This window comes from Gossypium hirsutum, chromosome D06 (genome assembly GCF_007990345.1).
Source record: "Gossypium hirsutum isolate 1008001.06 chromosome D06, Gossypium_hirsutum_v2.1, whole genome shotgun sequence".
NCBI classification, from domain to species: domain Eukaryota; kingdom Viridiplantae; phylum Streptophyta; class Magnoliopsida; order Malvales; family Malvaceae; genus Gossypium; species Gossypium hirsutum.
This window is the reverse complement of record NC_053442.1, coordinates 5,987,017-6,058,523: the sequence shown is the minus strand read 5'-3', so window position 1 is coordinate 6,058,523 and position 71,507 is coordinate 5,987,017. Positions and strand designations below refer to the sequence as shown.

General features: G+C 31.7%; 7 protein-coding genes across 11 annotated transcripts; 2 read left to right on the top strand and 5 right to left on the bottom strand.

Moving 5' to 3' along the window:
- The first annotated feature begins 554 nt into the window (after positions 1–554).
- Positions 555–2,632, top strand: LOC107917621 (protein terminal ear1 homolog). Its single transcript, XM_016846936.2, has 4 exons — positions 555–1,117; positions 1,489–1,608; positions 1,691–1,835; positions 2,078–2,632. The coding sequence occupies exons 1-4, from the start codon at positions 678–680 to the stop codon at positions 2,282–2,284; spliced, it is 912 nt and encodes a 303-aa protein (XP_016702425.1). The 5' UTR covers positions 555–677; the 3' UTR covers positions 2,285–2,632.
- A 13,018-nt stretch (positions 2,633–15,650) lies between these two features.
- Positions 15,651–18,179, bottom strand: LOC107916638 (small ribosomal subunit protein S13, mitochondrial). Of its 2 annotated transcripts, XM_016845952.2 has the most exons (4): positions 17,832–18,035; positions 17,035–17,262; positions 16,786–16,956; positions 15,651–16,346 (listed from the first exon to the last, which is right to left on the bottom strand). In XM_016845952.2, the coding sequence occupies exons 1-3, from the start codon at positions 17,898–17,900 to the stop codon at positions 16,786–16,788; spliced, it is 468 nt and encodes a 155-aa protein (XP_016701441.1). In that variant the 5' UTR covers positions 17,901–18,035; the 3' UTR covers positions 15,651–16,346. The 2 variants fall into 2 exon arrangements, with proteins under 2 accessions (XP_016701441.1, XP_016701440.1); XM_016845951.2 differs by lacking the exon at positions 15,651–16,346 and having other exon boundaries at positions 16,592–16,956; positions 17,832–18,179.
- An 8,637-nt stretch (positions 18,180–26,816) lies between these two features.
- On the bottom strand, positions 26,817–29,324 carry LOC107916982 (probable 6-phosphogluconolactonase 2). The gene is made up of 3 exons (XM_016846369.2): positions 28,969–29,324; positions 28,739–28,874; positions 26,817–27,485 (listed from the first exon to the last, which is right to left on the bottom strand). Exons 1-3 carry the CDS (start codon positions 29,124–29,126, stop codon positions 26,982–26,984), a joined length of 798 nt encoding a protein of 265 aa, XP_016701858.1. The 5' UTR covers positions 29,127–29,324; the 3' UTR covers positions 26,817–26,981.
- A 2,980-nt stretch (positions 29,325–32,304) lies between these two features.
- Positions 32,305–37,783, bottom strand: LOC107918186 (uncharacterized). 3 transcript variants are annotated; one of them, XM_041095147.1, is made up of 2 exons: positions 37,623–37,783; positions 32,305–33,675 (listed from the first exon to the last, which is right to left on the bottom strand). In XM_041095147.1, exon 2 carries the CDS (start codon positions 33,660–33,662, stop codon positions 32,724–32,726), a length of 939 nt encoding a protein of 312 aa, XP_040951081.1. In that variant the 5' UTR covers positions 33,663–33,675; positions 37,623–37,783; the 3' UTR covers positions 32,305–32,723. The 3 variants fall into 3 exon arrangements, with proteins under 3 accessions (XP_040951081.1, XP_016703206.2, XP_016703207.2); XM_016847717.2 differs by lacking the exon at positions 37,623–37,783 and adding an exon at positions 36,358–36,681; XM_016847718.2 differs by lacking the exon at positions 37,623–37,783 and adding an exon at positions 36,358–36,672 and having other exon boundaries at positions 32,305–33,670.
- Positions 37,784–53,022: 15,239 nt separating this feature from the next.
- Positions 53,023–57,682, top strand: LOC107918187 (uncharacterized). The gene is made up of 5 exons (XM_016847719.2): positions 53,023–54,140; positions 54,359–55,104; positions 55,183–55,272; positions 56,077–56,835; positions 57,190–57,682. The coding sequence occupies exons 1-5, from the start codon at positions 54,032–54,034 to the stop codon at positions 57,316–57,318; spliced, it is 1,833 nt and encodes a 610-aa protein (XP_016703208.2). The 5' UTR covers positions 53,023–54,031; the 3' UTR covers positions 57,319–57,682.
- Positions 57,683–59,380: 1,698 nt separating this feature from the next.
- Positions 59,381–65,875, bottom strand: LOC107917430 (glucan endo-1,3-beta-glucosidase, acidic isoform-like). Its single transcript, XM_016846783.1, has 4 exons — positions 65,806–65,875; positions 65,488–65,714; positions 60,171–60,225; positions 59,381–59,700 (listed from the first exon to the last, which is right to left on the bottom strand). The coding sequence occupies exons 1-4, from the start codon at positions 65,873–65,875 to the stop codon at positions 59,381–59,383; spliced, it is 672 nt and encodes a 223-aa protein (XP_016702272.1).
- A 1,877-nt stretch (positions 65,876–67,752) lies between these two features.
- LOC107916793 (transmembrane protein 50 homolog) lies at positions 67,753–70,346 on the bottom strand. 2 transcript variants are annotated; one of them, XM_016846165.2, is made up of 4 exons: positions 70,022–70,346; positions 69,862–69,931; positions 68,255–68,407; positions 67,753–68,025 (listed from the first exon to the last, which is right to left on the bottom strand). In XM_016846165.2, exons 1-4 carry the CDS (start codon positions 70,152–70,154, stop codon positions 67,992–67,994), a joined length of 390 nt encoding a protein of 129 aa, XP_016701654.2. In that variant the 5' UTR covers positions 70,155–70,346; the 3' UTR covers positions 67,753–67,991. The 2 variants fall into 2 exon arrangements, with proteins under 2 accessions (XP_016701654.2, XP_016701653.2); XM_016846164.2 differs by having other exon boundaries at positions 69,862–69,949; positions 70,022–70,325.
- Positions 70,347–71,507: the final 1,161 nt, after the last annotated feature.

Sequence of the window (71,507 nt, the reverse complement as noted above, 5' to 3'; positions counted from 1 at the left end):
ATCTTCTTTCAAGTCTCCTCCCTTTATAATATTTCCATTAAAATTTCAAAATTTTAATCTAAATGCACAAAATAATTTTTAATCTATTAATTATTTTTTAGTGAGTAACATAAAGATATAATAATGGTTCAAATATATGGTACAATAAAACAAATAAAAACACTTGTGATTGTACATACAAGACACGTCACAAATTTAAAAAGTTCAAAATCTTGTCCGATAATGTACCGTAGCAAAATTTTGAAAGAAAAAAAAAAGAGAGCAGGTTACAGAGCTGAAATGGGGACCATGGCAGACAGAACAGATTGCATGGAGCCTAAGGTTAAACCTCTGACTCTCTCGTTCCACTCACGCCGCCAAAGCTCACCTTGGGTTTGACAAAGCATTTAATGGATCCTCATTATTAGAAATCTCCCATTCCAATATTCATCATTGCAGTGATTCCCTTAGCCAAAATGGTGAAACTTCCCTACCAGTACCCCCAGCCTTTCTATGCTTTAAAAACTCTATAATATATCTTCTATTTTGTTTTCACATTCTCGTGTATTCTTTATCCTCCCAATTTTTCCTTACACAAAATCATCCTATTTGACTTGTCCATAAAAAGAATTTGGCTTACTATCCACAAAAGTTGGTTCCATTTTCTCCTCCTCCTTATTCTTCAAGGGGCTTCTAAGATGTCAGATGCTTCATCTTCTATGGGGAAAACGTCAAATCATAAGCCTTTGGACCCTTTTGCTAAAAGCTACCAACCTCAAGGTCCTCAACCGCTAAATATCTATTTCCCCCCTGAGTCGCCTTATTACTTCCATTGTCATCCTCCTCCAAGCTTTCATTATTTAAACATATATAACTCAGGAAAGCAGCCACTTCCATGGATTGAAGTGTTCAATGCCCCAAAACATATAAACTATGGGTCTGAACGGATTGTTGGGAATAGGAACAAAAGTAAATGGAGGTTACTTCCTCCACGGTTGAAGTCGGCGAAGGAGTTTCCAATGCGTAGGCAAGAAGTTTGGGTCAAAAAAGTGAAAGCTGGTTCAAATCACGCTGAGGAACAAGCCAAATTTGATGGAAAGACTTCATTAATGATCAAAAACGTCCCCAATCACTTTCAGTAGTTTCCCTTTTTCTTTGTCATTTTCTTTTACCTTTTTTATGTTTTCATGCTACTAATTTCCCATGGAGTCTTGGCATACATGATCCATGATCCATGATCCATGATCCATGATCCATCTCTATCACTATCTTTAAGTTTCCCTGGGGTTCATAAATGAACCATCTGGTAATGGTCTCTGCAAAAGCTGGGGTCTTCAGTTTTTGTTGTCTCTTTCTGTCTACGATACGAAAGTAGTGTATGCATGGATCATTTACTCCACCATAACATGACATCGTAAAGCTCACCATTAATGTAACTGCATGTTCATGTTACAATGTTTTGTCTTTTATTGACATTGTACACATTTTTCTTTTGATAAAATGAAACAGAAGGATTGATTTGCAGCGCCTGTTGGATGATCACTGCGAGACAGAAAATAGAAAAGCTCAACCGGGCTCTTATTTCTGCAAATCTGAATATGATTTCCTTTATCTTCCAATGGATTTTGGGTGATCTTTTCATTTACATCTATGGGATTATTGGGTTATCTTTCAATTTTATCTTGACCCTAATACCATTATTTTCCTTCAGGTTTCATTTAAATCTGGGATTTGCATTTGTCAATTTTACGAGTCCTGTTGCTGCATTGAGGTTTTATAAGGACTTTAACAACCGAGAATGGAGCTCTAGACTTGGCAGGAAGAAAATCTGTGAAATTAGTGTTGCCAAATTCCAGGTAATATTAATCATTTTCTATCATTTAAACTTTGAAAGTTTAAAAAACTAAACTAAAAATGGTAACTATGTAGTTTGAAAAGTATTGCTGATGGCTTAGAAATAGTGATTTGCTTTACTTGAAGAAGTTTTTACCTGGTAACAATGAAATTGTTTCTTCAATTTCTTTCATGACTCGATATCTTAAATACTTCAGGGTTTGATTTTCATGCCATATTCTTTTTGATTGAAAAATTTTTCCAGGGAAGAGATGCATTGAAAGAAAATTTTGAGCACTCGTACTTCGCATGTCATACAAACAAGTACTTGCCAGTGGTTTATACCCCACCACGGGATGGTTTCAACCGCTCTAACCCAACTGTTGTTGGCAGACGAATCCACGTAACTGCGATACCAAAGGATCAAAAGGTGATGATCATGACCCAAAGGAAGAACAAAAAAGAAGCTTGACTGACTCCCCTGCTCCATGTTCCACATTATTTAGGTTTAAGCTCTCTTTATACACTTTTGGTCGATAATCTTAGGCAATATATATAGTGCACCAGTACTTTATATGATGCATGTGGAACCTTGTTTTCATTCTCTCCCCCGATGAGATGAGCCATCGGGGGTGAAGTGGAAACATAGATCCTTTTTCACCAAATATGATGGGGTTTGCTTCCTTTGTTTTCATTGTCTCTCCCTAGGCGGATTTCATGGCTGTTGTTGGTGTTGAAAGTCTAGGGTGAAATGGAAACATGGGTTAGGGACTTTTTACATGTAGCTTGTCTCAATGTTAAGCTTTTCGATTCCTTCAAATGTGTTATCTTATGTTATTGTATTAGCATAGCATGATCCCCAATTCCCTTGTGATTTATGCTTTTCCTATGCATTTGGTAGTTTAAGGACCCAAGTCTTTCCCTCTTTTCCTTTAAAGGAAGCCTTTACATAACTATGTTAGGCTATTTTGTGCTTTGAGATTTGAGTATTAGCATTGGTTTGTCCTATGTTTTTAACAATTTTAGTAAATATATTAAGATAATTAAGATGATAACTATTAAGTTTAATTATTAACATGGTAAAATTTGTGTAACTTATTAATGTTTTTATAGCTTTATAATTCTAAATTATATCAAAATTTGAATGTTGGATAAGAAGTTTAATTTTTGGATGGGTTGGGGTATGAGTTATGGTAAGTGATGTGGTTTCAAGGTTGTCACTAGTATTCATACAAAAGTGAAAAACATAAGAATAAACACAAGTAAATTGGTAAATGGTAATGCAAAAGTGAAAACATAAGAATAAATATAAGTAGTTTGGTGATGCAATTTGGTGTAGCTATTACTTTTGAGAGTGTTGTTGGCGGGGTGGAAAAAGTGTGGAAAAAGAAAATAAGAGAGAATTATGTTGTATCTTAATGTATAAAAATTAATTTTTTTTCAAATAAGTGATTGAAAGTAAGAGAAATGGTACATATTAATTTAAGACTATGTATTTTTTAATTCTATTAAATAATTATGAATGAGCATATATACTATTCATATGGATCGACATGCCTCATAAGATAAGTTTTATATTTATCTTTTAGCTTTTATAATGATTTATTTGAGATAAGTTTTGAAGGTAATTTATCCGAAACTATTATGTTGCTAAGGATGTTTTTATTCCTTGAGAATAAATTGTTAAGCAATGAACAAGTGAAATAACGAAGAATTGAAAATCTCTTCAAGAGGATAAAAATTATAAACAAAGATAATTTCACTAAAATGATAAAATTGAAGAATGTAAAAGAATAAGAGATGCAGATAAAATTAAACGTGAAACTCGAAATAAGAACCCTTAAAATGCAAATGTAAAATTTTTTGAAAGCTTGTAAAAGTTAATGTTTAAATATGTAAGAGTTATTTTTTTAGAGCGAAAAAAAGGATCTATTTATAGGCTGAATTTGTAAGTTATCAGAGTTTAGTAGGAAACTAAAAATAGAGTGTAATTAAGAGAAAAACAAGTTGAAAAATACGGGACAATTTCGTAAATTTTCACATTGGCTCTTATTTTTATAACACCTTCTCGGCCAAAATCTGCCATGGACTTATCTCGAACTGCACAAGATACTAACTGAGTCGAAATTGTGCTTAAAAGGTAGAGAACCTCTAGTCTTCAACTTGTGTATTGCTAAATCGAAACTGACTTGAGTTTGATTTCCACGAATGCAGTGTCTTATCTTTTTAAAACTTGCATACAAAAGAGAACTTCTCTTATACGAAATTCATACATTTTTCCTCCTATGACCAAGTTATCTCGCTTCAAATGAGTCGATTTCGACTCCTTAACAGATGGACATCATGTTTCACTAGTCACCGTTGATCTTTCTAGAACATAAAGACAGTCAATTATTTTATCTTCTATCAAAACAAGAGCCCTACGAGATACTTTAACGCTGCTTGACTCGATGCTAATCCTACAACCCTTCAAGTTTAAAATGAGATTTTTCTGTAAGTCAGGCATATGCCTGACATTTGACAGTGCACTGATTGTCTCGATGTGCATCCTGACTTGAACTGTACCAACATCGATTACTTTATTGGGTGAGTCATTCCTTATGCACACAACTTCACCTTCAACTGAATTGTATGTGGTGAATCAGCCTTTATTGGGACACATGTAAAAAGAAAACCCCGAAACCAATATTTATTTAGATGTAAGCTCAGAGCTTTCACTTGTTGACACAAACAAGAGATCATCACCTTTGTCATTGGCCAAATTAGCATCAGCCAAATCTTCCTTGTTGCTCTCAACAGCCCTTTTAATTCGCAATTTGTAATAATTTGCCTTGACGTGATCTTACTTCTTACAATAGCAACATTTATTGTCTCGCTTCTTTAATACTATCAAAATCGAGGCTTGTTTATCTAGCTTGCTTATCTAACTTGTTATCTGAACCAAAGTTGTTATCAAGTTTATTTTTGCTCAACATATGACACTTCACATCCTCGAATGAGAGGTTATCCCTACCATAAATCAGTGTTTCTCTGGAAGCCTTGTATGAAGGGGGTAAAGAGCACAATAATAGTATAGCTTGACTTTCGTCATCAATTTGAACATCAACGTTCTTTAAACCATTCGAAAGAGTAATAAATTCACTAATGTGATCTCTAAAGTGTTCACCTTCGTTTATGTGAAACCTGTACAACTGTTGTTTCAGCACTTTTCTGTTAACCAGAGACTTAGCCGCGTAGAGGGTTTCTAACCTTTTTCATAAGGTGAATGTCATTTTCTCCATCAAAGCCTCTTAGAACACATTATTTGTTAAACATAATTGAATCATGGATAGAGCCTTCTTATCTAACCTATCATATTTTGATTCATCAATGTCTGCAAGCTTATTCTCTGTGAGGACCTTTTCAAGATCGCCCTAAATCAGAATTGTCGTCATCCAAATTTGTCATATATTGAAATTTGTGATATCATTAAATTTTATCAATATCAAACCTTATTGTTATCATCTCTAAACGGGTTAATTGTGGAAATCGAACTAGCTTTGATACTAGTTTGTTAGGGATAAATTCAATTAAGCAATGAACAAGTAAAATTTGAAAAGATCGAATATAAATGTTTTACGTGGAAAAACCTTTTTGAAGAGGATAAAAAATCACATGCAAATATAATTTTACTAAAACGGAAAAAACAAATAGTACAAAAAATGGAGATAAAAGTAAACTCAAAACTTGAAATAAGAACCCTCAAAACATAAACACAAAATTTTCTGAAAGCTCGTAAAAGTTAATACATAACTATATTATGGTTTTTCTAGGATGGAAAAATGACATATTTATAGGCTAAATTTGTAGGTTAAATAATGTTAAAATAACCTACACTAATTAGAGTTTAAGTGGGAAACTAAAAATAGAGTTTAACTGGGAGAAAAAAAGTCGAAAAATATGAGGTATAACTCCACACTACTTGAACTGATCTGATAAAGGTTGTAACAACAACCATTAGACGCAAGTTAAGTCTTTTATTAATTGCCAATTTAATAATATATTTAAAGGTTATTGCATCTACCACAAAAGAATATTATATCTTTTCATAATCAATACAAGTACTTAGCAAAAAATTTCATTTTTTTATTCTGTTTTTGCAAAACTACTTCATTTGCACCCTTGCTGACTTTATACCTTTAGATATTTAGACTACTGGTACAAAAACTCTATAAATTTAATTGTATTTGAGTTGTGTCTTTCTATTTTGATTAATATATTCCATATCTATATTTCTCAATAGATTTATTTAAGATCCTCTTTTTATTTCATTATTTCAATAATAATATTGCATGCAAAATCATTGTCGACCACTTTTATTATTTGGTTCCGTATTTTCTTGAATTGACATAACTTATTGAGATCTCTTATTTTTATTATTTTAAAATTTAGTTTCAAGTACCTGAATCTCTTCTGGAGTTTTACTTATTAGTTATGTCTTAAGTTTCTTCTGGAACCCCCGCCTCTATTATATGACCATCTTGAATGTTTACTCTTTTACTTTTACGAGGATTTTTATTTTTGGAACCGGTTGATCTTCCACGCTTCAAGCATTGGTTACTTTCTTTTACACTAACAGTTTGCCCTATTAGGAATCAATTCGTATTGGAGCATTTTCAGCTAATATATGAAATTTAATGAATCTGGCAATTGATTTATAAAATGAAACATTTGTTGAACTTTTGGTTCACATATTTTTGTATGAAGATCTTAGACATTAATAATTCATTTCAAGTACTTTATTAATCCAGCTTTTTATCCTCTCCCCCTTATTTTGGGAAAACTGACAATTCATGTCATAATTAAATCTCAAATTAATAGCTCAAAAATATTATAAGGAGACTCATATGAATATGCATTCCCAATCTCTTATTACGACTCATCTTTGTGCGTTGTGGGGGAGCAGTTGAAACATATACCGTACATCTAAAATTGTAAGATGGGAAATATTTGGCTCTTGACCAAAAATCAATCGTAATGGGGAGTATTTATAATTTATTAGCTTGATGCGTACAACATGTAAATCAATACAATCTCATGCTGAAATAGAAAGTTTTGTTTTTATAAGTAATGATTTAGCTATTAGTTTGTAACACCCCTTACCCAAGACCGTTGCCGGAGTCGAGCACGAAGCATTACCTAACTTAACTTACTAGTTCGGAGCATAAAAACTTGCTTTTAAAAAATTTAATTCACTCACGTTCATTCAATATGTCCCTAAAAAAGAATCTCAAGACCCTAAATCATGCAATATAAACAGTTCGAGTCCAAATCGGGAACATTAATAATTTTTCAAATACTAAAACAAATTAAAACAATTCATTTCATTATTCACAATAAAATTGTCCACCTACGCAACAGTCACTAATTTAATTATAACTCAAATTACGAAACTCGAAATTTAGATCCATAAATATTTCCTGAAACTAGACTCATATATCTTCTTACCATAAACTTTTCAGATTTTTTGGTTTAGCCAATTAGTACAGTTTATTCTTTAAAGTCTCACCTATTTCACTGTTCGACAGCTCTGATTCCTCTTCACTAAAAATTAATTATCTTAATGAACAGAATTCGGATAACATTCTCGTTTGTTTCTATTGAAAATAGACTCACTAAGGAATCTAAAAATATAAATTATATCTCCAAATTATTTTTGTACAATTTTTAATGATTTTCTAAAGCCAGAACATGGGATTTCAAAAGCTATTCTGATCCTATCTCACTAAAATTCAAATATCTAAAAATATACAACTCTTTTGCTTACTCTATTTCTTTCATGTGAAAATAGACTCATTCAGCTTTAATTTCATATCTCATTCAGCTTCTAATTAAACTTCTAACATTTTTGATGATTTTTCAAAATCATGTCAATGCTACTGTCCAAAAACTGTTCCATTGCAAATTCTTACTCTTTTATCATTTCTTTTTATTAACTATCATTTAAACACACACAACACCAAAACACGTTCCTACATAGTCATTTCAATAACTAACCATTATCGAATATTTACTTGCTACTCCTTAGACATATCATAAGAATACACACAAAATGACCAAGTCCCTATACATGCCATATAAATCAAAAAGTTGTTTAACAAAATCTACCGGAGTAAATCTGGATAGTGTGATCGTTGATGTAGATCCGGTCCTCCGAACATATATATATCAATCTACAAGAAACAATAAACACACACAAGTAAGCTTACAGAAAGCTTAGTAAGTTCATAGGCTCATAATAAAATCTTACCAAAAATTTCACTAACAACATTAATAAACAAATAAAAATTCAACATTTCCTGCCAACCACAATCTCAAACAATGAATCTATCCAATAGAGCTCAATATCAGATGTCAACTTCTATTCCGACATTTAGCTTCAATTGCACTTACAAATACCTGTCAAATTAAGGATCGTCTTACGGAATTGAGTACATCGTTTGCCCGGTGCTACAATTTGCTTGAATATTTCACAAGGCTATAACTCAGTATGGTTTTCTTCACGGGAATACCATACCTACTTTTCACAACTCAGTAAGGTTTTCTTCACTGAAACACCATACCTACTTTTCACAACTCAGTATGGTTTTCTTCACTGAAATACCATACCTACGTTTCACACTTTGCCATGGATCCACCATAGACTTATTCGTCAGTTCATCACTGGTTACCGAACGTATGTACTCAATCTTGCATACCCTTTAATTTGAACTAACAATCTCATTTTATTCTCATTTTTACCATAATCATAATTCAACAACAATATACAGATTGATACATTATATCATTCCCACATTAAAAATTAATCATAAAAGTTCAGCCGTATGAACTTAACTGGGCCAATTCGTAGAAGTTGTAAAAGTTCAGAAACTAGTTCGATACTTTCTCTTTTCCACGTTTATCTTCGGATTCCCGATCTATAATATAATTTTTTTTCATTCATTAGAATCTAACTCAATACTAATTTACTTCACAATTTAGCCTTTCAATTTTTGAAATTACACTTTTACCTCCAAAATTTACAATTTGGTCCCTACTCAATTAACCCTTAAATTGATCTAATTTTTCTCAATTAACACCTTATCCAATCATTTTAGACTACTATAAAGTCTTTGAAATTCAGAATTTCATTACAAAACCCCAATTCTAAACTTTTTCACAATTAGGTCCCTAAAATAAATTTCTATCAAAATTACTTAATAAGATCATCATATAATAAAATTAAAACTTTAATTACATATTGATTCATCATTAAAATCCAGCATTCATCAATGGTAACTTTCAAAATCAGCCATGAAATAAATAACTAATGAAATAATTAGTTGGACCTAATTGTAAAAGTATCAAAATCACAAAAATTACAAGAAATAATCAATAATTAAACTTCAATGGTTCAAATATATTAAAATTAATCTTGGAGGGACTCTTTAATGGCATTTTTGGCTGAGAAATATGAATAATTGCCTAGAAACTCTTTTAATTAAGATTTTTATTTGTTAACTTTTACAAAATTTCCAATTTTGCCCTTATTACATCACTTTTCCAGATTTTTTATTTTCTTATGCCGTCTCAACTATCCTTTATTGGCATATTTATGCCTTAAGTCCCTCTTTATTTATCACTTAAGCTATTTAATCACAATTTAACAAATTTTGCATTATTTTCAATTTAGTCCTTTTTAATTAATTGACTATCCAAACGTTAAAATTTTCTAACGAAACTTTTATACTAACTCAATGACACTCTATAAATATTTGTAAAAATATTTATGGCTTAGTTTATGAACTCGAGGTCTCGATACCTCATTTTAGACCCAATTTACCTATTAAATTCTTTTTAAACCAAAAAATTCAATAAATCACAAAATTCACTAATTCAAAAATTCTTCTAAATTCACATTTGACCCATAATTATTAGTTTATTAAATTTTAAGACTCATTGGTTGGATTTAGTGATCTCGAATCACTCTTTCCAACACCACTAAAAATTAGGTTGTTACATAGTTGGAGGCATTTGATAAACAATTTAGCTAAATCATTTTGTGTGTGAACATAAGCTACAGGATGTTCAACTTTTATCCCAATTGACATGCAATAATCATTGAAAACTTGGGATGTAAACTCACAAACATTAGCAAGATAAATTTTTTTAATTGCATAATCTTAAATTAATCATTTAAACAAGCAATCTCGCAAACGACAGGTTGCAAGTTGATAACGCATGTGATTATTTTGTAGATGCATCTACCAAAATCATATAATATTAAAATCATCCAAATAGTGGATGAATGAGCGCATATTCATTTTAGAAATGCAAGACATTAGATCTCAACTTTAGCCAGTGAGCTTTTAAGAATCAATTTTCATTGAGAACAAGCAACAAATGAGAATTCTTTCAATTAAAGAATCTTCTGGTTCTTTAATGAATGTCCATATGAATTCTCAATTAATTTTTGCATCATATATGATCCAGGATGGTCTAACTAGTCACGCTAGGTAGTAAATGTATTTGTATTAGTAAACTTCTGGTTTACTTTAACATGTGTTTCAATTGTACTGAATTGTAACAAATTGATAATTTTATTATTATTCATTTTAATTTGTAACCACATATAAGTACTACTATGACATTTTTACTGGAAATGTCAAAATCAATGTGAAGTCTATAATGTCACTAAGTCGATAAATATAATTTCCAAATAATTATATGCAGTATTCGTTTCAAGGAATATGCCAAAATCTTCAAATGCCCAAAAATCTATTAATAGCAAACTTTGAGAGTGGATCTCATTTTTCAGGTGTACAACAGTTCATAACTAATGGCTTTTCATACATAAGTTTTCTCTCTTGCAAGGTCTTATCAGTAATATTTTATCACGTAATTTTAGTTGAGAACTTATTTTGAATACTGTAGAGTTATACTCACAGTTTTTTAAAAAAACTTGTAACTTTAAGTGCATCTAACCATAATAAGCTTTAGATAGAATTATCATATTCTATTGCTCATAAGTAAATATTTCATAGTCAAATATTTTGCTTTCAACCCTTTAATAGGGATGATGACAAAAGAATGTCACAAAGATTATAAAATAGATATAAATTAATAACCCAATTAGAGGTGATCATAGGCCGAGCCGGGTTCGGGCCGGGCTCAACTAAAAATTTAGGCCCATTTATTTGGCCCGGGCCTCGCCCGAAAAATGGGTCTAAAATTTTGCTCAAGCCCGACCTGGATAAAAATGCTAAAATCTGGGCCCGACCCGGCCCGCCCGTATTAATTTTTTATATTATTTTTATATAATTTTTAAATATATATATAATACATCAAAAGTACTAAAAACATCAAAATAAATATTTCTCAAAAAATTGAAAATAATTTTTAAAAAATATGTAGACTTAAATAACACTAATATAAATACAACTTAACAAGCAAATGCCTCTAAAATAATAACAAAAACAACAAATGTCTTTAAAATAATAACAAAATTAACAATAAAATAAGTTTTATACAATATCCAAATAATAACAATAAAATAGTAGCAACATAATAGTAAAATTGTAGCAAAATAGGGAGAAAACAATAAAAAAATAACATTCAAAAACAAAAAAAAAAGCATTTTTTTGTCTTTTAGTGAACTCGGGCCGAGCTGGGCCAGGCCTGGACCAAAAATACTTTACCCGAGGCCCGGCCTATTTTTTAAACGGGCCTATTTTTTTCCAAGCCCATTTTTCGGGCCTACATTTTTGCTAAACCCTCTTACATTTCGGGTGGGCCTTTGGGCCGGGCCGGGTGGAATATAATATTTTCCTCATTAATATTTTCCTCATTCACAATCTCAATATGAGATCCATTACAAATATCTTTTAAAAGTAATGCATTAACCATCGCAATTTTTGTGCTTTTTAAATATTGATATATTAGCTCTTCTAGAGCTTTCAACTAATTTTGTACTATCAAATATTAAAATAATATTTGTTTGTTTCAGTACCAAATAAGATAAATATTTTCTATCGGTAATGATAAAATTCATTACTACATTTTCACATCCTTCCTCAAAGAATATTAACAGAAACAAAATATTTGGGCATACGTCACATATCTGGCCAATAATATTTCATATCACATTGATAAACAAAGAGTACAAAAGATGGAGATAAAAGTAAGCCCGAAACTCGAAATAATAACCCTTAAAGCTAAACACAAAATTCTTTGAAAGCTCGTAAAAGTTAATACATAACTATATTATGGGTTATTTTTCTAGGGTGGAAAAATGACATATTTATAGGCTAAATTTGTAGGTTAAATAATATTAAAATAACCTATGCTAATTAGAATTTAAGTAGGAAACTAAAAATAGAGTTTAACTGGGAGAAGAAAAGTTGAAAAATATGAGGTATAACTCCACACTGCTTGAACTGATTTGATAAGTTGCCTCATTTAGTGAAGATGTGTCTTTTTAGAGAGTGTCGTGTTGATTTGTTAAGATTTTTTTTGCATTTATTTTATAAACATTATTTGTAAGACTTAAACTATTTGTAAGTAAGGTGTTTGGGCGAGTGGTCTAAACAAGTTAGGACTATTTATCGGAATTATAATTACTTAAAAAGTAAATTGGGTTTTAAGCAATAGATGGTTAGATTGGTTGTTGAATAAATCATTCATTGAACAAAGCTTCATAGAATAGGATTGCTTTCGAATTGCATTAGCAAACATTGTGCTTATCTCTCATTAGTTGTTCTATATTTTTTTTTTCTGGTTATTATCTTATTCAAATTTGTGTTTGAATAACGTATTAAGATAGTAATTTGAACAAGATGCAGACTGAGTAGTTTGCTTCAAGAATTTTTCAAAAACAAAACATTTTTAAAATTGAACTCGTCTATCTTAAATTCTTTGATGTATTGGATTGAAGTTGTTTTACTTAGAAGATAATTATAAGGATATATGAAGTTAAAAATTATTGATAAATTGTAGTTCGTCATGAGGGCCCAACTTCTTGTTGAGTACTAAAAATCTCGTCTTTTAAATTTTTGACAATTTTTGCGACAAAACCATTTACTCCCCATAAAAGAAAGCATAAATCACATGCTAAAAATCAAACTTTAAAGCATGAATGAAACCCAAAACAGGAGGTAGAAAATAAAGCCTTCCCCTGACCAACAACTTCCTCTTTCCCTCTCAGTTTTGGCAAAAATCCGAAGTAGTTGTGGCAACAGGTGTGCCAACGTTATGTGCAACATTCTTCGGCTCATGATAGAATAAATGAGTCTAAACACATGAAACTACTCACTTATCACAGTGCATATGTAATAAGATAACAAACACAACAACCATCAAATCAAAGGAAATTTAGTCCCCTTAACAACAACAATAATCCAAGTTTGTCGTAACACTTTCTGCACAAATTGTGGTACCAGATGCTCTAACTTAGTCTGCAACAAGTCAGATTTACTATTTTTCGCTTACTCCATTCTCCCCTTGTCAATTTGCATCAACAAGAGTTGTAACTTGTGCAACAACATAGATTTTTTCCACGAATCTTAGATGGAGTATTCAAGAAGGTTGATATCTCTTCAATATTGTCAACGCGTTGTAACTTCATGCTTTACTTGTGCATCCATCTTTTGTTGATGTTTACATTTGATGCTTTACTTGTGCATCAATCTTTTGTTGATCTTTAAATTTGATATGTGGTTGATTTTTTTCTCTCTTTTTTTTCTTAAGTTCTTTTACACGAGGTTTCAACATTTAAATTTGGCTCTTGAGTAGCTTATAACATAGAGGTTTGATTAGACCTGTAATGCCACAATAATGACATGTAAGTTTACATTTTTTTTTTATTGCATACTTCTCGTTAAGATATTGTTCTTTAAGACGTGGTAATATGAGATTGGAGCATCTCTAGTATTACTCTACCTTCGAGTATTAATCAACTTATAACAATGAGGTCTAAAATGCCCGACCTTTCCATAATAGTGACATGTAGGTTATCGAGATTTCTCTGTCTCATAGGAAGTAACAACATTTTCTTAAGCCTTAGGAAAGAGGTTTTCTCACCACTATCAGTATAGCATAGGAGAAGAGATTTTCTCACCAAGCTCAGATCTCCATCATTTGTTGTTAAATCGGCTTGATTTTTTATATGTGCTCCTCTTCACCTATAACTCTTTCTTGGTCATTGGGATCAACGAGCAAGTCAACAGACTATCTCCAACCCTTTGACCCAAATTCAAACCTTTTTTTGCTTTGATGTTCTCTTCTATTTTTTACACATTTTTCTTTGTTAAAAGGCTGATATTCGGCTCAATGTGGTTTTTTTGTGCTTATTGATTGTTGTTTGCTTGGGTTTTTGGTTGATTTGAATATGGGTTTATTTGGTGAATGAGTGATGTTGTTGGAGATTGTTGTGAATAAGATTGAGAGTAACGGTGAATGTGACATTGTTTGAGAGGTTTGCTAGTATCAGATCTTGGGAAATGTTGTTGCAAATTCAAGTTGGACTAATGATTGTTGCTATGATAATCTACCATTATTTTATTATTCTCTTGTTTAGTTTGATAGATGATGAGTGACTTACTGAATCTACTTTCTTTTCTTGTAGCTCCAAGAAAAAATAGACTATTTTTTAAATTTATATTTAACCAACTATTTGAATCATGTCCATTAAAAAGTGCGGATGAAGCTTGAGAGAGGAAGTGTGCTTCAGAGAGAGTGAGTTGGGAGAGAAGGGAGAACAATGAGAGGAATGGAAAAAATAAAGGGAAAAAAATAGGGGGGAATAAGGGACAAAAAGGAAATAAAGTAGAAAAAGATTAAGAAAAAGGTTAAATTCTTTTTTTTTTAAATTATTAAAATGTAATGACGTGGATGACTCGTCAGTATTTAACGGCAAAATTTGTGTCGCATTAAACTTCCATACACCACTAACGTCGAATAATGGCATAGTGATCAAAACGTTACAAATCGATAAAGTTAATGAACAAAATGTAACAAATTAAAGTTCAGTGACTAAAACATATTTAAACCATACATAAAGTGACTTTGTAGTTTAACAAAAATTAAATTTGGGAGTAGGTGATGTCAATGGTATAGATGAAATAATGAGATATCATCTGTGAATAAGCTTCTTTTGCACGCACGCACTTAATTCTAAAATTTATCTTAAATTTTGTGTGTTAACGAATAAATTTTATTTATAACAAAATACCATATATCTATTTTTTTAATTATTTTGAAATACTGTATCAAAGTTGTAGGAACTAGAAAATAACAAAAAAAATTGCATTTTTTTTATTTTTTTCCGTTGAATAAGTTAATTAATATCATAAGCACAAATAAAAGAAAGGTTAATTTTGTCCTAACAATTTCTTTTTACTTTCCATCGGTATAGGAAAATAGTTTTTCCACCAATTATCAATGGAATCACTTTCTTAATTGTGAGAAAGTAACTTCTACGAGAATGTTAAATTGTAATGAAAGTAAATTAATATTTTCTTAATCACATCCCAACTAATTAAATTCCTTGAAAAGTGACAACTTTCCATCATATCAAATGCCCTCTAAGTTCTTTACCATGAACATATAAGCCCTTTTTATCTTCAGGACTTCCAATATTTTAGAACCATCTCTATTTCATGTAAGTTTATCTTCAAGCCTTTATATTATCACCAAACGTTTATCTTTAATTTTAAGTCTCGTGTTTGGAATAGGATTCTTTCAAAACGTGCTGCCTAATTATCTTACGAGATAAGGATAATAACTCATCAAGAATCATATTTGGAATTGGACTTTTCTATCTTGAAGTCTTCTAAATGTATTGCATCATGATATCGTATATACATCCAGCTTAAAAGATAAGAATACATACAAAGTTCAAATTTGTCAATGATAAAACTAATGCAGAAACAAGTTGTGGTTTGTCATGTGGGCACAACTTGTACCATATTGTCTTTTTAAAAAATTATCTATATATGGTGTTTAGGCAAGTTATGGTCTTTTTAGGAGATTATTTATAATCCAAAAGAGGAATTAGTTTATTCTAACAATTAATAATTTATTAATAATAAAGTTGAAAATTAAAAATTAGGAAAAAAATTTGTTTTTTAGTGAGCTCACTACGTGATACCATAGAGAAGCCGTAACATTTTTGTAAGGAAACCAGGCTTAAATCTTCGTGTATGCATCTTTTATTGGAGTAACCAATCTTTGCCTCAGTAGGGTTGTCTCACTTTCATCAAATATACCTTTTAAGTAATCTCTGCTCTTTAGATTTCCCAGCAATTGAACTGATGATAAAGGGCATTATTCAACTGTTTGCGTCTGCAAAAGATCAGCTCAAACAGGCCACTTTATACCTTTGATTCGCAGCTTCCTTTGCAACAAACTTCATCTTGGCCAATCGATATAAATAAATTGGTCTTTGGAATTAAAATCGGGAGGAGTTTCAGACTCTAGGTGCTCAATGCGGGTTATACAGTAGCGCATGCATGCCGAACCTAATAGAAAATCATTAGAATACTATCGAACGGCATAAAAAGAGCTGCCTACATGACACCTACAACTTCTATTGTGTTGACAACCTGAAAATAAAGTAACACTATCCTCGGTAGTTTTAGACCAATTTTTATAATGTTCATGTAAAAGTAAACAGGAAGCATCTTGGCAGTGCTAGAAATTAATGATCGATGATCACATAATGGTAAGACATGAAGAAATGGCAGATGGTACGACATCAAATCCATGTTCTAAAAGGATTCCATAAATAATAGCTAAAGGGTCTTCAATTATTCCACCCAACATAAGAAACTTGAACCAGTTAGGTTAAACAATATGCATAATTGGATTCAATTCAAGGGGGAAAAGTTATTGAGAATCAATAGCAGGTCTAATTGAAAATTTTCAAAATAAGTCGCAACTTAGGGCAAGAAATTAGACCTAAGCATAAGAAGCTCTGTGTCTTTCTGAAACAGCAGTTAGTCCCTTCTTTGCAGTCCGGGAATTGGTTTTTGTGCGCTGTCCTCGGCAAGGCAATTTATCCTCGTGCCGGATCCCTTTGTAGCATTGAAGACCTTTCAATCTGGTTATGTCCGCATTGACGCATCGCCTCTAAATTACCAAAGAAATGTATAACATTTGAGAAAGCAAGTTTTATCAAGCAAGTAGAGAAGGGAAAAAAGTTCATACCAAATCTTCTCCAATGACGTATGTGGAAGAGACATGCTCGCGAAGAGCCATGAGTTCTCTTCCAGTCAATTCCCTAGTGAGTTTGTTATCTATATTGAGCTCGCTTAAGATCTGGCGAGCTCTGCTACGACCAATTCCATAGATGCTCTGTAGAGACACTGCAATGCGCTTGTGGTCTGGAATTTCAGCACTTCCCACACGAATGCCTTGTACTCTTATTCCATGAAACTGCATAAAACAATGAGAGAACAAAAGTTCCCAGCAGGTACCATAAAACATATAAGTTCTTTTTTTCTGAAAACAAATGAAACCCTGATTTCAACTATCAAACCGAGTTTATCCCAGATGCACTATATACTTGGCCTACACAAATGCACAACATAAGTATAAGATCCTATCAGGTTTGTTGCAGTTCAATGGGAAAGAAAAAAGAAACCCAATTTAACAATAACACCATTAAACTGATATAAAAGTCTTGACTGGTTAATACCAAAATCTAATTTACATATTGTTTTAAAAAACATTTACTTCCTAGATTTCAACATGTTAATGGAACAAGGACAAAAAAAGATCAAAACCCACTTCTAATTTTCCTTGATTAAAAAGTGTACATGGAAAAAGACTAATAGAAACAGACAGATCCATGAACCCAAAAACCCAAAGCTGATCAACACTAATTAGGAAATCATTAGTTCTAAAAATGATATAATCCTAAACCTTGGCAAGAGGTCAATGGATCAAAAAAATTCTTAAGATTGTAAATATTATGATATCGAGAAATAAGGAGAGGCACTGACCGTCGTGGTTTGAAGGAGGCGATGACCGACATCAGATAGTGTTCCAACAGAACACCGTAACCCCAACATTCTTAAACGCTGAAAGAGTATAGATTTGACGAGAATCGGAGCCTGCAACTTTGGTAAGAGGGATTTTTGCAAGGGTTTTGTTTATCATTCAGGACTTTGGGAGTTCAAAGAGCAAAGATCCACTTGGGCTGTTGAGTCTTGGGAGCCCCGATGTAAACTTAAACCATTGATTTGTTTGTAGTCTTGCCCTATAGCCCAAACCTTTTGGGTAAGCCCGAGATTAGTCCTCCTAGTGGGCTATGACGGCTAAGTTTAACATGTCTTTGCCATGCTAATTACAATGGAATGGTATGAACTTTATTCACTTATATATGTGTATATATATGAGTTGAAAAGAACGACCAAATAGTTTATTTTATGATTTATTATTACTTATTTAAATTTTATTATATTGTTGTATTTTTCCTTTGTTTTAAGTTTGTAGTAAGTATTTTTATTTAATATTTTTATTTTAAGTATAAATTTGGTTATAAATTTTAAGTTTATTAATTTTATATTCTTATATATTATTTTTAAGTGTTTGTAAAATATATAGTTTATTTTTCAGTTAATGTTGTTAGTATATTATTATATTTTAGTATATTGGAATATTATTATAATTTAGTTTATTTGTTAGGGTATATATATGATATTCCCAATTATGTTGTTTTATTACTTGGAGTTAAATTACAGAAACTCTAAAGATGGCCACTGGTGGAAACTTGTTGAGATCTAAGTATAGATATATTTCTACACGTCAACATGAATCAGAAAAATCTCGTAATTGAAGACTTCTTCGCTTGTCAAAATTTGATTCACCAAGTTTTTCTTTATTATTTTCAAAAAAACTGGAAATAACCAATATATTTGTTTATTTACAAGGCACAACATCCAACATCGAAATTTGGGTATCGAGGCCCCTCATACAATCATGGAGTCATATCTCAATGAGTTCGAGTTTTACAATGTGACTTGTGCTCGGTATTGGAAAAGGATTCGCGCATTGGTTATGGTGTTGGAGGTTTGAGACGCACGTATTTCATTTTTCATGTGGAGAATGCCCAATCACGTTGGAGGACGTGGTTCTACAACATGACCTCTCAAATTGAGAACCATGTTGCCAAAAAGGATGTAATTTATAAGATCTACAACATGTACTTCGGCAAGCATTTGGAAAGCAAACACGCAAAAGGTCTCCGTTTGAATATGACATGGTTAGAACAAAAGTTTGTAATGAACAATTGATCGAGTCTTGACAAATTATGCTCATTGCAAAAGCATATATTTTTGCGGTTGATAGGAGTGATGCTACTGTCTGATAAATTTGGTAATTTAGTTCATGTGGCATATCTCCCATTGTTAGCCTATCTACAAGATTGTAGGGGCTACAACTGGGGTTCAATTGTCTTTACATTCCTATATAGAGAGATGTGTCTGTTAGGATCTAGTGTTTTAAGTGTAGTTTATTCGTCATTTGTACTTGTAATTGTTTGGAAAGACTGATTTAAATAAAATCCCACTATTCACATTAATGTTGTTTGTATTTGTCGTTGACAGTTTTTGCACATAAAGCAAAATGTAAGCAAATATTGACTCATTGATGGCCTAATGTTTATCTAATACTAAGTTGCATTATATGGTCAGATCGTAATGCGAGAAGATAGCTTGTATTAGTAGGTAACCTAAAAGTTCCATCGTCTGATAAATTGAAATTGAGCAAATTGATTAAAGGACAGTATGTCATCCATCAAGTCCAAGGGAGATACATTGTCTTGGGTATCTGAGCGGTTGACTCACAAAAGATTGAATGTAATTGTCTGAATTAACAGGACCCAAGTTGAATTAATCCTAGATTCGTTTATGAATTAATTCATTTGTGGCGTTCATAGTATAACTTACCTCAATCTTAAGTAAATAACTTACCTCAACCCTAAGTAAGTTGAATTGTCCAATTTTTTACTAATTTTGCATTTCATCTCCACTAACATGATGTCATTTTTGAACATTATGTCAATCAAACTTTTAGACTCAAAGATTACATTGAAATTCGTATCACGAATTTGACTATTACAGTTCACCGCAGCATAAAATTTATTACTATTTTGTATAGAATTCCTATGTATAATATCAACTTAAATTAATTAATATATAACGAGAAAAAAATAATATTTTCCTCGCTAATATAATATTTTTAACTAAAACATAAACATTTCTCATATCACAATATAATTATGCTCAATAGATTTTGAAATTCGAACAACACTACATTGTTCTATATTCAAAATACCACTATGCTTATTAAATATTTTCCTTCATCATAGATATACAACAGCACAACAATGTCAAAATTCGGGAAAAAAAACAATGTCATAATCATTTTTTTCCTCAACCTAATGAAATAATAATAATTATTCAACATTATATTGTATATTAACACCAACAAATATTCAACAGTAATAAATATTAGTTTTTAATGTACATTCAACACTAATATAAGTTAAAAATGTTATAAGCTAATATATTTTCAACAACAATTCCAACCGTCTATTGTATATTTAACACTAATATTTAATAGATGTTACTGTATCGGTACATAAATTATAATATCATGAAAAAGAAAATACTTACGAAGATCGAAGAAGATTGCAAAATATATAAAAGATAGGAGATAGAAAAGGATAACAATGCTTTTAAGGAAAGGGTGTTGAATAAACTTACTTTTCCATCCTGTCTTGGTGTCAAAGTGTATACATACACAAATTTTCTACTACAGTGAATAACTACTAAAACTATATGACCATTTCAAAAATTTCCCCGACCTTTACCACTACTATTTCACTTACCCGTTACCCATGCATTGCCTGGTTCTATCATCTTAACTTCTCCCTTGATCTACCATCTCCAAACAGCTTTCTTCTAACCTAGCCTTCACGTGCTTCAAGATTAGCGTAATATTTATTGTAAGTTTTAATCTTTGATTTACATTTCTATTTGTTTCAAGATTATTTGTTTCAAAACCTATATCTGTTAATCTGTCTTCTTGTTGCCGTTGAGTCCGGGGTGGACGTTTAGGCGTTTGGTGAAGACGTTAGGATTACAGGCTGGTCTCAGGTACCCGAAGCAAATAATATGGAGCAAATCGAGTGTCAGTTTAAAGATAAAACTTGTGATCATATTACGCATATAGACTCTAGAAATGAAAATAACATTTCATCTCTAAGTAAGGGTATTAATAGTCTTATTGATATGACTTCTTTTTATTTTGGTAAATTATATAGTAAGGTCAGTTCTGTAGAAGAAAAAGTAAATAACATATGTAATATAAAAGATTTAGACTTAAACCATGAGTCTAAAGAAATATTAACTAATATTAATAATAAATTAGATCAAGTTTTTAATAATAATAATATAGAGTCAGATGTAGATTTAGGTCCTTTATATTATGGTAATGGTCAAGATCATATTTTTGTTTTATCTGATGAAGAAAACACTTCATCTGATGAGTCATCATCTACGCTAAAAAATTATAAAAAACATAAAAAACGTAAAAAAGTTGATAAACAAAAAGAATATGATTTCCAATCCTATAAAACACTTATAGAACATTGGAAAGATAAATTTACTAAGAGTGATGATCAGCTCGAAAGAGTTGAGTATTTAAAATTAATTGAAGAACTTTATGAAAAACATAAAGATCTTTTTAGTATGTTTAATTATCATTATATGTTAAAATATGATGATACTGACAGTAGTAAGTCGAGTAATTCTGAAAACACATAATTATTCAAAAATAAATCTGGTGAAGAAAGAACTTCAACAGATCATGAAATAAAAAATAGAAATTTATCTGATGAAGAAAAAACTTCAACAGATCAGGATGAAGACATAAAAGTCTCAACCTATACTTCTGATGAAGAAACCACTTCATCTGAAGAAGAAAATATAGACATTCCTGAACCCATAGATACTGAACCAACAGATCCTAGTGAAAAAAGAAAAATAGAGTTAGATAGTCAAATAAATGATTATCTAATAGATTTTGATAAAGATCAAAATACAAACAGTATTTTGATTAATAAATTAAAAAATTTTAATATTAATTCTGAAAAAACAGAAGAAACATGCAATAAAGATTTATTAGGTCTTAATAATTTATTAGGAAGGTTTACTTTAAAACCTAATACTCATCATAGACATAAAAAGAAAAAATATAATATAAAAAAGAAACTAGAAAATAAAAAATTTTCTGGTCATAACAAAAATAAGTTTTCTAGAAGAAAAACTTCTAAAGAATTTAAAAATATTAAAATAGATCATATAGTTAAAAACTTTTCTAACAAAAGAAAAAGAATTTATAGTATTGAAAAACATGAGTTAGAAATTAGTCATAAAGAGGAAATAAATCCTTATAAATTTGAATCTGATAAAAAAGAAAAAATATTTTTATTAGAAAATTCTAGAAACCCTAGAATTGAAAAACTAAAAATAATTCTTCAGCAAATGAAAATTGGAAAAAAGGATATAATCACGTTTTCAAATTTTCAACCTAGAAAATATTATACATATATTGAGATTAGTTTTCAATTTAGAGAATATAACAAATATTCTTTACATACTTTATTAGACACTGGAGCTACAACCAGTAGTTGCAGAAAAAATGCTATTCCTATAGAAAAATGGGAACCCATGAATAATCCTATTAGAGCAATTGGAATTGATGGTAACGAAACCATAATCCAATATAAAGCTAAAAATATACCAATCTACATAAACAATGTCAGATTTGTAATTCCTAAAATTCTATGTTTTCCTGAAATGCATGGTGACATATTATTAGGAAACAATTTTATATATAATCACTTGCCTTTTTCTATAGATAAAAATTTGGTAGTTTTATTGTAGAAAATTTTTCTGTGGAAATACCACTGGTAGAAAACCATAAGTTTGTGTGTGATAAAAATTTTACACCACCAAGAAAAGAACAAATTAAACAACTTGAAACAAATCATTGGTTGTTTAAAATCCTTGAAGATAATTTTAGTGAAGAACCATTAAAATTATGGAAAAACAGTCCTCGTTACTGTGAAATAAAGTTTGTAAATCCTAATAAAATAATTAGGGTTAAACCTATGATCTATACTAAACAAGATATAGATGAATTTAATGTTCAAATAAATGAACTATTGGAAAAAGGATTAATAGAAAAAACTAATAGTCCTCATTCTAGCCCAGCTTTTATGGTAAGAAACCATGCTGAAATTAAAAGAGGAAAAGCTAGGTTAGTTATTAATTACAAGAGATTAAATCAAAACACTATTTTTGATGGATATTTTATACCTAGAAAAGAAGTTTTGATTAATCAGGCTAAACATGCTAAATATTTTAGTAAATTTGATTGTAAATCGGGATTCTGGCAAATCATGCTAACCGATAAGTCAAAACCATTGACTGCTTTCAGTGCTCCGAATGGACATTATCAATGGAAAGTAATGCCGTTTGGATTATGTAATGCCCCACAAATATTTCAAAGATGGATGGATTCCATTTTTAATAAATATAAAAAATTTTGTGTGGTATATATAGATGATATCTTAGTCTTTTCAAAAACACTTGAAGAGCACAGAAAACATCTAAATATTATTTCTCAGGAATTCCTAAAATATGGAATTATTTTAAGCCCTAAAAAGATAGAGCTAGAAAAAACTGAGATAGACTTTCTAGGTTTAAAATTATCAGCTAATGGTCTTAAACTCCAAGACCATATTATTGTAAAAATAAAAGAATTTCCTGAAAAATAGAAGATAAAAAACATCTTCAGCAATTTTTAGGAATTGTAAATTATGGAAGATATTTCTTTAATAAATTATCTGAAAAAATAGGTATATTATATGAAAAATTAAAAAATAATATTTCTTTTTGTTGGACTAAACAAGATGAAGAAATTATAAAAAATATAAAAGCAGAAATAACTTACAACCCAAAAGTTTATTTACCTAAACAATGTGATAAATTAATTTTAGAAACTGATGCGTCACAATATTATTGGGGTTGTATCTTAAAAGCTAAAACAGCCAATAATGATGAACTAATATGTGGTTATAGTTCAGGAAAATTTAAAACAAATGAGGTTAATTATGTTATATATGAAAAAGAACTTTTAGCCATAAAAAAATGGATAAAAACTTTCCTTATATACTTAGCACCTGAAAAATTTATTACAAGAACTGATAATCAGGCAGTAAAACAATTTCTGACTAACAACAGTTTAGAAATGGTACCACGAAGAATTAGGTGGTATAATGATTTATGTTCTTTTAATTTTGAAGTAGTATACATAAAAAGTGCTGAAAATATTCTTGTTGATTTTTTTAGCAGGCCTTTTTATGGATAGAGGTAAACAACCTCTGAAAAAAACTATTGGTGAATGGACAACCGTTCACAAAAAACCCATCAAAGGGAAAGCAGAATCAACATCCAAAAAAGGATTTGTACCTGCACAACAAACACCATTTTATCCTAATTAAGGATATTATGTGTCTTATCCAATGGTAAACCAACCACTTGGATCAAATGTTTTAAATTACCCAATAGTAAATCAACTAATGGGAAATACTTTTTCATTGACCCCAAACACAGTGAGTCAATTACAATGGTCCCAAAATCCGAATTCAGTATCACAAACAAGTTATGCTGAAGTCATTAAGGGAGTAGAGAATTTGTTGAATCAACAACAAAGAGAATGAAGCTGAAGATTTATTACTTAAATCTATTTTATATAGAGAATGGGATGAATTCCAGTTAGAATTCACTGATATTAAGGAGATAAACAATCTTCTTGATATTTTCCAATATTTTATTCATAAAGGAAAAAACAGTCCTATTATGAATAAGGTATTCAGAATTTGTTTATATAATAAATCTAGACAAATTCTGCCTGTAGAAATATTCAACAAAATTAATAGAATTATCTGTAATCAACAGATTCAATTCCAAAAAGCTTTTTCTGAATATTTTCTACAATCTTATGTTTTTACAAATTTTATTGGAAATAATTGTCCAACTATAAAATATAGATTGGATCACGAACCATTTGATATAACCAATATTGAATGGGGTTTTGTTAGAGAAATAATAGTACAAAATTTCTCTTTTCATCTTCTATTAGATTTTCCAGCAATAGTAAAATCCTTTTTACAAACCATCATAAACAATGATGATTTCTTTTACTATTTTTATATTCAAATTAGTACTTTTATAGGTATTTCTGAAAAAGAAAAATTTTTTCAGCCATACCAAATATGGTTTATTCATACTATGCTTGATAGTCCTCGATTATCAGCTTTAAATGAAGACAAAGAACACCTGGCAAAAACAATTGACAAGTGTCAAAAAGATCCAAGCTATTATCAAATCCAAATCGGAATTGATTTAATGGCTAAAGCCAAATATCTTCTTCAAGAAAGAAACTACTACATCAGAACTGATGGAAGAAGAATAATGGCATATTATTCTAGAATTGGTGATAAAGACGAATAATCCATTCAACTATTAAAAAAGATAGCAGAAATGGATATTAATGATTTCCCGCCTCATATTCTGCAACAAACCAAAAGCACATGGGAAAATTGTCATCAGGATATATCTAAAGTTCATTATGATAGTTAAAACATCCAGATGAAGACAAAAAGTCATACATCAGGAAAATTATCAAGAAGGTTGAAGTCAACAAAGATGGCAACCTGATGAACAATCCACATACCAACAAAAAAGATTGGAAACGTGGAAATCATGATGATGTAAGCCATGATGGAAGAAACCATGAAGGCTAATCAAAGACATCCAGATGCAGACAACAAAGTCCTGCAACGTGGAGTCTGTCATCAAACCAATGATGATGTAAGCAATGATGGAAGCAACCATGACACAAGCAAGTGATGGAAGCGGCCATTAATACACGCATGCAAAGTGGAAACAACCAGAGCTATGCAATTAAAGTTACAAAAAGACAAATGCGACGTGGAAGCAGCCACATCCATTTGAAACTGAATTCTTATCAGAAACACTGTTCGGGATTCAAAAGACAATTGTATAGAATTTTTAATCTCTTCTATAAATAGAGAGGAAAGTTCAATTGTATAGGCATCGAAAAATATATAGTTTACTTTTCTTTTTAGTTTTTCTCTCTTTTGTAAACTTATTTTATGTGAATAAGAGTCTATATCCCCTTCCGCTCATACTCTCATCTTACCCTTGCCTCCCCTCCCCTCGCTTGGTCTATACTTTGAAGCCAATCCCCCATAGTAACGACTTCACCTTTCCATAACAAAAACCTTAGTGGCTCAACATTTTCAAATCAAATCTTTGCTTTATCGGTGATGGTGTTAATCTTTAGGTTGGTTGTTGGATATGATTTCTTCAACAATATTTTATTATTTTTCTTTTATTTTTAATTTTAGTTCATATTTTTGTGATTTTTGTTTTGTTCATTCTGTTTTTTGTGGAAGCACCAATGATTTTAGTTTTAGTTTTTAATTTGCAGATATGTTCTAACGTATATATGAAATTTGTCTAGGTAAAGGTGTTGCTAGATCTATGAGAAACAATTCTTAGAGGGCTTTATCATAATAGAACATAATGACGTTGTTTGTAAAATTGGAATATGAGATGATAAAGATAGTCTATTTAATACTTGGTCTTTTGTGCGTTACTGATGTGATATTTCTCTTGAGCTTTCGGTAGTGGCTACTTAGTTGACTAGAGTTCTTCATTAGATGGTTTGACAATAGAGTAGCTAAGATACAATTTTCAACGGTTTAATCAAAGACACGGCGTTTGTGTGCATTAGTGTGTAGTGTCTTAATTATCGCTTATATATATTATTGTTTATAGTTTTTATTAATATGTTTTACCTTAAAAAAAGTAAAAAAATTTGACAACTTATCTTAATATTATATATTAACTTAAAATAAAGATAAAAGTGTTAATCAGAAAAATATTTTTATCAACATCATGTTGATGTTAATAACTAATAAGTGCTAAATGCTTAACATTTCCAAATTATGGCTTAAGGGTGTATTTTTGGTGAGCAAATAACAGTTGAGGTTAGGAGTCGGTAGCTGACGTGGCGTAAGGTTCATTGGCACGTAGGAACAAGGAAGCAGCCGAAGCATCTGCAAACCAAACGAGGTTTCCATCTCGAGGCAAGACCATTTGGGCCGGGTGCGATCGAATGGGCTTCCGACCCACCATAGTATCCATGAAAGGACGGGCGGTATCCAACCCAGAAGCCACGATGGTCACGTTGGTAGCTGCGTTGATGACGGGGAGAGTGAGGGTGACGCTCTCGCATGACTCGTCCTTGGAAACGCAAGCTACCCACTGAGACTCTTCTTCCAGCACCGGATGATTGGGGTATAGAGACGCCACGTGGCCTCCGGGCCCTAGAGATAGAAGGATAAGATCGAATCTGGGACAGTCAGTTGATCGGGAAACCTGGACCGTTCGACTTTTGAGTTGTTGTCGGATGGCAAACTCATAGCTATTGGCCGCTGACTCGCCTGATAGTCCGGGACTCACTGGGTTAACGTGTGCTGGCAGTAAAGGAACCTGTGCATATTGAATCCGTAATCAATTACACTAATAAGAAATGGATAAGAACAATTATGGATAAGTGATACTGATAATGGAGAAAAAGGACAAAAGAGGCTGTCACTTCATGAAGACCTCTCGGCTTTTCTACACTACTTCCAACACTCTCCTGACCTCCTTTTTAGCTGTCAATTCAATTTTGTGGATGAAATATAAAGTTAAATTTTGTTGTTAGTTGTCTTTTTTATAAAAATAATTTTAAAATTTTAATTAAGTGCGAAACAAATTAATTACGAAAATAATGTGTTTACTAAAATAACTCTATGTGTTGTCTAATACATTGGTAACATCGGTTATAGAAAAAAATTGAAAAAATAAAAAATAAATATTTTTTTATGAAGCTACCTAATATATTAACGGCATTGATGAATTTAAAGAAATTGGTTTGCGGTTGAAAATAATATTTTCTCTACGATTAATATCTTAATCTCTAAAGTTATAGTTTTATTTATCTTCTTAAGAGGTGTTGCCTAGCATATTGGCGGCACCAATTAATTTTTTTTTAGATTTTTTTCTTTCAAATTTATTTTTTAAAATTTATCGATATCGTTAATGTGTCAAGTAACATCTAAAATTATTGTAGCAAACACTTTATTTTCGTAATTAATTTGTTTCCCACTCTATTTTTATAATTAATTAATTTTTTAATATTATTTTCATAAAAAAGCCCAAATTTAGTTTTTATGTTTTTATATTTCAATCTTAATTTAAATGATAGTTAGTAATATCAATTTTATGCCTACAAATATATCATTTCATGTTTAATATTATATTAATTTACTATTTTTTATATAATATCTATAAAAAAATATTTTATTCAAATTAATGAATTTAATTGTTATTAAAATTTAAAATTTTGAAGATATAAAAAGTTGCTATGCCTCGTATTTCAAATTTTAAAAATATAAAAATTAAAACTAATTAAATTAAAATATAAAAATTAAATCTACAATAATTTAAGGAAAAAAACACCACCAAAAAAATTATCCAAGCTAACTCTACCCCAAGTTCAATAGGAGGTAATATGACTCCAAAAATAAATAAATAAAAGAATGTTCATGCCAATCTTCATGATAATGAGGTTAAGCATGATCCATTATCCTATTTCTCGCTATATTTACTGGTATTATAATCGAGCTCTTTAACAGTTTGACAACTATTCAGAGGGCAAGTAAACTGAAAGAAATTAAGGATGAAAAATAAATGAAAACCTTGGAGATAAACCATTGCATGGCTTGCCAATAGTAACTATCAGGGTGTCGCTTAGGGACTACGTTTTCCTCTGCCCAAAATACATGCCATTTCGACCACTCCACTAGTCTCACATATGGTTCCTTGCTCAGTTTCCTGCATTGCAAAACCATGCATCAAGCAACATAACCAGGAAACAAAGGCAAATTTTAATGAGTGCTGCATGCAAATGTTATGTGATAATGAGTACCCTAAACGAATTGGTATGTCTCCTCCAGAGAGAACAAGAGAAAAAGAGCCTCTTTCTTTCACAGCAGATTCAGCAACTTGAAGCACATAGTCAGCAAGGTTTGACGACAGCTCTTCACTGCTTTCAAATATTCTCAGCTCTGGCTTTATCTTCTCCATTCGCCCCACTATATTTTTCTCTTCTCAACCACTAACTTAATGTGTGTATATATGGGGAGAGAGACAAGTGAAATTGGGTATTTGCAAGTTGAATTGAAAATGATATGTAGGGTTTGGTTCACGTTGCTTGAACAATTGAGACCGCATTAAATAAGTAATATGCTTTCCCCGTACAAAGATGGAAGAAACACCCTAGCTGGTGTAAGTATGGTATATAAAATATATTAACGTTTTAAATACGAAAGAGTCCCTTTTGTCGGTTATGGGGATAATAAAGAAACATGGTTGCTTGTAGTTTTAAAAGTTTGACCAGAGTTTAGGATAAGGATGAAGTTGTAAAGGGTTAGCAGGTTGGGCAAGTGACTGAGGACTGAGGTCTGACAACCATAAACTTCTTTGGGTTTTTCACTAAACTAAGCTAAAATTTTTTTTTTACTGAAATAGATTGTCAGAAAAATTATTTACAAAATTGTTATTTTTTTATTGGTGTCTATCTCAGAGGCGCTAATAAATAAAAAATTATTAAATTTTTTTAAATAAAATATTATTTTTTTTAAAATTTAATAAAAATACGATCAACGGATCAAAAGGGAAAATGGGTCGGGTGGCGCCTCATAGGGAGGCACCATCAAAAGTGCCTCATAAGGAGGCGCCATTAAAAGTGACTCATAGGGAGGCGTCAATGAGTAATTTTGTGTGTATATTGTAACTTTTTGTATGAATATTATAATTTTGTATGAATATTATAATTATTTTATAATTAATTTTGTATTTATTGTTTTGGATTAGTATTTTGTATGAATAGTATAATTTTTTGTATGAATATTGTAATTATTTTATAATTAATTTTATATTTATAGTTTTTGATTAATATTTTGTATAAATATTGTAATTTTGTATGAATGTTGTAATTTTGTAATTATTTTATAATTAATTTTGTATTTATAGTTTTTTATTAGTATTTTGTATGAATATTATAATGTTGTATGAATATTGTAATTATTTTATAATTAATTTTGTATTTATAGTTTTGGATTAGTATTTTGTATGAATATTGTAATATTGTTTGTATGAATATTGTAATTATTTTATAATTAATTTGTTAGTAATTTAGGATTATGTTATAAATTTTTGTGTTTGTAATTATTTAAAATTTAATTTATTAGTAATTTAGGATTAAGCTATAAATTGTTGTGTTTAGTTTAGTATTTGGTGAGTTTAACATAAAAGTTTATAAAAAAATTAAAAATTATTTTATTAAAAGTTTAATTATAACTGAATTTTTTAATCATATAGTTGTTAACTCATTTAATTTTTATATAATGTAACTTTTATATTATGTAATTTTATTTGATTTTGTATTTATTTAACAGTATTTATTAATTTTTTGAAACAAATTTTTACATAAAATAATATCATTGGCGCCTCTCAGATAGGCACCACCATTGGCGCCTCTGAGATAGGCGCCAATACTATGTATTATACGAGTCATATATTAACCCGAAAAAATATTTAATTATATTTTATAAAAAAAAATTAAATATAAAATATTCATTAACGCCTATCTAATAGGCCCCATTAAAAAAGAAAAAGAATTAATATTTTTTTATTCATTGGAGCCTCTGAGATGGGCTCCAATGAAAAAAATACTCCATTTTTATAAATAAATTTTTTGACACCCCATTTCAGTACATAAAATTTTTTTTAACTCATTTTAATAAAAAACCCTGCTTTTATTATACTTTCCAAATCCCAAATGGGAAATGGCCAAATGGGTATTCTTAATGATCACTCAGTCCTTTCTTGTGTCCATTTCAATGCCGCAGCTCTTCGTATTTGACGCAGCACCAATGGGAGAAAAGCCCAAGTTGACTCTACTCTACATGCCAACTAGATCTATTTTTATTTTTTGATATGTTAATTTTAATTTTTTATTTTGAAGATTATATAAAAATATAAAAAATAAAAAAATTATCAAAATAGTAATAGTAACCATTTAATAGAAATGATATATTAATTATTTCCTAATCAAGTTGATACTCAGTTGATCGGTGTCATCAACTCAGTAATGAGTTTAAATAATAATATAAATATATAATTGATGAAGATAATAAATTGTACTTATTAAAATAAAAAATAAAAAATAAAATTTTGGTTGAGCAGTAAATATAAGATTTTACTAATCTAATTTGCGTGAATTTAATCACTATATGCATATTTTTATTAGTTTTTGTTAAAAAAATTTTAAATACCCTCAAATAATACAACTTAATTTATTTACAAAAGAATAATAATTTTCCTAATTGAATTAGTGTTTAATTAACTCATGACACCAATCCAGTTAAGAAGTTAAATAATAGTATAAATACGTTAATTTACTAGATTTTTTTGGTTACAAATTTTGAAATTTGAATAAAGACCTTTTAGCTATAAATTAATGATAAGGTTGCTTTTGAGGGTACACACTCACTCATGGACTGGATTCTCACAATGCCAAGGCAAACGAAGTTATCAGGTGAGGAGGCAGGAGTGTTTTCATAACCTTTTCTTCTATATTATGGTGCATTTGAAATCACAGAAATAAGGTTATTTTTTAGGGTAAAACCCCAAATCCAGTCGCCACTATCAACATGGCTAATGTTTATGCCACTATAGTGATTAAAGCTAATGAGAACCGGAGAGAATTTAGACCAATTGAGCAAATAAATATGGGGACGCGAATGGAAAATGTTCCAATATCAGGATCCAACATATTCATTGGATACAAGAAAAATAACATCAGAACCTGTGTGGTAATTCTCATCAAGGGGAGTACGAAGGAAATTCTTATTGGAATCAAAGGCAAGCCGCTGATTGCTTTTACCGAAGGGATACTTCCATCTGTAGTATTCTGGACTCAAGACAAACTGCTGGGGAAAGTATTTGCGGGCGATGAAATTCGGGTCAATTGGGAAATCACACCGTTACGGGACGACATAGTTGCAATACAAAGAGGACTCGGCAAATAGGGAAGCACCAAAAATGAGTCGAGCCAATTAAATTAACGTCGTAAATCTTTTTGTCATACTATTTGTGATTCTTACAGGGGCTGAGTGAAAAAGGATTAGGACACGAACAAATAAGCAAACCTCAAATCATCCATTGAAAGGATTATTTAATTCTCCACTAAGCTCAATCATGAAAAGAGAAACCACTAAAGAATTTATTTAATTCTCCTCTGAATCTATTTCCTTGACGCTGTACACCGCAGAAAAAATATTCTGGAGAATAAAGGGCGCCATCAAATGCAACATCATCAACAAAATGTTGGCAGTTTCTAAAACAAAAGCGTATAGATCAGGAAAACAAAGTTTTTTAGATTTATGCTGCTACTGCTGTAAAATGACTGCAATGCACGAGGGAACTGACTGCAAAAATACCTTCGGCTCGCCTCGACAACTAAACATCTAATTACCAATGAACGACTTCCCTACAGTTTGTTCATTTACCTGCTACCTAACGTTGCATCACGTTGAGGTATAAATTTCACCTTGTGATGGCAAGATTCAAATAGATTTAGGTATTTTGATTTGCAGATAAGAAAAAGGTGGATGGAAGTTATTGGCCAACATTACGTCCTCGGACCCTGGGGATACGCCTTAGTCCCACTGACCCCAACAAGCGAGCAGGCCAAGTTCGAGCTACTGGGGGAACAGCACGAAAAGCACGGCGCATCCCAAAGTCATCCTCTTCATATAGGTTATAGTCCATGAATCTACCACGCATGTGAACAGAAGAGTCTAGCCGAATAAAATCATCATCAAAAGGATTGCCAAAAGAGTCATCTGAATCAGATTCATCTCTGTAGATACGACCACGATAACCTGGCTCAATCACGTAATCACCCAAGACTAGTGCCCCTGGCGTTGATGACATAATTGTGCTGATCACATCATCTCTCTCTCTCTCATTTTCAAGCTTTTTCCATTTTTCTTCAAGTACAGGGTCCACCGCCCGAGGTCGTGCTAATGGGTGCTTTGTCCTAACATGTTTCTTGAGCTCCTTGTAGGTTCCAACAAAAGAGCACCTGTCTTGCATGCAGGCCCTTTTTTTCCGATTGAGATATTTCCGTACAGGTTCTACCACTGTCCAACCTTTCACTTGACCACGACAAAGCGGGCATAGAAGCTCTGGTACTTCCATCTTTTCAGAGGGTTGTCCCACACTTGCATTATCCACCGACCCATTGTCAGCTGAAGTCACCTTAGTGTATGCCTTCTTGTATTGCTCAAGACAATTGGAAAAGCGACGGCTAGTAGCACACATGTAAGGGCGGCAACCCTTATCATAAGAGGAACAAAGGAGGAGAACAGCATTGTGAGGGAACTCCAGACAAACTGAACATTTTGCAGCTTCCCAATCTTTCTTCTCTGAATCTTTGGAACACTTCTTCTTTTGGGAGCCTTTGCCAGCCTTCTTAGGACAAGATGGCAATAGGTGAGGATTCACACTTTTATGGCAAGAGTCAGACTTTCGCACTTTGCTAACTTTGGCCATTTGCAATTCTAACCTAAAGCAGAGGAGAGATAGGAAAAGATCAATATCATTAATTATTGTGTAACAAATACAAGATTAATATATGCCTATCACTTTATATAAAATTCAGAACAATGTAATCACATATTTCATATTTTCTGATGAGCGAGTCTATTAAAATTTTCATGCCACAGAACAAGAGATTGCAGGCTAAACCGAAGTGCAGTCCATGCTTTTAATGCTTGGTATAGACCTCAAAATGAGTAGAATAACAATAACAATGCTCTTTGTTTTGGGTGCAAAATAGGAATAAAGCCTAGGACAACAAAGTAGCTATGTCACCAGGGAAAGAGAGTTAATTGTTAGAATGGGTGCGTATTCTTGGGAAAAAAGAACCTACGAAAGAACAGAACCCAATGCCAACAAATTAAAATATATATATCAAGCAATATTAATGGACCTATTGAGTAATTAAACAATGAAGCTGAACTACTGTCCAAGCATTCATGTTATTTCCTCAAAAGATGAGATATGATTGTTGATAATACTATCACTGACAATTTCAAAAAGACACTCAAAACAATTTAATAGAAGGGCTGATTTATTTGTGTGAATCAATTAACTTCTCTATATGTTCTATGTGACAGATTGAATAATCACAAAATGTAGGCAAGCATACAAAAGAGCCAGAACAGGAGTTTATATATTACAACAAAGAACATTCTGTGCATGTCTCAAAGCCAAAAAAAAAAAAAACCTAGTTGACATGAAAGGAGTAATGCAGTGCCAAACAAAATATGAAAGTGGGACAAAGGTTTAAATCCATCACCATTTCCCTTTCTTTATTAATTATTCATTTAGCACTTTTACCTAGCCCTACACATCACGCTATTCTAACCTAACCTCATAGCATGTATTGGATAGCATCCACCAGATCAAGAAAAGGTCCAACCGTTTGAAGCCTTGACCTCTTGGTGATATTCAATTAAGATCACCAAAAAATTGGTGGATACAAGTACATATTTAATCTGCATTGCACCTTTTATAAATAATCTAGAAACCAAAATCAAAACTATATAAAAAAAACTTTTCCTTCTAAGTTACAAGTTTCAAGGACAAATATAGGCTTCAATGTAATGCCTAATTCAACTTAATATGAAGTTTGTATAACTTTAAGAAATTAAACAAAAAATGATTCCATGCACTTTAAAGAATAGTAGAAAGCCTGCTCAACAGGGTTAACAACTAAACATTTCTAACCAATAAAGTCAGACTGCAAAATTTGCCAATTCCTTTATTTTAGAGTGTTACCAGCCACAGGAGTAGAAAATAAGTGACTTTGAACCAAACTCTAAACTCTATAGAACTTGTCTCCAAAATAATTTATTGTTAAAAAAGCTTTAACAGCAAACCATTAAAAAGAGGTAAAGCACAAAAATATTATCCACCATGTTTTTAACAAAGTATCTCAACTTGTAACGGAAGATCAACAGTGTTCTTGAGATCTTAATTATTCTAATACTACCAATAATCCACGGCTTATGCAACAAGAAAGAAAAATGCTTTTGAAAAAATCACGAAGCATTCCAATACAAAAGGACTGGTCACTCACTAAAATCTATATAGTTGGAGACCAAGGAAAAGATGGAAATGAACTTTACAATAAGCAGCAGTTCCACCATCATATGGACTAGATAGCAAAGATTAAGAGCAGGAAAAAAAAAGGGTTGGGGGTGACTTGCTAAACATTGCAAAAATATTGAGAATATAGAACAAAATTGGCTTTACTTTTTACTGTTGAGTCATTATAACAAAAAAAAAGAATAAACTATTTAGCACCAGAAAATGGATGTTACCAATTCCCAGTGTAAATCTATACTTCGAAGTTGCACCATAACAGCAACAACTTGTTGAATCATTTCCCATTAGTAACCAGGGCCGAAAGCAAAATTGAAATATTAACAATATGTAATCAAAAATGGTTTTGCTTTTTACTGTTTGAGTATACATTATAAGAAACAAATAATAATGATAAACTATTTAGTATTTAGCATCAGAAAATAAAAGCCCCCAATTTAAAACTATTCCCTGAAGTTGAACTACAATACCAAGTCGTTTCACATTAATCCTTGAAAAGCTAAAGTATGCAACTCTTAAATTATTGAAGCAATAGTTCACTTTTCTAACTATGCTTCAATAACCATTAAAATTAACAAATGCTTTCTTCGCATCCAAAACTAATGGAATAGAATATTGGTGTTTAGTTAAAATCCCAATCACTAATTTGAATCATAAGCAAACAAAGAAACTTGCAGAATTATTCAAAACTTAGAAAAGAAAAGTCCCGATGAAGCAACAGATAAACACTAACATGTTACCATAAATACAATATATATATAGTCTAACTTCTAACCAGAGACAAAGTTAAAGTGAAAAAAAGAAGAGAGAGGGAAAGCAACCATTGTTGAAAGCCAGTTTAAAATTTGAAACATAAGGCGCAATCAGAATCTAATTTATCTGAACTCATCAATTTTCCTAAAATACAGGTATATGGACACATAAATATCCGATTAATCTAAATCAGGATAACGTTGATCGAAACATCGAATATCAAAATATAACATATTTCAAATTAAAATCCAAATTGATAATCAAATGAAATGAATGTCGGAGAGATCAACGGTAGAGATCGACCGGAATTCAAGATCTAGCGTACCTGTAAATGTGACCGTCGATCTGAAACCCTTTGAATACAAAAGAAGAGAAGAAACGAAAGAAAGAGGCTTCTGGCAGGAAGGAAAGAAGAGAAGATGTTAAAAATTGGGAGAAGGGGAAGAAGCCGATGTTCACGGAGGGGTGAGATAAACGTTTGCGTGGGAAAGTGGTGCTTTGCTTTTCCGTTTCCGCCGCTGCTACTGGCGGTGTGGAGAGGAGAGCGGAATAATAAATTTACGTCTTTACCCCTCTCTCTGTCCCTTTTTTCTTTTAATTTAAAAATCTCTGATCGGCTTCCCTGGCTTCTCAGACTGGATTCGAGAATTTATTGATTGAGATTTGAGAGTAGGCTTTTAAAAAGGGTAAACTTCACCAAACGCCATTGAACTTTGCTTAATTTTTATTTTTTGCCACTAAGCTTTTAAAATTTATAAAAATACCAATACTATTATTGCATTATTACAAAGAGGTCACTTCATCGTTTACCGTCGTTACTTAGGTAACGGGGTCTAACGTAACACATTAAATGTGCCATATGTTTAAAATATTTATTTCTTCTTTTTAATATTAAATTATTTAATTTTATTTATTTCTTTGTTTTCTTCTCCTTCTTCTTCAATCTTAGCAGAAACAACCAATCTTTTTTGCTACTTTCAATGCTGATGAGTAGGCTTGTAATGCTTTTGATTCACTTACAAAAGTCAAAACAACCCGAATTTTGAACCATTGTCTTCAATTTAACTCACGTTTAGATTTTGAGGATTTTTGTAGTTAGGCAAGCCAAAAAAAGATAGAGTTCAATTTAACCTCATAGAGACCAAAAAAGATCAAAACTTCATAAATACATCTCACTATTAGCATCTACAACAAAAAATTCAAGCTTATTTGTTTTCGACAATCAAACCCAAAGAACTTATCTTTTTTACTAACCTGCCCATGAAGATACCCGAATTGTAGCACCCACTACGAGGAAGTAAAACGCATACTAAAAGGACAAAAAGTAAACATTTGCCTTCAAAACTACCCAAGATCATTACAAAACCAGACCCTAATTTGGCTTTCAAATTTAAAAAAAAAAAGCAAAATAAAAATCACACAATAATATCTGTCCTATTCCTTCAATTTGAAGATAACAATACCAAAAGTAAAAAAAAATAAACGAAAAAATCCCCAAAAAAATCAAAAGGAAAAAGATGAAGAATATGAAGAAAAATTTGTTGAAAATTGTTGAAAACGAAAGAAAAAGTTGAGGTGAAAGAGACATACCCGCGAAACTTTATAATGAATTTCTTTTTCCCTTCCTGAGTATTGAAATGCTAGATTTACTCCCTCCTAAAAATCAAAATAGGTGAAAGGAAGAAGAGAAGGAAAAGAGAGGGAAAAATTAAAAGGAAAAAGAAAGAAAATAATTTTTTTAACACGTGACACATTTAACGTGTTACGCCAGACACTATTACCTAAGTAACGGCACTAAACAATGGATTGGTACAATAACACTAGTGGTATCTCTCAGAAAATAAAAATTAAGCGAAATGGTATTCGGTGTAGTTTACCCTTTTAAAAGTTCTTTTAATGGGTCGTGCGAGACTCAATTAATTATTGAATTGATACTAAGATTGGTATTATAAACTAGTTGTAGGGTAGGTGAAAGGGGGGTAAAATACCAAAAAAATTATTTTTTTTAAATTTATCGAAATAGTGCTTACGTGGATGCTATTTGTGTCCATGTCAGCAAAGCGCATTGATGTGGACGTGATTTGCTGACACGTGTCCTGACTTCGCGCTGATGTGGACGCGATTTAGGGGAAAATGGTCCATTCCGATAAATAATAAAATACTGTGCTCATTTCGGTAAATTTTAAAAAAAATAACTTTTTTTGGTATTTTACTCGAAAGGGAGAACTTTTTAAATGGTAGAAAATTAATAAAAAATTGTTTTTTATATGAGAGATAAAAGAATAATTTGATAATTAAGAGAGTGCCCGTTGATAAATTTTTATTTAACTTTATATAAGATTAAAATATTAAATACTTTCATTTTTCATTTTTATTTTATAAATTTGAGTTTTCTTATCCTTTTCTTATTTTTTATAATTTTAATAAATAAAAGAGATAGGGATTACTTTAGTTTTAAAAAAAAGAAAAGTAATAGATAAATTTAAATTAATAATCCAAAGAATATGTTTAGAATAATATAATACTAAATAAATCAAATAAGAAGAACATGTTAAAAAACTCATAAAAGTTCATAATCATGTAACAACGTTTATAATTACTACGTTATCACACATTTAGGATGTGAGTGAAAATAGAATTACATAATAAAAATATTTATATAAACTTGATATAAATAATAAATGGGATTTTAGTTGAATGATAAAGTATAAATATTGAAAATTATAAAAGTTTGGATTCAGACCTTATTATATGTGTAGTATACTTTGCTATTTTTCTATGTAAAAGATATAAAATGACAAAAAACACCTTCAAAGTAATATGATTTATTTTGTAAAGCAAATGTATTTTTGTCATTACCCAAACTGAGTTTGTGCTCGGCTGACTCATGACACCATCTCAATCAAAAGTTTAATATATAGTATAGATAAAGAAAATCAGTATATAATATAAACAAAAAAAAATTATGAAAATATGAAAACTTAAATCAATAAACTTATTAAATATATAATGACTGCATTGTGTCACGGGGTTAGATCTTTCGTCTCGCGATCCGTTCGGCCTTAGGCTATCCGTTCGTCCAAACTCGCCTAAGTCAGCCATTACTCAAGTGAAGATTCCTTAAGAACTCCTCCAAGGCACCAAATTAAAGAGCGGAAGCGATTTATACCAAAAGAAGCTACAAAGAACAACAGAAAGAGCGCACACAAAGTATTTGAGTAAATGCTCTCAATATTCTCTTATTCACGAAGAATAATGAAACAACGAATAGAGTGAGTACAAATGAGAGGGAGGCACTCTATTTATAGTTGAGCTCCCCTAAAACCGACGGTCAAGATACGTTTACATCGACGGACGAGATTAACCATATCTATTGATTTTAGGGGTTTACAAGATATGTCATATCAAATCTAATCTAATGTTTACAAGATATGATTCCCTCAATATTCTAAGATTAGTTACCAAATTAGCCTAAGTTGTCATATCTTAATTATCGGGCCAACCAGGTTTCAATCTGACAGGCTTCTCCAACAGCTTTTTGAAACGGACCAGTTCTTGAGGGCCAAATGATCCCCATCTAAACAATAGACCTCCATTGGATGCATTTGGCGCCATGGTCACGGGCTTTGAACTGCGTCCCGTGACAATTGCAGGTACATGTTTAATTATTTTTATTTAATTAATTATATATATTCATTTAATTTATATAAGTACTTATTACTTAAAATTATACTTTTTTTAGGAAAAAAAGAAGAAATCTATTAATGAGAAAAAGAATTCAAACAACAACCAAATTGAGGATGCAGACAAACTCAACGCGGACCTATAATTACAATAGTTTAAATTACAATGAAAATATAATTTAATATGAGTATTAATTGTAATTAAATATTTTATTGTACTTTTCCTAATTCAATTTTTATTAGTTTTAAAATAGTATCAAAAATATTTCTAATTTCAAGTAATAAATATTTTAAAATAATAAGATATTATTTATCAATAATTTTGAATAGTTTTAAGTACAATAAAAGTGTAATTCTATCACACCCTGAAATGTCAAAGTTAAGTCGGAAAGGTGAATTTGAAGATTAATTTGAAATGCTTACAAATTAAGCGAGTTCTAATGGAAATAAGAGAAAGTGGCGGAATAGTTGTGAAAATGTTAGATCTCAACCTTGGTTTTGTTGAGTTTTAACTAAGAGCATTTTAGTGGGAGACATGATGATTATGGACGTATATACTTGGCGGTTGAGTTTGGGATAGGTGAAGAAATGTGTGAGATGTTATTCTTCGTGTAGTTTTCTTCATTTTTTAGTTCTTTTTTTTATCTTTTTCACTAGTCTAGATTGAAAAAGAGAAAGATTAAGAAGCAGTTTGCATGGGTGAAGGTAGCTAAAGTTTATGTATAAGTAACTGAGGATTTATTAAGCTAATAAGCTTATTAACCTTACTGTGTTACAGCTTTAAGTAAAGGAAAGAAGATTGAGGATTTTAGTTGTTTATCGATTCTGTTTTGTATGGGATTAAGTTGTGGATAATCATTTTAATGGCCTCTACATGCAATCAAATTATAGTTTTTATGATGATGAAATATATTCATTGAAGATTCTGAATTAGTTGTTATGTTTTGTAAGTTGTTGAAGGCTCGGGTAGCAAAGGAAAAAGCTAAGTAGAAGGTTTTGGCCTCAACTCCCAGGTGATTTCCAATACTCAAGTCTTAAATAGATGTTTACATTTTGGAATTGTTGTTTGGGTCTGTAACTTCTATCCTAGATGATGAATTCTCTGGTTGGATGATGATGTATCGAGATGCAAACTGTGTGTAGTCCTGAAAGTGTATGGTTGGTTATCAGTCTATCTATAAGGTATAAATGAGATGTTTAATGTGATGTCTATTGGTTATGTTGGTTAAGTGTTGAGTAAATGATGCGTCATCCTATGGATGAATGTTGTGCAACAATGTAATACTCTATAGCTGAATATTGATGTATCGTGAGGACTGTTGTGTTGATGTTGAAATGCATGCAACATTGGCATATTGTGTGTCGTGCATGAACAATAGTGTTGATAGAACACCTGTGTATGAAATGCTTGTGCATTAGATGCAGTGTGCGGAGAGTTATTTTGGCATATAAAAGATGAAGAAATGTCACGTTGTGCACTCTGTGCCATGTGTTATCTAGCTTTGTGGAGGTTCGGGCGGATAGTACGAAGAATGTATATGCATGATTTTCGGCTTTGTGGAGGTTCGGTTGGATTGTACGAAGATATATACACAAATGAATATGATAACCCAACATAGCTTCTATGAATGTTTGAGACTCTACAGAATCTAAGACTTTGAGCCTCATATGTGTAAGCAAAGTCCATGGCCAAGGCATATGAAAGTTATGAAAGATATGGAAGCCCACCAGAACTATCTTATATGTGGAAGTGCATTAGGACTATCTTATAAGTATAATTCTACAACAAAGGGATCCACTTGCATGAGTCTGCCAAGAACTTTGTTCTCTTGTAATCTATCACCACGTGCAAGCTATATGTTTATGTGAATCCATAAATAAAAGATATGACAGTCTAACATGACTATTTCATATGTATAATTCCGCAAATAGGGGATTCACTTTTAAGAATCTGCCAACATGATAATTGTTGCTAAAAGTGGACCACTATGAATGGGAAATTTGTTGTTGTGAAACAGAGGCAGGACTCAATGATCCGCTAAAGTTGTCAGTTTGATTACGATTTGTTGACCTTCTTATCAATTCGAAATGAGGGTTTTCCTTATGCATCCACTGCCATGTTTCGTAAAGCATGAAACCACAAACTTGGGTCTGAAACAAGAATCCATGAGGATCGTAATATAAATCTGAGTTTGGCAGAACTACCTATTAAAAACAGTTCGCAACTGGAACTATCCTCTAAGATTTGCCTTATTTGAATTATCTATATTTATTTGAGGCAAAGGCTAATATTAGAGTCATCTAAGGGCTTTCTTTCATAAGTATGTAAGTAACAATATGCAAAGATTTCCTCTCAAGGAAATAGTTACATATATAAGACCGCACATGCAACTAATGAGGATAATGTACTGAGTACAAATGAGCTAAATCATGTGAAGTAAATACCACGCCAAGGAGATTGGCAAACCGTCCTAGTATAAACAATCAGACATTAATTCTAAATCAATAAGTGTCAGCTTATTAGCATTCTTTTAATACAAGGTATGAATAACTCACTAAGTTCATTTGAACTTACGTTTGTAACATTATGTATTGTAGGTAATAAGGGAACTCAATAGTTCGTTGAGGGACCAAACCAGACCAGAATTCGTCGTATCCGGACAGTTGTGCTTCCTAGTCATAATATGTATACAGCGGGACAACCTAGAGACGGAGTCTTATTTATAATTAGTTTTGATAAATATATTGTTTTCAAACTAAGCTAATATTTGATATATTTAAACTACTTTGTAAAATATTTGGTATCTTAAATTAAGATTGCATAATAGAAATAAAATATTTTCTGAAATTTATTTTTTAAAAATTGAGTAATATTTAAATATAAAATATAAATATTATAAATTTACCTCATCATCAATTAGTGCCATTTTTCATTCAATTATGACTAAATTTTGGTAAGTTCATGGTATAAAACTCAAATTTAATCTAAAACGCCATAGTAGCCACCCGCTCAATCTATCATCCATTTATAATAAAAGCCATGGTTAATCATATTTATACGTAACAACCAAAACTGTAAAACCATGTCTGCAATTAAGTTAAATCAATAACTCATCCTTATACTAAGCAAATGTGCCAAAAACAATTATTAAGAATAAATCAAAGTCTTAACAAGACAAAGTTAAAGAAATAAAAGTCATTACAAAAGAAAATTAACCCCAATTAACCACCGTGAGAATGGTAGGCTTACCTAGCTTTTCACGTCTTCCCATGGTTTCAGTCCCAAAATCTTTATATATATATACATACATATATATATTATTCAATCACTAAATATTTATAAGATTAAAAACAAGTTTATTAAAAGAAAATAGAAACACAATGGATAATAGCCGTGTGCAACCATGCCAATTGTGTTAGCAATATCCTTTAAAAATAACTCAAGATAATTTTCTTTATCCAACAAGCCAAAATCTCAATAAGATGTCTAAGGTCCAATCTACGTGAGCAACCAAACTTTGGGACAGCCGCAAGCCGTGGATAATGCAATAAGCGACAACAACAACTCTGGAACCAAGCAGCTAGTATGCGACTATTGTGTGAGAGAGCAGCGGTGCACTGGTGGCTGCTGAGTTGAGGCATGATGCAGACGAGGCAGGTGCAGGCTGGAGAAAAGACCTGGTGCAACCTATATTGTGCTAGTTGCTGGCTGCTATATATGGTTACGTGAGAGCAAGGACGTGAGCTATAGAGGAAGGGAGAATTGACGATGGTGGGCGGTGGCGATGGCGATGGCGATAGCAGACCGCAAGGAGCTGACGGCACACAATAAGACCTTTTTTTCAGGACAAGACAAAGGCAACAGAGTATTGGAAAGAACACAGGTTGGCGGCAGAGAAAATGAAAAATGAAAATAGGGGGAACGCAAAATGGGAAAAGGACGTGATTTGGTGTTTTAAAAAGCTATGGCCAATTGGCCATTAAGCCCTTGGGCTTATTCCTTCTTAAAAACTCTCCTTTTCTCCCCTTCTGATTTAGTCCTAAGCCTTAAAAATTTTCAGTTTCCATTTTTTTGATTTGATCCTTGGTCCAATACATTATCCATTAACTTCTAAAATTTTAATAGAAATTATTAACTCCAAAAATAGATTTTCCGGTATTAGAACCACTTTACAATAATTAATTCCAGATGTACCTCATGGTATTTTATTATAACTTCGTAAAATCCAACACTAGAAATTTCAAAGCGTTAACTGTCTTCTGTTACCATTTTACACCAAAATATTATATCCATTAAAAAATTCTTGTCATAATAGACTCCCACATCATATGACCTCTAAAAAATTTTTTTTTTCTTTTACATTATTTCTTTCTTTATTATTATTTTCTATTTTCCTTTTTCTTTTCCTTTTCCTTTTTTTTTTCCTTTATAATGTCTAGCAATATCAACAATGCTCGAAATTGGTCCTCCTAAGTTCAAGAAGTTGGTGATTAATTTTACTTTTTTTAACTTCACTACCTACTTGCTCGACCTAGAAAGATCAAAAGTTATTTCATTGATCAATATCAATATTTTCAAAATTGGACTAGACCAGCAGGTTGAATTGGAACCAGTCGAGGTATTAATCCGAAGATAGAGTTGAATCGATTTGACTTGTGAATTGATACAACCAAGCAAAAAAAAACCAGTTGAATTGTTTTCTCTATTATTTAAATATTTTTATTTTTATGACTTTTTAATAATATTTGGGTCGTGACCTTTGCTATTATTTTAGATGTGTCTTGGCCCATCCTTGAAGACCGACCACTTCGAGCAACAAATCTTTGCAAATTAGATCAGACCAAATCAAGCGATTAGATCCCTTTATTATAAGAAGATTAGATTGAATTATTTGAAAATATTATCTTGGAGATCCTTAACTTATCTTGGACTTTATTAGGATATTCTCAATGTTGATTTTATTGCTACTTTGATGAGGTTTTAAAACTGTAATTGATAAAGCATTTTAGCAAGTCGAAAATTGTATATATTCAAAAGACTTAGGTTTTTTATTGAGAGTTTAGCATTTATCATGTTCATTAGGAATCCATTATTGTAAGTGCATTATTTAAGTATATAAGTGAGTCACTTGATTTACAAATTAAGTTTTTAGGGAAAAACTTAGTAGAGAGAGATCTAAATCTTAGGTGCAAAAGTGAAGTTGCTATATCAGTGTATATAGAACTTAAATCATTGTTCATATAAGGTTAAAGATAGTGGATTACATCCTGGGTATGGCCCCGTAGATGTAGGGAAATTGAATTGCATAAATAGTTATGTTGTGTTCTTTGTTGTTCTTTCGCAGTTACACTAGCAGTTATAATTCTTCCTTACATTGCTTACTATGTTCTTACAATTGTCGACTGATTCTTTATTTTGGTATTAGAGCAAGTCTTTTGACATACAAAAATGGTGTTCTTAGTGTCTATTGTTGCTTTAAATGGAAGGTTTGTCAATCATCATTCCCCTAATGTTGGATGGTTCCAATTACACTTACTGGAAGGCTAAGATAAATGTGTTGATCAAGTTTCCAGATGAAAAAAGCTTGGCGTGTTATTCTTATTGGTTGTGAGCCCCTTGAAACTGAAACATCTGAGGTGTAAACACCTAATTCATAATTGAATTGGACCATAAATGAAGGAGAAGTTGACATATGCTAACTCAAAGGCACTAAATGCAATCTTCTGTGGGGTGGATTGCTAGGAATTCAAAAGAATATCCAAGTGCACAACTGTTAAGGAGGCTTGGGATATTCTCAAGTTTGCCTATAAGATGAATATGCTAACCACTTAGTTTGAGACTCTTAAGATGCAGGAAAATGAAACCATAAGGGAGTTCTATGCAAAGCTATGTGATTTGTCCAATTAACTTTTGCCCTTAGAAATAAGTACTTCAATTTCAAACTCGTGAGGAAGGTTCTCATATTTTTTTCTAAGAGATTTGCCTTCAAAGTCACTTCCATTTAAGAGGTGAAAGACATACACAATATAAGAATCAATGAGCTAATTAGGCCACTACAGGCATTTGAGATTAATATGGATGAATCTAGAAGGAGTAGATCCAAATGTGATAAAAGTATAACTCTACAAATGAAAAATCCAATTACAATTAAAGGCACCACTACTATCGAAGAATTACAAGAGCAAATGACTTCACTTAGAATTTTAATAAAACTTTCAAGAAGCTATCAAGGAAGAATAAAAAGTTTGATGCAACCAAAAACTTTTCTAAGAACAAAGGAAAATGAGTTGTAACTAGTGAAGAATCCAATAAGGAGAAAAAGAATGTATCTAATGCCATGAATGTCATGGATTTGGTCATATGGGGTTGCATGTGCCAATAACCTAAAGGAAAAAAATCCTTTGTGTAACCTAGAGTGATAAAGCAGCTCCGATTTAGATGAGGAGCATGTGAGCAATTATACGGTATTTACTATTAGAGTTAATTCTCCTAAGGCTACTGAATTTGACACTGATAGTGATTTAGATGGTGAATCAAATGTTAGTTCCTGTTGGAAAAATGAGTAATGTTAAACTTGTTGATAAGAATGCTTGTCTGAAATGAGGAAAACCACAATTTGATCAAGCAGATGGAGATAAAATATTCTTTTCTAGATGATAGAACTGCTCGACTAGAGGCAATATAAAAGGATGTAGCTACTTAGTCTATGCTAGAAAAAAATCAATACTAGTGAGAAACTTGATGAAATACTTATTGTAGGAAGAATAAGTTTAGGAAATAGTGGCCTTGGGTATATTGCGAAAAAGTAAATGTTATTTTATAAACTTCTATAATTTTTGTCAATGCCACTAATAATACTAATCATGGTGAATGTTTTAAGAAGCCAATGTTGATTCATACTAACAAGAAAGTGAGCCAATATCACAAGATTGTGTGCCACTACTATGGAATGCTTAGACACATTAGACTAAGATGCTTTAAGATGTTAAGAGATATGAGGCTGAAGCAGGCAAACAAATTTTTAGATTTAGTTACTTGTAGCTAGCTTGCAAATAGAAGCAAAATTTTGTATGGAGAAGGAAGGTCAAAGATGCTTGTTGTTCGCTCATTAATTCCTGACCTTTACCAAAGTGGCACTATGCTTGTCAACATACTCTAACTCTTACCAGCTCAACGACATTGATGTTCTCTACAAAAAATGCTCCCATCGTTATGCACAAAATTGGTTGGTTTCAAGACATTGGCTTCAACAAATACTACCCATGTTTTTACTCGAGCTTGTTGATTTTTAATTTGTCACTAGTTAGAAGTGGACGCTCTTGGGATACCATGATACTGTTCGTTTGGGTAAAAGAATGACAATCCACTCTCCTTAAACCAAATCATGTATTGTGGATTCATATCAAAACAACAGTCTTGGACAGTGTAACAATTCAGTTTCCAGTTATGTTAGGAATTGCGGTCTCGGAACCTCGTTTTTGTAAATCGAATTCATAAATATTAAATAAAGATATGTATGAATTTAATTGAAATTTTGATAAGCAATTTAGCCAAAATTATAGTTAATTAATGCCCAGTGACTAAATTATAAAAGTCTAATCGCTATAGATTTTTAATTAATAAATGACTTGGGGACTTAAAATGCAAATATCTAAAGGGCCAAAATGGTTAATAAACCATTTTTAATAATGTGCTAGTGGACGGTAATGTGTGTGTTAATTAATTTAAGAAAATAAAGATTTATTAGTTAAAAAAACATGATTAATTAAGTAAACTAAGCTTAATTAATCATTAAGTCAGGTATACAAGCTAAAGTTAGTAGATGTTGTCATATTCTTCATCCATTTTTTTTCCATTTTCATCCCAAAGAAGGAGAAAACATAAAAAAATTATTTACCTTACAACCATAAATTGGTAAACAAATTTAAGTCCTTTTGTTGTAATTTTTGTAGATTTGAGGTCATGGAAACTTGATTTAGCTAGCTAGCCAATGTACCAATTTGTAAAATTATTAAAGTTTTAAAAAGTTGCCATTGTTGATTTCTTAAAGAACCAGGTGTGAAATTGATAGAAATTAAGCTTTATTTAAGAAAATGACTAAATAGTAAAGCTTAATTATTGATTTCGTACATTAGGGACCAAATTGAATAAAATAGAAAGTTTTCATGAAATTTGGTAAGAATAGAAAGTAGGAGTCCCCTAGTAAATATATGTAAAATTGAATTTCAATGTCAAGCTTTAAATTTTAATGTAAAATCAAAATCGGGTAATTAACCGAATTAACTGAACTTAATAATTAATAATACAAATTATTAACATTATCAATTTTTTTTACTTGTTTTAACCAAAAAAACAAGAACATATAAATTTCGGTTAATCGACCGAATTAACTAAAATATTTTGGTTTGGTTATTTTTTTTGAAAAATTTTTGGTTCTATTAACGATTAAAGGATTAAAAAGTTTGGTTTATTCGATTAATACTAGTTCGGTTCGGTTAACCGTTTGAACACTATTAGCACTGGGTGCCAAATTGGTGTGCTGGTTGAGATTCGTATATTTGTTCAAGTTCGAGTCATGTTAATAGGGGATATCATTTGTGAATCGGTTGAATGATATTTGAAAATGATTAAATATTATGAAGTTGTACTACATGTACTTATATACAATATATGATTATCAACAGTACGCAAAATACCATGCAAACTGGTTAAACGAGCCTAAAGGTCGATTTGGAAAGTTAGCAAATGATTTGATTCGATTTGGTAAGAAAATATGGTATGATCAAATGTTGCAAATTGAATAGTTGTGTGAATTACATTGGCAATGTAATGTTGGTATGAAATGCTCATATAGTTGACTAATTCAAGTAATATACAGGTGATTCATTTAAAGCATTGGTATAAATGTGGCATTAGCATATATAAATGTGTTGAATGAAATTTGATACATGATGTATTTGTACGGGTTTAAATTAGCACATATAAATTGTATACATTTGATTATAAACTAAGTTATATTGTTTTGAATCATGAAAATACCATTGAGCTTTCTTGCTTATCGTACGGTTTATTTTTCGTGCGTAGGTTTAGGTGCATCTCAAAGTCCCGAGCAACGAATCCATCATCCTGCCTGAAATCATCGATTCATCAATGTTTTTAAAGTCTCTTTTTGGTTCGTTATATGATATGTACCTAGGTGGAGTTAGTTTTGGTATAAAATGTGATACTGTGAATATTAGATGTTTAAATGGTAACTTGAAATGATCAAATAGGTTGAATCCTTGTCTTAAGAATTGGCACATAATGAAATTGCATCAAACGTAACCATTTTGGTAATCTAAGCATATGAATGAATCGGTGAATGTGGTAAAGGCTAAAAATGGTCATAAGTGTAAGATTTTGACATGTATCTTTGAATTCTAAATGCATGAATGATAATATATGTTAGAAATGATGTAATGTGAATAATACAATTGAGTTGAACTTGTATGTATATAATATGGAATTTGTTTTAGGTGAAATTTGTTGGTGTCAAAATGGTACCACTTAGAACCAGTATGTCAAGTCGCGAAGTCGGATAGTGGTCGTCACGACGAGACCAAGTTGCTCTGCCATGATGTGACATTGTGTATTGCTCATTGTGACGAGGCCTGCTCAGTATGTTGTGTCGTGATGAGGAGCCCCTTGACGTTGTGATGTTAACCCGATATTTTATAATCTTTACAATTTGGTCCTAATTTGATCTCGGGTTAGCTTTAGAGCTTTTATAAGCTCATATAAGATCCAAAAATGGCTATATATCATATTGTATGATTTTATTGGTTGAAGTTAATCGTTTAATAGAATAATCGAACATAGTGTGATCGTAGTTTCTCCAGTAACGAATGTGATACCTCGTAACTCGGACCCAACGATCGGGTCGGATAATGGGGTGTTACAGACAAGTTGTCTAGTGATAACAAAGTTGTGACTTATTTCCCACTCATGGATCCAATCTTGATGAACATTTGCTCAATTTGTATCCGGTTGACCCCTCTTATCAACACTTTGAACAGTGCTCAAGTCCTTTCACTACTTTAGAATTGGTTACCACATGCTAAATTGGAATGCCACTTGATCATTGTGTTGTCATTTGGTGATGTTAAAGTAGATAACGACCATGTATGCCTTAACTAAAGTATGGGCTTCCTTCAAAATTTCCCTCGGTAGCATGACTTGAACATCTTTCCTCGAATACGGTGTCCATTGAAACTACATTTCAAAATTCCAAGTTAACATTAAAGTAAATGATAATTAGGTATCAAAACCATAAACCTTTTAAATAAATAACTAAGCTATTAAGTTGTATTTTTTTTAATATTAATCGAGATTTGTGTTAAGTCCTAATGATACGTAGAGTGATCCAAGTCCACCCAAAATCTACAACAATTTTTTAAATGTATCATAAAATTTATAAAAGAATAAATCTTGAAAATTGTGCACATACCATATAAACTATTATTTTACCTATTTTGCACACAGAAAAGAGAATGGATGGGAGTGATTAACGCTATAAACGACATCCACATCCACACCTATATTTGAAGGAGGGTACAACAACCATTCAATTGCTTTGTAATCCAATTAATCAATTTTTTTAGAGCCCGATACATAAATGCCAAAATCATAGACCCCCAATTATAATTGTGAACACAAGCGAAGTCCTCTAGCAACGGAAGATACATCAATTGGCAACGACCACCCGACTTATCTGTCATCAATAGTCTACTAATGATGCATAGAATGTACACTCTAACGTACTGATCAAACTTCTCATTGCTCACATTGTTCGCCAGTCTATTCTCGACCAATGCATACAACTATGTAAACCTCGTTCAACCGCCCTTAATATGTCCGTCTTTATCTAAATATGGATAGATCTTGGCGGAATTGCCACATATGAAATTGAGCACAATTTTGCAAAGAAAAACCCACTTGCCTCTCGAGAAGAAATGGGACACATGCTCAATATTATTTGATTGAATAGTTGACCCAGGTCATTGTTTGATAAAAGCTTCAATTTTTATATTTTTTCACGAAAAATAAACATGAGATAACAAATCCAAATTGATAAACTATTCATACCAAATGGGTTATACCCATTGATAAGTTGTGAGGAGTTTAACTATAGATAGTCTCTTAACCATCCCATCAAATAAGTGAAAGAGTCATTAAACTATGAGACGCTACCTTGTCATAATGTGACGTGTTTCCAATGCCAATAAAAGGTAAACCATTCAATGGTATTTAACATGCATCCAAAAAAAAAGGCCAAATAAAATGTACCTTTTAGCTTGATCTTAGGCCCCGACTTACCCTCTATGGACAAACCTTATGACAAACCCTTCGAGGCATTGGAAAAATCAAATGTACAATGATTCGATAGATAAGATTTTTCCTTTCTTGAAACAATAAAACAAAATAGGTCTCTTTCTGTTTGAGAATTTTCGTTAAAAATATTCATTTATTATTCAATTATATGGTTGCTATATGATATGAGACCAAAAAAAGGAAATAAAAAGATAATTTTTGTATATCAATAGATAAAAGAAAGGTGTGGGAAAGAAGAATATTAATAGATATTTCAACCCATTGTTTTAAAATACCAAAAAAAAATTACATTGGCTCAGAAACCATAACACGAATTTGATCTTTTTATATCTATAAAAGAAATAATATTTTTTTCTTTTTTTTTCCTTTATTGTTTCTTTTTCGTTTCTATTCTACTTTTGGATCTAATAAAACCACGAATGAGGGCTTAAACTAAAAAATAATAAATGATTAGTTCATTCTTGATGGTCATTACTTTAACCTCTTCATTTTCAACTCCAGATCAAACTTGTTCATCTTGATGACAATTGACCCTTCAATTGGAAACCCATAATGAGGGAAACATGTTCCAATGTTACCGTCGCTTCGCTGCATGGGAAGTGAAAAATTAGTGTCTCTGGTCATTACCTCTCTACCTAGGTCGTGATCAATGGCGTTCGCAATGGACTCAAATGTATTGTAATGACCTTTAAAAACTTCGTTATTAATAAACGATCCCTAAGTCAAGAGTTTTGTTTGTTCGAAATCAGATACCCTAAGTTAATTTGAAGACGAAGGTTCCTTTCTTCAACCTACAATGTAGACAAACATATCTATTACTAACACTTGATTTTTCACAAATAAATGCCCTAAAAGCAAATAATATACACGACAATTAAAATAAAAAAAATACTAAAGTACTAATGTATATAAAAGAAGTACCATAATGACAACTACTCGTGCTATATGATTCTCTTCCTTTAACAAAGACATAATTTTGTTTAAAATATTGATTTCAAGGTGAAAATATAAAGGTTTGTTGATTGAGAAGTCGACAATGATCAGATTCAGGGTCAAGATGAATGCCTACAAGATTTAGGTTCAAGATGAATGACTACTTGTAGGCATGATACAATTTAAATCCTTAATGACTGAAGTCGACTTATATTTATAATAGAACTACACTCGACACCTATTACCGTTGAGTTTACCACATAAATAATTACGATGGCTTCTCTATAAATTGTGATAATTAATTTCATAATATCTTAACACCAACCGCCGTCAAGTTTAATTTTGCATTCATCACGAATAGGGTTTAAGGTCTAATGCATGATAAAATAATACAATAAACTAAACTCATTTGATGCAACGGATTAGTAATTATTACATAATGAATCTTTCAATTTCACTTATGTCAAAAGATTAGTGACATAAAATTAAAATTGAACTCGACACTAATTGATGTTGAGATAACCTTATAAAAATATAAAAGAGATATAACTTTTCCCTACCCATTTCAATATATAATATATAAAACTATTATAATTTAGTAAAAAACAACTATTTATCAAATAATTATGTTAATATAAATTAATTTACTTATCAAAGTTTTAATATAAATCATGTTATTATTTTTAAATGAAAGAGCCCAAGGCATCAAATATTTTAAATGCATGGGCTGTTTAATTTAAATAATAATAGTTAATTTATGATTAATGAAAGGATTTAAGTTAAAGATAGAGATGGAGATAATGGCAGTAGTTCTATAGAAAAAAAGAGCCATCTACGCATTACCTAGAAAGAAAAAAAGCAAGAGAACAAAACTATATAAATAAATTGTTTTATTATATTAAATAAATTATTATTTAATTATAAAAACAGAGTTTTGGTTTATTTAAAACACCAAAAATAAAATTTTAAAAATATATATATATATATTTTTGTTTAATTTGTTACAAAGGGCTGTTCTTAAACAGAAAAGAGAATTCAAAAGCTTTCTCTCTTCTCTCCATCTCCAAACAAAACCCTAAAAATTTGACATTTTATTAAGTTTTGCCTTTACCAAGCTTTATTTCTTCCTCTCTTTGGTCTCTCGCTTTAACTTTGTCGTGGGTTTTCTTCTTCTTTTTCGTCCCTTCTTTCACTGAACTTTTTCTCTCGTTTTCTATATTGTGTTCTTTTTGTCGTAATTATTCCCCTTTTTTTCCCGGAAAAAAAGAAACGCATTGTTTGGATTGGGAGACAGTTATTTTGATTAAACGGTTACGTTTTCAGGCGGTAGCTTGGAATCGTAGCGGCGGTTAAGTTTAGTACTCTTCCTTTTTTTTTCTTTCATCTGCCCTCTTCTCATTTGTTAGAATTTTCCCCCAATTTTTCTCGTTGCCCCTTTGTGTTCAATTCCTTGCAGTTGGGAAGTTGTAATCAAAATTCAATCTAGGGTTTTTAATTTTATCCCCAATTTATTGGTTTTTAGTATCATTTTCCCAAATTTAACTGGTTTGTGGTCTTTAACTGTTATTTTGGAAAGTTGTTTTTCCTTCGTTTTTGCCCAAGCTGTTGATTTTAAAAAAGGGACTGGAATTTTTCTATTATTTTATTGGGAAATACGAGGGTCGTTTCAGATTGGAAAATCAGTAATCTGCAAATCTATCATCCAATAGAAGATGGAAGGGTAGGGAGAGAGTGTTAATTATAAGGCTTCCTTATTGCCATTGCCATTGTTTTAAAATTTTGTTTCATTTGATCAAACAATTCCTTCTTTAACATTTGGTGAATGACCTGTTAAATTTAGAAACCCTGATTTTGCTGGGTTTAATTGACCAGGGATAGGGTTAAGAGTTGAGAGTTGAGAGTTTTGTGTGTAAAGAAAATCAATTTGGTGGGTTAGGGTTTGAAGAACGTTGAAGAAGTGGGTTCTTTTTTTATTTCATTTTGTTTTCTGATGGTCATATTCACTATCCCTTATGGAAAGAAGTGAGCCAGCATTAGTTCCAGAATGGTTGAGAAGTAATGGCACTGTTACTGGTGGTGGCAATTCGGCCCACAACTTTGCTTCCTCTTCTTCTCACTCAGGTACCTTTTCACCAACTTTTAAATGCCTATTGCATTTTTCATTTTATTTATACTTAATTACAGTGTTACTGCTGATTTGTATATCGTTAGAGATATGTTCTGTACGCCTACTTTTTATGCCCATTGTGTTTCTCATTGAATCATACTATTTTCTTATAGTTGTCATTGTAGGAATGTTCATGAATATATAATAACCATACACTTAATTGTTATATTAGATTCTTCTCTGGTGCATCATGGGAGACATAGAAACTTGAGGAATATAAGTGATTTTGATTCCCATCGACCGACACTTTTGGATCGGACATTTTCATTGAATTCACGGAGGAGTTCTAGTAATGGTTCTGCAAAGCATGCTTACAGTAGCTTTTGTAGGAGTCACCGCGATAGGGATCGAGAAAGGGATAAAGCAAGGTCAAACTTTGGGGACCATAGGGACCGAGCTTCTTCTGATGCTTTAGAAAGTATCTTAAGTGGTAGGGGTGAGATAGATACATTGCATCGTTCTCATTCTATGTTCTCTAGGAAACCGGGTGAGTCTTTGCCTCGAAGGATTGGTGTGGATGTGAGAGACAGTATTAACAGTAACCACAACAATGGCAATGGTCTGTTATCTGGGGTTACCCTTGGGGGTAGCATCCACAAGGCTGTGTTTGAGAAAGATTTTCCCTCACTTGGAACTGAAGATAGGCAGGTGGTGCCTGAGATAACTAGGGTGTCGTCTCCTGGTTTGAGCTCAGCTTCTCAAAATTTGCTTGTGAGTAGTTCAGCACTTATCAGTGGAGAAGGGTGGACCTCAGCTTTGGCAGAAGCTCCCAGCACGGTTGGAAGTAGTAACACAGGTTCCTTGGCTGCTCTCCTAACTGTTTCCCCCTCAAGTTCTGGGACTTCAATGGGCACATCTGGCCTTAATATGGCTGAAGCACTAGTGCTAGCTCCTTCACGATCCCAAGCTGCTCCTCAGGTAACTGGTTCAGTCACTAAGTTCTTAATATATTACTTATGTGATCTAATTACAAGTTTTTTTTAAAATTTCATACAGTTATCTGTCAAGACTCAAAGACGCGAGGAACTGGCTATTAAGCAATCAAAGCAGCTAATACCAGTGACACCTTCTATGCCTAAGTGCTCGGTAAGCCTCCCCCACCGCTGTTCTTTAAGTTGTTGTGCTTCCTCCCTCCCTAGCCTTTTTTTATACGTTTCAACTTCTTTTATGAAGAGTACTATTCAGACATTTTTCTTGTTTTATCTGATAGAAAAAGTTAGTTGATTTAGTTCCATTGTGCTCTGAATTTCTTAAAGCTACAGTTGGTGATAATCTTCTTCGGCATTTATGATTATGTATAATCTTGAAGGTCACAATGTATTGCCGATATATGATTGCCTTAAGTTGCTAATTTTAATTTAGTTTAGATATGAATTACATTAGTTGTGTCTTTATAGCGTGCTAAGACTGTTGATCATCTTCCTCAATCATAATTGAGAGACAAGAATGATATTTGGAAAGAAATTCATTAGGTCTCAAGCCTTTTGTTTTTCAGTATCATCAGATACATAGAGTCAACTGATGAACTAGAAAACTTTCAAGGAGTCTACTAACTATTTTTTTGACAGAAGAAATTAGAAAGGCTCATGGTTATTTCTTCTTTCTCTTTCCACCTTGCATTTCTTTATTGGGTTTTAAGTTCCTGAGGACTTCTCTTTGTCATGCGACTTTCCTCATGTATAGTTCTGATCAAATTATAATTAATCTTGCACTTTTTTATGAGATTTTCAAATGCCAAGATAAACTGGAGTTAGCTAGTTTGCTCTCTGCTCATGAAGTGTTTCAGAAGTTGCTCTATCTGTTTATTACCTGTCTATTGCGTGGATAAATAACCATTTATTAAGTACTTAGAAAGTTCCTTCCTCGTAATAGGTCAACTTTTTGTTACAGGTTCTCAATTCAGTTGATAAATCAAAAGGCAAACCTGCTGCCAGAATAAGTGAGATAAATACAGCTGTCAAGAGTGTGCAGCAGCAACCTTCTTTGATTCATCACAGTAATCAATCTCCTCATAGTGGACATGTCAAGCCTGATGCGCCAAAGACATCTGGGAAGCTTTTGGTTCTCAAACCAGGATGGGAGAATGGCGTTTCATCCCCTACTCAAAAAGATGTTGCTAGTCCACCAGCAAGTGCTAACAGCAGAGTTGCAATTAGCCAACATGCTGGTGGTCCTGCAAGAAATTCGAACAACCCAAAGCTTTCTTCTGTGGAACGTAAGGTTGCTGCCTTGAATCCAGTAGCTGGGTTCACTGTGGAAAAGAAACCTTCTTTGGCCCAAACCCAGAGCCGAAATGATTTTTTCAATCTACTGAAGAAGAAGACCTCGACAAAAACTTCTGCAGACCACTCAGATTCACTCCCTCATATTTCATCCACCACCACAGAGAAATCTGAAGTTACGAAGGAAGTAGTCACTGGCTCGTCAGCTGCTCATGCTAATGAGAATGGTACTGCTGCTACTAGCAATGGTGACACCTGTCAAGAGGCTAAAAAATTTGATAATGATGGTGAAAAGAATATGAGCTCCATTGATATGGTTTATCCAGATGAGGAAGAGGCAGCATTTCTTCGTTCTCTTGGCTGGGAAGAAAACTCTGGTGATGATGAAGGCCTTACAGAAGAAGAGATCAATGCTTTTTACCAGGAGGTAAGCTACATTTCTCTTTTTCTCATTCTCTCTGTAGTTTCCCTTTACTCATGTAACAGATTTATTTCGTAAGTTTCCACTTCTCATTGATGTTATTCTATGACTTAATTTCTAGTATTAGTGTTTATAATGAACTGTTGGATGCTAAACATGATAAAGAAATGTGTTCTTGATAGCCATTGGACAAGTATAGAGGTTTGGTGTTCTTGTGCTTTTTCCTTAGTTATTCAGTATCTCTATCTCATTGTCTAGAAGCAGAACATTTAATTTACAAAATGATGTGAAAATAAGAATTCTTATGAGAATTTTTTGCATATGATTTTACTTATTCTGTGTATTCATTTGGCATTGCAGTACATGAAACTGAGGCCAACTCTGAAACTGTGCCGTGGCATGCAGCCAAAGGTGGCTCAATCTTTTGCAACTAATTTGGATGGAGCTTCTTCTGAAGTGAGCTCCTCTGACTCCGAATCGGAAGCTTGACTTTCTCTGTCCCTACATAGTAAATCCAAAGAAGTTCCCTTTTTTTCTTTTTTAATTTTTTTATGGCAGATGATTAGGCTTTTTATTGGGCTCCTGTTTGAAAGAAAGCTGATGATTTGGGGGGTGGGTTTTGGTTTGATGGCTTCCAGATAATGCAATAATTAAGTCCTCCTACCCGTCTATAACTGAGAATTCTATAGGTTCGGAAGGATTGATGGGGGGACTATTTTGATTGCGGTTGAAAGATGCTAGAAATTTGCATCTTTAGGAGATTTTTTTTTTCCTTTTACAAGAAATAGCTTATTGGTGTTTTTGGTCAATTTTACCGAAAGGAAGGAAATCAAAAGTTCCATTTTTTTTTTCACTATATATGTTTTTGTAGTACATTTTTTAGCCTAGCAATAATACGTGTTCATATTAGCATGAAATTTGTCTCACTATTCCATTTCGCTTTCAACTCTATACTTGTCTGCCTCATTTTCATTTCGTTACTTTGGACCACTCTTATGTAGAATATCTTATGGGTCCGTTAGATTAGAGGAAGATTATTATCTCAGATTTTAAAAGGAAAAAAAAAACAATCCGTTAGATTAGAGCAAGAAATAACCTAAGCCTTTAAAAGAAAAAAAAATAGGGAAACCGGGATTTTCCGATTGTGGCTTTTCTTTATCATTAGACATCATATTTGAATTGTTTTTATACAATGTCTAAAATTATCTATAATTTCTTCTCAACTTTTAAATAAAAGAATAATATACTTCAGCGCATTTAAATTTACTGCATTGACAATAATACTTTTTTTTAATATTTTTAAAGTATAAACTATAGTCATTTAGATGGTTTGTTGTGTTAAATTTCTTTTTGTTTTCTTTCAATTTTCAACTACCATTTCTTTTTTCAAATTTCTTCAATCTAGAATGCATGAGCCAAATTGGAGTCCAACCTCCACCTCTGCCGCTTCGTCTTCGTCTTACGGGGACGATTTTGGTGCGACGGCGGGGGCGTCTTCTTCTGGTGTTCACGAGGAAGAGGAGGACCGAGATCGGGATTACCCGCCACATCATCGTTTCCAATTCCATAGTCCCAAGCTTGAGAATCACCGCATTGGTGGCTTTCTTTCTTACGAAGATAACTCACCTGCTTTTAATGATAATTCACCATCGGTGATTAAGATGGACACGTGGTCTTGCATCATTGTTGTTTTCACTTTTTGTTTTTTCTGTTCTTATGAATCTTCTTTTTTACAGCAAATAAAAGTTAAGCTTTTTTGTTTTGATGCTGATTTTTGTTTGGTATCGTGATATCTTGCTTCATTTATTATTTAATTTTATAAATAATAGACTTATTAATTAAAAATATGAATTAAAAATATAAAAAATTTAAAAATATAAAAAAAAAGCTTGAAATAACTAGAAGAGGAATTGAACTTGGACTCAATAATGAAAATACTATTATCTAACCATCTAATCAAAGGAGCTGATATATTAAGAACATTAATTAAAAATAATAATAAAGCTTGAAACAACATGAAATAAAAAAATGCAAATATAAATAGAAGAGGAATTAAACTCAAGACTTATAAAACTACTAACATTTAACTATCTAACCAAAAAAATTTATGTGTTAAAAAAAGCCAAAAAGTGCACCTTGTAGATGCGCTTTTAACTGAAAATGCATCCAACAAGACACATTTTTTATTTCTCTCTCTGAAATCAATATATTTTCTTAAATATCACAAAAATTAGCCCAAAACCCTAGTTTTTTTTTAAAATGACATATTCCTAAAATTTGGCCCTATAAAAATATCGAACTCATTATTAAATATCCAACTTGAGTATAGAAATGTCTTTGGATTCTTCGATCATTGTCACCTTGACAACGAACCATTCTAGCAACGACCATAGAACCTTCCACACAAATTTTACCTCGGAGAATTGTTCACTAAGACAAAAGGCCTCATTTGAGATATCACAGATACAAGCATAGATTTCAGAAATTGTTTCTTCCTCATTCATCTTCAAATTCTCAAACTTGGTGGTCAGAATCTATAATTTTGAGTTCCTTATGGCAGTATTTCCCTCATGTTGATTCTAAAGAATTGTTCCATATCGACACCATTGGAATTAACATTTAACGCCTTAAAATTTCCAAATGTCACTCTCCTTTCTTCAATAGTATATTGCGTCTTTCCTTTTGGTTGTATAGTTCTATCGGTGCTAGTAATAGTTGGTTGAGTCCAATCTTTTTCAACAGCCTCCCAAGCAACAGCATCAACTGACATGATAAATGTTTTCATACGGACTTTCCAGTAGGCGTAACTTGATGAACCTACCAATAGCGGAGCACGCGACATCAAACTTCCTTCTTTCATTGGTTCCATATCTGTAAATATTTCACCAAATCATCTTCAAACACTTTATGAAACCAAGCTCTAATACCAAATGAAAAAGACTGAGTAAACAAGAATGGAATAGTCAACCATTTTAAAAGAAGTAAAAAACGTATAATAGAACAAGAATGATGAATACAAAGAAAACAGGGGCACTAGGGAGAAAGAAATGTCAACAACCAAACTCTGTTAACGCAGTTCAAACACAGCTGTCCTACATCTGCAGAGTCTTACTCAGAGTGTAATATTATTTGATAAATCTAATCAACTGACCCTACTGGATAGAGCCCAAAAAACTCCTTAACAAACAGAATTTACGCAGCCCCAATAGAGTGTCGGATTACAAACTATTACACTTTCAATATCACCTATCCACAATTATACCAGCTCAATGCAACACAAGTATAACTCAACATAATAGATCTACAGAAAAGCTAGAAATAAATAAACAAATGCTTCTCACAGAATGATCCAATCTTCCAGCGTGCAAGTCGCCCTTCACCACGGTACTTTACCAACTATAAATAAGAGTAATCAGCAAGGAATAATATCTTGATAAGCCCTTTGAAACAGTCGATAAGTCTTCTGAAGCAATCCTCCAAATTAACTAATAATAAATGGGGGTTGAGCAACAATCCATATCCGATTATACTAGCTCATGGTCAACCATCATCCATTCGATCAATAAGATAGAAAAAAAAAAAACAAAGCTTCACATATCCAAATAACCGACTGATGTCGCTCATGGTCACGTTTTGTAAAAGATGCCGAAACAACTGTTTGACTGGAGCACGACCTTAACCAATAACCCATTCAAACAGCTCATAGAACAGAGGCAGGTAATAGCAGGTTCCAAAGTTTGTTCGAACAAGATATGGAGCAATCAAATGTTCCAATAAATGTAAAAAAAAACTCTAAGAATTTAATATATAATGTGACGATGAACGTTACATTTATATGCTTTTTGTCACAGAATAAATGTTCCAACAAATGTAAAAAAAAAAACTCCAAGAATTAAAGATAATGTGACGATGAACATTATATTTATATGCTTTTTGTCACAGAATGTATATGGATGAATTTCTTGTTACTGAATGGCATTTTTCTAGTTGAGAAAATCCCACTTTTGAAAGAAGAATATTGTTGGATTGGATGGAAAAGATAATCCAATGATGAAGTTTCATATATAATTGATACACCGTAGTTTGATATGCACATTTGTTGTTCTTTCACACACATTTTAGCATGTTTTAAATGGAATTGAGTCATTTTAATGTCAACTTATGTTTTTAAGTGTTTAATTAGTTTAAGTGTGTTTTTGAGTTGATTTAAATGTTTTTCATTTTATTTTGTGTCTTTGATAGTTTTTGACGTTTAAACAAAATTATGTAAGTTGTATAGTACAATCACTTCGGTATGATCCTCGAAATATTTCCGTATTTTGTTGTAAAAAAAACTATATTACAATTTGACTTGTACACTTGCAGGAAAACCTCGCTTTATTTTCATATCTATTATTTTGCTTATTTTAGCGTTCGCACACCAGTGGTCAGGTTGTTGACACCATTGTTGGGGATTGTAACAGTGTAAATGTGTTGTTAAGTTAATTTTAAAAAACAATTTAGTTGAAAGACAAGTGAATTAGATAATGTTTTTATTTCATTGTATCAGTATTTCCTTTTTATGTTTTTGCTTTTATTTACCTTGTTGAGAATTTAACTTAATCATTTATAATAATGGATATAGGTGGTCAAGTGAGCAATATGATTATGACGAGTAGTCGAGTTCGACAAATGGAACTTCGACAATCAATTGGAGCTACGATGATTATTATGGGGAACATGAATATTCACACGAATATTCTTGTGATCAATATGGTTGCCAAAAATATGGATCTAAAATTTTGTCCAAGTCCGACCATATTTGTAAATTGCTAACTCAAGCTTATTTTAAGCTCGCTCATATTATTTTTTCAAATTTTAAAAATATATTTACATTTTTTTTAATTTAATACTTGATAATTTTATATATTTTTATTTATTAAAATTTCATATCTAGTTAACTTAGCACTTTTTTATGTTTAAATTATAGTAGTATTCTATATTACTATAAATTTGGTTTTTATATGTTATAAATTATATAATATATAAAAATAACATTATACAAACTTAAATAACGGGTTGGGTTGAGCCCAATCCATATTTTAAATAGACCTAATATTTTTTGCACAAACCCTCTCAAATTTCAGACGGGCCTTCAAGTTTGGGTGAATAGTCCAACTCATGAACAAATCTAACTTGGAGCCCCTTAATTACACTATTCAATTCTTAGGGGAGGGTGAGAGTTGGACTAATTACATTGACAATTACACTCAAATCCAATTACCCCATAGATTTTCAAACACACATTCATGAATTAAGTTTAATATGTTGTTTTTATACAATAATAATATTTTAATTTTTGGGTATATATATTTTATTTTTAAAATATTATTCAAGGGGTCAATTCCTTCAAGAGAAGTTTTTGAAGTGACATCCGTTGGGAAACTAATTGATACCAACCCATCAAAGGTATGTGCCATGAACGGTTGCTCGATAGGCCTAGTTCACAGATTCAGGAGTGCATTGGTCGGTGGACCTACAAAGCTTAAGAGAGAGGTAACAATATAGGGAATATATATAATAGAGCTCACCTGCACAAGGGATGACTTGAACAACCAACTTGAGGCTTATAAGGCACTTACTTGCACAGCCATGATACCAATTGGGCTATGAGTTAAGGTGGGGTTGATTCCTGTAGGAGAATTCTTCGAAGTTTTGTCTGTTGAGCAATCGATTGATCCCCCAACAACCAAATGTACTATCCTCTGATGAGGATTTTGTCTCCCATACTCTACTGAGAGTCAGCGTACCATAAACAGTTACTTGATGGGCTTGGTTCATAGAGCCAAGAGCCCCTCGTTTGGTGGACCTGTAAAGCTCAAGAGAAAGGTGTAAGTATAAGACATGTAATAATTATGGAGCTTACATGGGACTAATGTGGTACCATGGTTGCAGTTAAGCCCCTTATAAGCCTTAGGTTGGTGATTCAAGTTCCTATACACCCAAGTGAGATCCATAATTATTACACACCCTATACTGACACATTTCCCTTAAGCTTTGCAATTCCACTAATCGAGACTTGGGATGGCAAAAAAAAACCTGAAATCAATGGGTTTTGAGTCGATCTGACCCAACCCAATAGGGTCAAGGTTTTTTAAATCAAGTTTCGAGTTGGGGTCAAGCCTGGGTTTAGCGTGAAATCGCCCTGCCCAGAGATATTGACAGAATTACCCTCATATGTATTTAATATTAATTAGGTTAAAAAATCCTTAAAAGTTAGGTTAAATTCTTCTATTAGTCCTTGTACTTTACAAAAGTTATGGATTTAGTCCTTGTACTTTAATTTGGTCACTTTTAGTCTCTATACTTTTCAAATTTTAAAATTCCAATCCTTACCAAATAGTAACTGTTAAATTCATTAAGTTAAGTTTTGTTATTTCCAAAATCTAATGTGCCAAACATATTCATATGTGTAATGCTATGCTAGCTTATTATTTCCACTTATTACTCACTAAAAGTTCAATTAATGGATTAATGACTATCATTTGCGTCAAGATTGAAATTTCAAAATTTGCTGCTTAGAATGATCTAATTGAAAAATATGGACTAATCTACATTTGTATGTATGGTGCAGGACTAGCAATTGAATTTAAACAAACGAATTTAACAAGTATTGATTGGGTCAGGACTAAAATTTTAATTTTTGAAATGTACAGGGACTAAAATTGACCAATCTTAAAAGTACAAATATTGAAATTGATCAAATTAAAGTGTAATGACTAAATCCATAACTTTTACAAAGTACAGGGATTTACAACATAATTTAACCTAAAATTTATCACTACCGACATCATTTTATCATCTTTACTCCTATTTCGCACTAGTTTCTTTTCCCTTTCTTTTTAATTTATTTTCCCAAGTCTTCCTTTCTTTTTTGTTCTTTATTTTTTTCTTTTGTGATGTAATATATATTTTTTACCTAGTCATCCTCGGCATGGTCTTTGATGTAAATCATAATAGCTCAAAAAAGTAAACCATGAACACATCAAATTCAATGTTGAACAAAAAAAAAGAAGAAAAAAACACATCAAATTCAATGGAATGTGATGCCAAAAAAAAGTCTTTAATTTAATTAATCATAATTTAGAGAAAAAAAGTTTGAACTCGGATTGGGTTGGATTAAGGTCAAATGTAAAATTAATTTTTGAGTTTGGGGTGGATTTTTTTTAAAATCGAGGTCGGGGTGGACAAAAATTCGATCCATCCCGCCTTGTTGCCATCAATAATCAAGACGCTCCCAACTTTATAAACTAGGCCTACGGAGCAACCATACACGACATGCCAACTCTTTGTAGAGTATAGGAGCAACATGTTGGTTCTTAATAGAGTACGGGATAAAACCCCTAAACCAATGAACAATACCTTCAATTGTTGGGGGAGTCTACTACTTAGCAAATAACACTTTGAGGACTTCTCCAGGAGGAGTCAACTCTCCTCGGTAGACATTCATACTCACATTTTATTATTTGATACATTTTTTATTAATGTGTTTTAGATATTTTATAATTTTTTTATGAAATTTTAAATTTTTTTTGTATTTTTTTTGAAATTTTATCTTTTTTTTATAGTTTTAGTTTTTTATAATTATATGTTTGATTTTTTTAGAATAAGAACCACATTAATAGAATGTGTAAACGTTAAGGACAAAATTTTATTGATTTTTTATATTTATGACAAAGTTGATGAATGTGTAAATATCGATATCTAAATTTATTATTATGTAAATTAAAAAAGAGCATATCTACATTTTGTTGAGAGTAACCAAAATATTTAATGTCATTAGCATTATTGACGAAATTGAAACTTTTTTTAGTTAGATGGCTAAAACAAAAGTATGCTAATAATTGGACAAGGAAGAGTATAATTTACGCAATAAATATCTAAAAAATTCATGATTTTTATTAGATAATAATGAATTTCGTATTTATAAATATTTAATCTTTTATAACACATTATTTTTAAAATCTAAATTTTCTGAAATCCAAACGCATGCTTAAAAATTATGCATTGATTGTTGCGTCTGCATTTATTTAAGGGTCAGGATATTCGTATAAGTTCGAAAAATAAGTTTAAGCAAAAAAATTAGGTCCATTTTAAATATGAGCTAAACTTAAGCTCAAACATTCAAGGCGCAAGCTCAATCCGAGAGTACCATATTTTAAATTTGTATCATATTATATTAAATAAAAATAAAGTGATAATAATTTATACTACTATAAAATAAAATTTAAAAATGGTTTAAGTTCTGTATATATAAAAATTTAATAAATAAAATATATATAAAAATATTAAATTAAAATTAATATAAATATAAATATTTTTAAAAAAAATTATGTTATTGGTGGACCTAAAATAAGCTTAGATCAATTATTTAAAAATATGAGCAGGGTTTTGATAAAATTGAACCTATATTTCGAATTGAATCAAAGTTTAAAATATGTTAATATTAAATTTTAACCTGATCCAATCCAACGACAAAAAAATTTTTCTATTGAAGAAAGAAAATTGTTGGATTTGATGGAAATGATAATCCATGAACGAAGTTTCCATGAATAATTCTTTTATGGTGATCCATTTGAATAAAACATCGTTCTTGTAAGGGATGATGTTAGTGTTAACCCATGCATTGGCTGCATCTTGGCTCACCGCCAAGCTCTCTATGTCCTCGTTTCTAGGGCCAATCGCCACAGATATTCCTGATTCCCTTAATGCTTCAAGCACTTGAGGGAAAGGCTCATATATCCTGATATTATCAATTTGGCATGTTTTGTAAAGATTAATTACATCATTTGGAGATGGAAGATTAGTTCCATTTAAACCATAACAAACACCAATATCTCGACCATCTGCAACATTAACATATCAGTTAACATCAGTAATGATAAACCAAAAGAAAATATTTTAGTTTTATTCTTGTTTTGAGAGTATGGTTTTTACCAGTTACAGATAGCAATGGAGTTAAAAGAACCAATGCTGATACAAAAAATTCAGCCACTTTTGGACCCATTTTCCCAATTTCTTCTTTTACAGATCTAAAACAGAAATGCTAATTTAGTGGTAGTCTTTGCAGTGTTGATTTATATATACATAGGATTATACCCATTTTTGGGCACTTAATAATGTCACTAGATTTGCCTAGGAAAACATGCTGCATTACCTTCCTTAAGATTCACCACCAACTACTATGCCGTCATTTCCTATGTATGGATCATTTATCTTACCCTCCATTATGAGAAGCTGAACTGGCTTCCCAAATAAGAACAAGTGGAAATTAACTGGCTTTTCCCTTTAGTAATTTATTTCACAATTATAAGTGAGGTTGAGAAAAAAAAATTTGAAATTGTTTGGAAGAGATTATTTTAATTGAACCGAATTTTATATTTATTTAATTTATAATTAATTCTAATATTTTTGTGATTTAATAATAAATATTTATATTTAAAATAATGAAAATAATTTAAATTTTTTTATATAAAAATATTTTTCAAAAACACAATTCAAGAGTTATTAGTTGTTTTCTTATTTACTTGAAATTTTAATTTATTTTAAAAATATTTATATAAAAATTTAAAACTTTATTGAATAATATCCGAATTCCATAAAAAATTTGATTTTATCAAAATAAATTTAAAAACTCAAAATCCAAAATTAGTATTAAAAAACTAACAACCAATCCATTAAATATTAATGTGCCTAAACCTAGATGCTGTTGGTCGTTAGTGATTTGGTAACTTCGTATTAACCTATTTGAATTATGCTTTTTCTCATTAATTTTTAATATATCCTTCTATATTATCACCTTTCACTCAATTTTTAATATATCTTTCTATATTTCAAGACTCTAATTAGAGTCTACCCTTATTCCATATTGTTGAATATTATTTTTTAATAAAACTCAAACACACTATGGTAATTTTGCAAGATAGCACTTCACATTCAATTCTCCAATTAACATCTTCGCTATGCAATCCAAAGTGACCCGACGTCAAAACTAACCTAACCTAACCCAAAATAACCCGAAATTTTAGAACTTAAATAGACCCGACCCGAAATCAACTCGACTTGTCCAACTGACAAGTCTAGTAAGCATTGTTTGATAAGACAGATGAAAATAGTTTAAAGGAATATGCAATAACAATGATGGCAACTGAACAACTGAGCTAATACTCAATTTGTAATTTAAAAGAAATTGGTACTCCAATACTTAACTGTTGATAAAACTTAAACCATTATTGAGAGAAAAGAGATTGACGTGATGAACACAAGAAAATTGGTATTGTTGAATGAGAGGGGTGCTGATGTGTTATACCTGCACTTACTAGAGTCTATACCCGTAGAAGCAGGGGTCGAAAAAAGGCCTAGTATGTTTGGTAGGAGTTTTTTTTTTTTCACATGTTTTAACACATAAATTAGCAACAAATTAACTGCAATTACTAAATTTTAACCAAAGATCTTATTTTTACAAGAGTTTTACTCCTAATTTCAAGTTCAAATTTATACTAATTATTCTTTATTTCATATGTACTACATAAGTTTTTCTAGTAACCAAACGTGTCATATGTTGATTATTTATTATGTATTGAATATCTCTAGCAGTTTACTAACAGTTATTATGTGTTATTTGGTATTAGAAAGAAGGGGAAAAGGGAGTGTACCTTGGGTATCATGTATTCCAGTACCATTGGTGTGTTGTAAGACTTATGTAATGTGTTGTTGGCAGTAAAGATTATTGGATTGGGTTCTATGTTTCATTTGGTGCTTGTGTTTTAAGGATTTACAGGTTAAGGCTGGGAAAGAGTTTTAGGTTTCCTACCAAGGGGCAATGGACATAGATGAATAGGCCCTGCATATAATTACTGAAAAAAGAAAACATAAGAAAATAGGTGCTGTCAATGGGCAGGTAACTGAAATTAGACTAAATCGCCATCACAAATTTCAAAAGAGCAGTATGAATCGTACCTTCATACTCACCACAACACACTACAATACAAGATTTACAAACGTGAATAACTTTCTTTCCAATTTAAGTACCAGTTGAGTTGATACATGCACGGGGTGTTGCCTTACTCGTGGTTCCAACTTCCAGGTTCCCAAGTCTAGGCGCCAGATTTGAGGGATTAATATTACTCAGAATGAGAAGTCCAATATATCAACCCACTGCAGTGGAAAATTTGAATTAACGAATTTACTGAGTTGATGGCACAACATTTAACACATAAAGAATGTGTTAAGATGACGTTGGCAGTTTATGTATGCATCGCTATTTGTTTGTATCATTCTCATATGTGGCACATTCCTCATTCCTCGTCAAGTTGGAAAAATTATACAAAGTAGCCTAACATGACATGGATGATTGTTGCAATTCAAGATCTGGAAAAAGATTTACCTTATTAAGACAAACACGCACTGTAAGACACCTGCAGTACCGGTCCACACTGAAGGACCAGATTTCACCAGAGAATCTTGTATCAATAAGCCTACTGAAGCAGCCAATGAAACAAAGGATACCACATAAGCAACGAAAAGCCAGAGCTTCAACCTGTTGCAATGAAGGATTAGTATCCATCAACCAGAATAAGCAATCACAAGAGTAGTGTAACTCCCATAAAAAGAGTCCAGCATTATAACACAGAACAACAGATACTGATTATCTCATTCCATCTCAAGCAATTAGAAATTTGCCACATAAACAATCTCAATATCAGCAATTGACACAATTATCTCAAACCAAGCATGTAGAAGTCAACCATGGAAATCAAAAGCTTAAATACAATTAGTAATTCCCCGCAGCTTTAATTCATACAAAGCCAAATCCTTGTGCTGAATTTCAAATTCCAGTCACATACTATGAAACTGTCGCACACAGGTAGCAAAGGCAGGTCAAGGTAATTAAATTCCACTAAACACAAGGGTGAACTTTGCAAATCATGTTCAATGCATATGAATATCCCATATCTATGATATACGGACTCAGGTACGAGTGTTGAATACGGGCATGTGTCCTACATAGATGTGATAAATTCTTTTTGAGTTTTTCTAAGTGTTCAGAAGTCCTAGGAAGGTCACCCCATAATCATATCCAGATATGCATTGGACAAGGGCGTTAAACCCAGATCCTTGAAAAAAAATGAAGAGTAGAAGTAACATAGGCCCATATACCATCCCACTTTTGGACAATAGCAACAATACAAGGAACAGAATATGCTTACATTTTACAGCCCACCATTTTAAATGGTTAAGCAAAATGATTGTCAAGCTTTCTTTTGACAAAGCATATCGCAACTTTGCTCACAACAATGGAACCAGAATGAAAAGAAAGGAGACTTAAAAAAGCTTAAGGGCATTTACTGTGTCTCAAGAAAATTCAGTAGTGACTTGTACTGAATAAACTAGTTCAGGTAACTGGGTAGTTTCTATGGTTGATAGAACTAAAAGGAAAGAAGAATGGTTTTCCCAAAGCCCATCCTAAGACTGAAATGAAAACATAAAGCACAAAATATATCAAGACATGTTTCATGAGAACAAAAAGACTATTTAAATTTTATATCATCCTTGTTAAGCAAATGGATCATAAACTGCAGAGAACACCTCTCACATTATCTTTATCCCATCTGTTTTCTTGTATTTTGATCCTGATAAAGTAAAATAAAACTTCCAACTCTTCAAATTACAACGAAAACTTGTAACTTAAAGTATATTTCAGTTTTAGGATTTTCAATAACAAAAATTTGTTCAATCAGCTAACATGTATAAAAAATTCAATTTAACCTGAAAAGATCAAACTCAAATTAACATCAGTTAGGAATAGTAAAACCCTAAGTAATTACTTAAATTTCCAAACAACGGCAAAATGACTACGATTTTAGCAAAATTAAATATAGCAAGACGCATAACCAAACTATAAAAAGCAGATCAACCACAAATTCGATCAGAAAAAGAAAATCAACAAAAAAAAATCAACTAATTGAAAGAAATTGAGAAAAATTAGCTAACCTCCATTCGCCATCGTCATAAGGAGAGTAATCAATGTCGTCTTTTTTAACACAATTGAACATCACAGCCGCTAAAGATGCAAATATTCCTAAAAAAGAAATAACCAGCCACAAAACATGGATAAAAAATATATGGAAAAAAAAAAGAAATTATGGTATACCAGGTAGATAGTGGACGAAAGAGACATTGACGGAGCTACAAACGACGGCGTCAACCCAAAACCACCAGCCGGTACCGAACACGGCGCCCGCGACGCCAGGACCAAAGATCGCCCACAGCTCCCCTAAATCCATTTGATTATAGTTAAACTAACAATAGTTAAACTAACAAATTAGTAAGGATGAAATAACGACTCAATTTCCTCTCACTTATTTTAATTTAAACCCTCTCTCTTGTCAACGAAGTACTCGCAGCAAGCCAAGCTTTCGATTTTTTCATATAATGTTCAATTTTTTATACGAGTTTTACTGTTTTTTTTTTTAGTTTGGATTATTTAATTTTTAGTTTTTTTCTTTATATTTGATTGATTTTATTTTTAGTTATTGGAAAATATTTATCTAATTTTACTATAATTATATTATATTTATATTTGTAAACTTTAAAAAAAAATCTTCTTTAAATACAACCGATTTTAAGTTATTATTTTCCCTTTTTTTTTCACTCCCTCCATTAGTTTTGATTTTTAGAGTATTTTTAATAAACAAATTATTAATAATTAAATTATATTTTTAATACCTTGATCAAATTTGCAATAATCAATTTGATTATCTTTAAACTATTTTTTAGTGTTATAAAAAGGGCAATTTACCAAAAAAAGCCTTTTTTTTCAAAATTTACCGAAATGGGCCGATTTTTTGATTATTTACCGGAATAGTTCATCTTTCGGGAAATCGCGTCTACACGATGTCCTGACACGTAGCGCGTTCGGGGGGACGCGATTTTGACATTTTTTTACGTTTGGTTTTTTTGGCTTTTAGGGTTTACGGTTCAGGTTTTTTAGGATTTTTAGGTCCCGGAATAAATTATTTCGAGTTAACGTTTCTGAACAAATAGTATAAAATCGCTTCTACCAGGATGCTATTTGAGAAGAAATTGTGAAATCGGGCCCTTGTGGACGCGATTTTGCTACAGTAGGTCATGTAAGAAATAATTTTTTTTGACGTTTCTAAGCAAATAGTATAAAATTGCTTCTACCAGGATGCTATTTGAGAAGAAATTGTGAAATCGTGTTCTCGTGGACGCGATTTTGCTACAGTTGGTCATGTAAGAAATAATTTTTTTTTGACGTTTCTGAGCAAATAGTATAAAATCGCTTCTACCAGGATGCTATTTGAGAAGAAATTGTGAAATCGCGCCCTCGTGGACGCGATTTTGCTACAGTAGCAAGTTTGGGCTGATGCTATAAATTAGGCAGAAAATGTTCTTAGAATGCATAAGTCATAGTAGAAACAATTTAGAGAGGCTAAGAAAGTTAGAGTTTCAAAATTAGTGAACATATTAGTATTGTTATTTACTACGATGGTGAGGTTTGCCACACCGAGAATGGTGTTGTTTTTTTCGGAGAATACGGTACGACTGTCATTTAACCAAAACATAGATTTGACAAAACTTCGTAAAAGAATTAGTGTAAAATATTCGGAACGACG

Coding starts and splice junctions, on each gene's coding strand:
- LOC107918186 (XM_041095147.1), bottom strand. CDS start 33,662: ATGGCCAAAGTTAGCAAAGTGCGAAAGTCTGACTCTTGCCATAAAAGT.
- LOC107916982 (XM_016846369.2), bottom strand. CDS start 29,126: ATGGAGAAGATAAAGCCAGAGCTGAGAATATTTGAAAGCAGTGAAGAG. Junction 28,875..28,968: donor GACATACCAATTCGTTTAGG/GTACTCATTATC, acceptor TTTGCAATGCAG/GAAACTGAGCAAGGAACCAT. Junction 27,486..28,738: donor TGCAATGGTTTATCTCCAAG/GTTTTCATTTAT, acceptor CAATATGCACAG/GTTCCTTTACTGCCAGCACA.
- LOC107917430 (XM_016846783.1), bottom strand. CDS start 65,875: ATGGGTCCAAAAGTGGCTGAATTTTTTGTATCAGCATTGGTTCTTTTA. Junction 65,715..65,805: donor TCCATTGCTATCTGTAACTG/GTAAAAACCATA, acceptor TTAATGTTGCAG/ATGGTCGAGATATTGGTGTT. Junction 59,701..60,170: donor CTGGAAGATTGGATCATTCT/GTGAGAAGCATT, acceptor AAATATTTACAG/ATATGGAACCAATGAAAGAA.
- LOC107916793 (XM_016846164.2), bottom strand. CDS start 70,154: ATGGATTTAGGGGAGCTGTGGGCGATCTTTGGTCCTGGCGTCGCGGGC. Junction 69,950..70,021: donor TTTCGTCCACTATCTACCTG/GTATACCATAAT, acceptor TTTCTTTTTTAG/GAATATTTGCATCTTTAGCG. Junction 68,408..69,861: donor TATGACGATGGCGAATGGAG/GTTAGCTAATTT, acceptor TCATTGCAACAG/GTTGAAGCTCTGGCTTTTCG.
- LOC107918187 (XM_016847719.2), top strand. CDS start 54,032: ATGGAAAGAAGTGAGCCAGCATTAGTTCCAGAATGGTTGAGAAGTAAT. Junction 55,273..56,076: donor CTTCTATGCCTAAGTGCTCG/GTAAGCCTCCCC, acceptor TTTTTGTTACAG/GTTCTCAATTCAGTTGATAA. Junction 56,836..57,189: donor TCAATGCTTTTTACCAGGAG/GTAAGCTACATT, acceptor TTGGCATTGCAG/TACATGAAACTGAGGCCAAC.
- LOC107916638 (XM_016845951.2), bottom strand. CDS start 17,900: ATGTTGGGGTTACGGTGTTCTGTTGGAACACTATCTGATGTCGGTCAT. Junction 17,263..17,831: donor GCCTCCTTCAAACCACGACG/GTCAGTGCCTCT, acceptor TGTTTTATGCAG/TTTCATGGAATAAGAGTACA. Junction 16,957..17,034: donor ACGTCATTGGAGAAGATTTG/GTATGAACTTTT, acceptor TTGGTAATTTAG/AGGCGATGCGTCAATGCGGA.
- LOC107917621 (XM_016846936.2), top strand. CDS start 678: ATGTCAGATGCTTCATCTTCTATGGGGAAAACGTCAAATCATAAGCCT. Junction 1,118..1,488: donor AACGTCCCCAATCACTTTCA/GTAGTTTCCCTT, acceptor AAAATGAAACAG/AAGGATTGATTTGCAGCGCC. Junction 1,609..1,690: donor TATCTTCCAATGGATTTTGG/GTGATCTTTTCA, acceptor ATTTTCCTTCAG/GTTTCATTTAAATCTGGGAT.